Here is a 72,089-nt window from a genome sequence, read left to right on the forward strand (position 1 = left end):
CAGTCTTAAAGTGCAGAGATCAAGGGTTCTTTTTAGTCAGGGCCACCAGTAAAATGGTATCCATAAGTGCAGTGCCACCAGTAAAATGTTATCCGTAAGTGCAGTGCCACCAGTAAAATGGTATCCGTAAGTGCAGTGCAGTGCAACAAAGCATGTTCGTTACCAAAAAAGGAATGAATCCAAAAACAAATTATTCAAAAGGAGGCACTTTCTTTAGCGGAAACCATGCTGAAGTCGGTCAAGCTTTAAGTACTCAGAATTCATATCCAAAAACATGTAGGATGCAAAAAAGGGATCTAAAGTGGCTGTTCCCTTGGCCCCCTGTAAAGGTTCCCAGAAATTGTATAGAAATAACCAGCTCTTTAATCCTGGTGTTTCAATATTTTAGTGATTATAGTACCGCCACCATTCCAATGCACATTGCTCTTGCTTCTAGCCAAACCTTTCTTAAAAAGGAACAAATTGCACCACAATCATTTCCATACTGCTATTGAGGTAATGGCTTGCTGTTCTGTGAATGGTAGCTTCCAGTAACCAATCTCAAAGCAGGACACATTCTGTCACATACAGTACAGAAATTGGTAAAGGACTTGTGTCTTTAAGAGATAGTCCTCTGAAGCAGGACACTCTTAACCTTTCTGGAGAAGCAGTCTAAAGTTTCACATCAAGATTCTTAAACTTTTGGATTCTTTTCTTGAAATATGAAAACAAAGTGAGTAAAAATGCACCCTTTCGATGCCATTCATCTACAAATACTGATTCTGGCAAAAACACCACATCAACTTTAGGCACAGACTGGAACCTCCACCCATGACCAGGTCTGAGCATTCCAAAAAGGGAAAAAAAGTCAAAAAGCCTTATGTAAAAAAATAAATATTTCACATTTCATTTACAGTTCTTATTGATTACAAATATTTTATGATAAAGTCTTTGGTATAAAAAAAACAGGTTTGCATATGAGAACTAATGGGAGCATGGAAAGTTCAATTTTTTCACCAGTCCAACCCATCTTCTTGGAAAGTAAGCCTAGGACTGTTGTCACTATAGAACTGGGAGTACCACCGGCGGTGTTTGGCAATGGCAGAGTCCTCTTTAACAAGTAGTGGCTTGCTGATGTATTTCTTGTTGTTCCAGACCATCACATCCCGTTCAAACTGCCATAAAGAGAAAATTTAAAGATAGAAATAGTGATCGCACAGACCTAATTTTGTTTGGGCCCCATTTAAACAATCTTGTGTTTGTGCTGCTGGGTGTCCTTTGTGGCGCACCACGCATCCACCCCCCCCCCCCCCTAGTTTTCTTATACAGTACACATAAGTTGTCAGGCGCACCTTCTTAAATTAACAGGACTAATCTGTGCATCACATACTGTAGCAAGTCTGTGGGAGCCAGAATTGTTGTTGGTTGGTAGGGGATCAAACACTTATTTTACTCCCTGAACTGCAACTAAATTTATATAATTTGCTTTATGTGTTTTTTTTTTCTGGATTTTTGGTTGATATTCTGTCTCGATCATTTAAAATATATCGGTGATAAAAATGTATTTGAAAGTGGGCAAACCTACAAAATCGGCAGGGGATCAAATAAATTTTCCCCACTGTAAATGCTCTGTGTGCCATTTATGCTGCACCCATCCGGTTGGCAAATACACCATACGGTTCTAAAAACAATACACGCATTAATGTGAAACTAGACTATTAATGAGATAAAAACCAAATGTGCTTACATTTCATGCAAACATTTTTTAACTGAATGTGAACCCTGGGAAATCGCAGGGAGCAGCAATCATTTGGACATTCAGGTCCTGGTTGGTCTAATATACTGTACCATAAAAACAGTTACAGGATTTTCAGACTAGTTACATTATGTGTTACACAAAGTACTGTCTTGATCTTCAGATAATGCCCAGTAGGGTGTATGCACACTCTCTGCAGGGACCTGCGGTTTTTTGCACTGGATAAAAGCAGGCCACCCAACGTTTGCTTAGAGAACAATTGGCACCGAATATCCCTGAACTGCAACACACTATGCTGCTCTGTGACACGTGAAAATAAAGTTAAGAAATGGACAGTGTAATGTGCTGAAAAATGTGCATTGCACGGCTCCCTGCCAGAACGCACACTGACAACTTCCCATGCTTTCCTATATTAAAAAAAAGAAAAAAAATAGCCATGTTCTAGTTTAAGGTTAATTAAAAAAATGCCTTTCAATAAACCGCTGTTACAATTTTCAGTAAAATTCAATGCAGTATGGCAACTTGGAGGTGTTCTGTACATAGTTGGTGTACATAATAACAACCCTGGCATATCATTTTAAGCTTGTGTGATAGGCACACTCTTTAAAGGAACCCTGTCTTTGGGTTTTTTCACATGTCTGATGAGCTGCATTTTTCTGCACACCACGCACAGGTATAGTATGAACAGAGCGCATTGAAGACATTTGTGTGTTCTGTTCATATCATACCCGTGCAGTGGTGTGCAGAAGAATGCAGTTCAATGGACAGTGTGAATGAGAAGTAAAGCATTTCAGCCAGTTGTCCCCTGTAATAGAAGAGGTTGAAAGCTTCCCTCTGGTGGGGGGCAAGTGAAATCACTGTTCTTGCAGAGCTAGGAACACCCCTGCTTTATGACACTTTTGGTTTGTCAGGTTACCATCCCTCGCCAGGCACTGTAGTTCCTCCCGATGGCTGCTGTAGTGATTTGACAGCTAGCTGGCTTTTTTTTTTAGAATCTGTCTGCTGCTCCCTGATGAGCAGGTGGATTGACAGGTCCGTGTCTGCTATGCAGAGCAGACACCGCTTACTCTTCTCTATGGTGCGGTTGGATGGAAATGGGTTGCCTGTCAGTTTCCATCCGGCTATAATCCTTTCGGCAGATGGGGAACAAGCATGCTATGGGGGCACTTGAAGAGGAGCCCAGAGCACTGGTGTGGATCCCAAACAGGAGGAGGAGGAGGATCGGGGTTGCTCTATGCAAAACCATTACATAGAGCAGGTAAGTATAAAAGGGGTTTTATGTGATGGAAAGACATTGCTTCATTCTGTGTCTCCAAATTCTTATCTTTATTTTTATCTTTATTTCTTGATATATAATTATATACCTCCTTCATACACTCATTCCAGAAACCTCCTCCTCCTGGCCATTGTAGTATCACCCTTTCCTGCCGGGTTGGAACCAAATACCCACCTGGGTGCACTCCGCCATCAGAATAAATCTAGGGATGATCCTGGGGATATTCTTTTGGTAGTAAATGCTGTGTGACACTTTCTGCAGGAGAGGCTCCACAGGGGTGACGCAATGCAGAATTACACCTTGGCCCAGGAAGGAATGTTTAAAGGTCAAAAACACTATTCCAGGTCCAACCTGAAGAGAGAAGACATTATATGAGCAGGGAGTACAAGATGAACTCTCACAAGATGCAATGCAAACAGCAAACCTAATGTACACCAGTAACCATCACCACCCAATCTGAACTGCTTTAAAACAAAAAAAATCTGACTGCTCACAATTTTAAGCAACTAATCTGAAGATGCTCTTTGCATTTCAGAAGTAAAATCTTCAGCTATTACGACAAAAGGAAACCTCCAGAATTATTTTTTTAATTTTAAATAAGCTGAGTCATGGGACGCATATAATATGAAGTATCTGCCATCAAACTTTTTCAGCACACCTTACTCAAAATGTATAACTCTGTGTCAGCCAAGTGATCCTCCTCTAGGGGTTACTAATGATCCAATACATACACATCATAATGGAGGAAGCTTCTATACATTCTTACGCAGATGACCAGAACCACTTACTTGACGAGCAACAACATCTAGATCAAGCAGCGAGAAACGTCTCCCAAAAAGCAGAGAGGAATGTTTGAGCGTCATTTTAGAACAATGCTTGTTGGGGGCTGGCTCTGACTCCCACTGAACCTGAAGGCACAGGAAAGAAAATTGATACACTGCCTCAACATTAGATTACATTATGGTTTGTAAGATTAAAAAGCACCACAATAGCAAAAAGTCACACTTGTTCTTACTAAACTTTTTTTCTATAAAAACATGTTATACTTACCTGCTCTGTGTAGTGGTTTTGTGCAGAGCAGCCCAGATCCTCCACCTCTGGTCCCTCGCCGGCCCCTCTCTCCTGTCAGGTGCCCCCACAGCAAGCAGCTTGCTATGGGGGGGCCCGAGCCACAGCTCACTGTGTCCATTTAGGCATGGAGCCATGGTTCAGCCCTGCCTCCCCCTCTCTCCTCATTGGCTAGCTGACCGATTGACAGCTGAGGTACTAGTGTACATCGCTGGATCAAGATGGGGCTCAGGTATTAGTGGGGCTGCTGCACACAGGTTTTTTATCTTAATGCATAGAATGCAATAAGGGAAAAATCTGCCTTTAGAACCACTGGTTCAAAAGCAAAAATATTTAGCTGAATGCATTCCCTGCATTAAGATAAAAAATGTTTTATAGCTTTCCTTGCTCCTCCGCCTCCCTAAAAGGTTTACCCGAGTCCTCAATCGATCCAGTGCTGTGCCCAGCTGCATCTCTGCTAGAGTGCTTGTTCTAACAGATGCTCTGTCCTAGAGGACAGGATGAAACTGTAAAATATAAAAGTGTTGGTACACTCAGTGCTAAAATGGCCTACAGCTATGGGAGGACCATAAACAGATATTTATCTTTCGTTCATTGAAGGACAGATCCTCATCTTTTTGACTACATGGGTTATACTGCCCCCTACAGGAGTAGGGCACTTGGCAGAAAACTTGACTACACCTATGGGGAAGTTCCAGGGGGTATACTCCCACTGTCTGCTATAGGTACTCAGTTTTTCTCTGCCTAGTCAGGAGTAAGGACCTAGTTCCTTGCTGGGATCTCTGGTCCTGGCAACTTTTTCTTTTTAAATAAAATTTTTTTCAGGTGAGCTCCAGTTGTTTTATGGTTACATAGTTACATAGTAGGTGAGGTTGAATAAAGACAATAGTCCATCCAGTTCAACCTGTGTAGGTGTGTGTGGCTGTAATCATCTCACATACCCCTATGCAAATATGGTTAAGCTCCATGTTACCTGCTTGGCCATGTTTAGCCTTGGGAAGTATTTTTTTCTTGCTGTTATGTTTGACACTGCTTTGGGACGTCCTACGTAGTCAAGAAGATGAGGCGCTGTGTCCGTCAATGAACAAAAGAGAAAACTGGATTTTTGTCTTACCGTAAAATCCTTTTCTCTGAGGTTCACTGACAGACATAGCTTCAAGTCTTCAGACCATTAGGCTTATGCTCTTGCACTCTAGGAGTAGGACTAGGCAGAAACCTTTTTGGTTACGCCCCTGGGGAAGTCCCAGAGGGTATACCATCACTTCCTGCTGTAGGACCCCAGTTTGTAACAAGCAGTGTCAGAATAATAACTCAACCCCAGAGGGGGCGGGTGCTGTGTTTGTCAGTGAACCTCAGACAAAAGGATTTTACAGTAAGACAAAAATCCAGTTCTCTTTCGTTCACTGACAGCTTTAAAGTCTTCAGACCATTGGGATGTCCCAAAGCAGTGTCAACATGAAGGGTGGGAAAAAAAACACAGCAAACGCAGAATTACCAACAAGGCTAAACATAGCCAACCAGGTAACAGGAGCTCAACTAGGAACAACTGGAGCTCACCACCAGAAAAAAATCTTCACCCTCAAGAAGCGGAAACCTCCGCAGCCTGCAAAACTTTGCGGCCAAGCACTGCATCTGAAGACGCAAATACATCCACCTTATAACATTTTGTGAATGTCTGTACAGATGACCAAGTAGCCGCCTTGCACACCTGAACCACTGACGCCTAATGACAGAAGGCCCAGGAGGCACTAAGCGTACTCATAGAATGCGCTTTCACAGGGAAAGGAGTAACCTGACCCTTAATGGACTAGGCCTGCACCACTGTCTCTTAGGACATAGGGACGATAGCACAATGTCTTCAGTCAAATGAAACCCAGAGACAACCTTAGGAACGACTGACAGGGTCACACCACCACTTTGTCCCTATGAATCACCAAGTAAGGTGACCGACAGGACAACGCAGCCAGCTATGACACGCAATGTGCGGAAGTAATAGCTACTAAGAAAGCCACCTTCTGCGACAGAGTGAGCAGAGGAATTTCTTGAATATTTTCAAAAGGGAGACCTTTGAAGCACAGAACCAAAACAGATCCCACGCAGGAACCAGGGATCGCACTGGTGGAGCCAGATGGCGAACTATCTGCACAAAAGTGTGAACCAAAGACTTTGCCGCCAACGACCTTTGGAAATAATAGCCAAGGTGGAAATCTGGCCCTTGATGGTGCCCAGAGCTAAACGTCGATCTACACCCAGTTGGAGAAACTCCCAACAGGTGAGACACAGAAAACCCCCCCCCCCGAGACTCCAATTAATATACGCCTTCCAAACTATGATAAACCTTCCTGGAAGCAGATGTCCTAGCCTTCAACAACGTAGGAATCACTGACTCCGACAGCCCTCTGTCTTTCAGCACCTGACTTAATTGCCGCGACCGTAAAGCGCCGTTAAAGCCAAGGACCATAAAGCAGGATATAAGATTGTTCCCTGAGACAGAGGATATCCCCTGAGAGGAAGTTTCCAAGGGATATCTGCTACCAGCCTTACCAGGCCTACTTTAAAAGACCGGCGAGGCCAGATAGGTGCCACCAGAATGACTGGAATTCCTTCTACCTCGATTCTGCGCAGCAATCTCAACAGACGTTGTATTGGAGGAAAGGCATAAATCAGACAATACTGACCCCAGGGGCCACCAGAGTATCCGCCGCGTCGGCCAGAGGATCCCGAAACCTTGACACGAACCTCTGTACCTTCCTGTTGAGAAGGGAAGCCAGCAAGTCCACATTGGGGGTCCCCCACCGAAGACAGTTGATGAAAAACCTCTGGGTGAAGAGACCATTCTCCCAAATCCAACATCTGCCGACTGAGATAGTCCACTTGCCAATTCACCCCTGGAATGTGCACAGCAGAGAGGGCTGGAACATATCGTTCTGCCCACCTCAAGATGCCGGCCACTTCCCGGGGAGCTAGGGCACTCTTTATGCCTCCTTGATGATTGACATATGCCTCAGCCATAGCATTGTCTGATTGTATCCGCACAGGGCGCCCCTGCAAACGATCCATCCACTGAGAGAGAGAAAGTCTGATTGCTTGAATTTCCAGGATGTTACATAGTAGTTGAGGTTGAAGACAATAGTCCATCCAGTTAAACCTGTGTAGGTGTGTGTGTGGACGTATTCATTTCCCATACCCCTGAAGGTTTTGATCCTTGAGATGTACGTCCAAGAGTCTTTTAAAAGTAGCCATACTCCACGCAGTTACTACCATTTGTGGCAGAGAATTCCAGTCTTGTAGCCCTTACAGTAAAGAACCCCCTGCGTTGCCTTAGGTTAAATCTCTTCTCTAAACGCATTGTATGGCCTCGTGTCCTCATGCATTCCTTGCGACTGAATCGTTTTTTTTCTATGCTTAGATCACAGTTGAGGTATTTGTAAATCGCTATCATGTCCCCTCTCAGGCGACTCTTCTCCAGGGAGAATAAATCAAGCGCTTCTAAACGCTCTTCGTAATTAAGGTCCTTTAATCCCCTAATAAGTTTTGTTGCCCTTCTCTGTACTCTCTCTCAAGCTCTAATACATCCCTTCTGAGGACTGGCGACCAGAACTGGACAGATTGTCGATTGGCAACCTGGTCTCCTCCAGAGTCCAGACACCTTGGGCCGAACACACTCCCAAGACACCTCCCCATCCAGACAGACTGGCATCTGTGGTGATTACAGTCCAATACAGGGGAAGAAAAGATTTTCCTAGACGAAGGGCCAGGGAGCGGAGCCCACCATAGAGACTCCCTCGAACCCCGACTCAACAGAATCAGATTGTCCAATGAGAGCAGATCCTTGTTCCATTTGATCAGAATCTCCCTTTGCAAAGGTCTGGTTTGGAACTGCGCAAACGGAACCTCCTCGATGGTGGAGACCATCAGACCCAGCACTTGCATGAAAGTCCTGAGTGATGATTGATGGTTGGACAACAGGAGCCGAACAGCCTCCTTTAGCTTCAGCAGTTTTGTCTGAGGAAGAAACACCTGGGTTGACGCTAGTCCAGCGTCAGACCCAAGTAGTCCAGCTTTGTGGAATGAGACAGTGCCAATTTCTGAAATTTCAGTGTCCACTCGAACTCCTGTAGAGTTCGCACTGTAACCCGCAACTCCACTTCTAGAGCCGAGGAAGACTGCACGCAGAAGCAGATTGTCCAGGTAACCCAGTACCGTGATCCCCTTCTGCCGTAACAAGGCCAGAACTGGGGCCAAAACCTTTGTGAACACTTGAGGAGCTGAGGTGAGACCAAAGGGTAACGCCATGAATTGAAAGTCCTCCTTGCAAAAAGAAAACACTGATGCCCGACATATATTGGAATATGAAGGTAAGCGTCCTTGAGATTGATAGAAGCCACCAGATCTCCTTGATGAAGGAAAGCTACTACTGTGCGGATGGAGTCCATCCGAAATTTCTGAAACCGCTCAAAACGGTTCAGAGCCTTGAGAGCCAAGATCGGACGAGCCTTGCCTTCCTTCTTGGGAACAGATTTGGAAACGTTACGACTCTGAAAACGGCACAATAACTCCTTGTGCCAACAGATCCTGCAACGGGAGGCCCCCTCCCCGTGCACCTCTGAGGCACCACAAGAATCAGCGCACCCACAGGGCAGTATACAGAGGAAGGACATATAAACCCCAGAGACTCACCATCCAAGATGGAAAGCACCAAAACGATCTGCTACACTGCTGTAAAGAGGAAACGCTGACCTGACACTAGAGGCCCCCACAGCCTCAGCACTGCCTCAGACTACAGGAAAATGGCCGCCAATGCAACTCTGTGGGGATACTAGAAACATGGCCGCTGAACTACAGAAACATGGCCGCCGAACTGGGAATACAGAGACACCAGAAAAATGGCGGCGCTGCACGAGACCCTGGACCCCAGGGAAAACGTTTACAGACCCCAGGAGGGGACCCCCCCCCCGCAGCAGCCAGAATCAGACACTCCCTACAGGGGCCGACAGAGGAATCACCCACCACTCCTCCAACCCAACACCTTGCAGCCCCCCTACCCAATTTCACCCATAACCCCCAACAGGGGCCAGGTGGGGGGGGGGGGGACCAGGGACAGATGACGGGACCAATTTAAGGGAGAACCCCGCAAGGAGGAGGAACACCACAGGGCGTGCTACTCACCATACTATGGTCACCAGGTGGGCGCCACTCCCAGAGGTCCACTGCACCATTATGGAATGGGGGTGCTGCGGCCTGAGGTACGCTGCGACTCTGGTCGTGACTTATGTGACCAGGGCTATGCGATATCGTGAGGGGTTTCACTCGCTGGTAAGCCCCGGTCCAGTGGGGCTATGTCGTGGCCAACCTAGCACGGAGCTAATAGCTGGGTCGCGCTCGCAGGCCAGACTGGGAAGACTGTAAGGATCTAGAATATCCAGTTCGTCGCTCAGTCCGGCTGTTGATTGTAGTTCTCACAGGTACAAAATCATAAGAAAAGGTAAAAAATTCCATTTTAAAATAGGAAAAAATGCCAGGACCGCAGATCCCAGCAGAAAGTCAGGTCCTTACTCCTGACTAGACCGAAAAAACTGGGATCATACAGGAGGGAGCGATGGTATACCCTCTGCCCCAGGGGCGTAACCAAAAAGGTTTCCACCTAGTCCTACTCCTAGTGAGCAAGAGCATAAGCCCCAATGGTCTGAAGACTTGAAGCTGTGTGTCAGTGAACGAAAGAGAAAATGGGATTTTTGACTTACCGTAAAATCCATTTCTCTGATGTTCATTGATGGACACAGCACCCAACCCTCTATGGAGTTGAGTTTTTTTTTTTTTCTTGACACTGCTTGTAACTAAACTGAGTACCTATAGCGGAGAGTGGGAGTATACCCCCTGGGACTGCCCGTAGGCGTAGTCAAGTTCTTTTCTGCCTAGTGTCCTACTCCTGTAGGGGGCACGAAGTCAAGCAGAAAAGAGCCGTGTTCGTCAATGAACATCAGAGAAATGGATTTTACAGTAAGTCAAAAATCCAATTTTTTTAAATCTGACTAGTGTACAGTTTTGTAATAGCATTCATAGGACTGCATAAAGATTTTTTTTTTAATCACGGACTTAGAATAGGCAGGTCTTTCAGAAGTGAAGACCAGGTTAAATAGTCTTACCTTCCACGTGTGTTTAAAAAATTCCCACAGCTTCGACTTTGTGTATCGTAAGTCAATCCCACCCAGGACGCTCGGCTCATGCAGAAAATCAAGATGTGCAATGTCCGCTGCGTTCTCTGGTATTTCCTGTAATGAACAAATTGGGGTGAAAACACTGCTCCTCCATAAATACAGTACAGTATGAGTTGTCACACTAGGACAGGATGTACGGTGCCTTGACAAAGTATTTATATCCCTTAAAATTTTCCACATTTTATCATGTTACAACCAAAAACAAATGTATTTTATTGGGATTTTTTGTGATAGACCAACACAAAGTGGCACATAATTGTGAAGTGAAAGGAAAATGATAAATGTTTTTCAAAAATATATGAAAAGCGTGGCGTGCATTTGTATTCAGCCCCCTCTACTCTGATACCCCTAACTAAAATCTAGTGGAACCAATTTCTTTCAGAAGTAACCTAATTAAATAGAGTCCAACTGTGTGTAATTTAATCTCAGTTCAAATACAGCTGTTCGGTGAAGCCCTCAGAGGGTGGTTGGAGAACCCTAGTGAACAAACCGCATCATGAAGGCCAAGGAACTCACTATCACCAGACAGGGCAGGGATAAAGTTGTAGAGAAGTTTTAAGCAGAGTTAGGTTATAAAAAAAAAATAACCCAAGCTTTGAACATCTCGTGGAGCACTGTTCAATCCATCATCTGAGAATGGAAAGAGTATGACAACTGCAAACCTACCAATACAAGGTTGTCCAACTAAATTGACAGGCCTGGCAAGGAGAGCAATAATCAGAAGCCGCCAAGAGGCCCATGGTAACTCTGGAGGAGATGCCGAGAGCCACAGCTTAGCTGGGAGAATCTGTCCACAGGACAAATATTAGTCGTGCATGCCACAAATCTGACCTTTATAGAAGAGTGGCAAGAACAAAGCCATTGTTGAAAGAAACCAATTAGAAGTCCTGTTTGCGAGGAGCCATGTGGGGAACACAGCAAACATGAGTAAGAAAGGGCTGTGGTCAGATGAGACCAAAATTGAACTTTTTGGTCTAAAAGCAAAAGGTTATGTGTGGCAGAAAACGAACACTGCACATTACCCTGAACACACCATCCCAACCATGAAACATGGTGGTGGCAGCTTCCTGTTGTGGGGATGTTTTTCTTCGACAGGGAAGCTGGTCAGAGTTGATGGGAAGATACATGGAGCCAAATTGTGAAATCTTAGCACAAAACCTGTTAAGAGTCTGCAAGACTTGAGACTGGGGGAGAGGTTCACCTTTCAGCAGGACAACGACCCTAAACATACAGCCAGAGGCTCAGAGCTACAATGGAATGGTTTAGATCAAAGCATATTCATGTGTTAGAATGGCCCAGTCAAAGTCCAGACCTAAATCCAATTGAGAATCTGTGGCAAGAATTGAAAATTGCTGTTCTCAGACAGTCTCCATCCAATCCGACAGAGCTTGAGCTATTTTGCAAAGAGGAATGGGCACAAATGTCACTCTCTAGATGTGCAAAGCTGGTAGAGACATCCCCAAAAAGACTTGCAGCTGTAATTGCAGCAAAAGGTGGTTCAACAAAGTATTGACTCAGGGGGGCTGAATACAAATGCACACTACACTGTTCCCATATTTGTAAAAATGTTGAAAACCATTTATCATTTTCCTTCCACTTCGCAATTATGTGCCACTTTGTGTTGGTCTATCACTAAAAAGCCCAATAAAGTACATTTACGTTTTTGGTTGCAATATGACAAAATGTGGAAAATTTCAAGTGGTATGAATACTTTTTCAAGGCACTGTATAATTAAGGCAGAATCACCAGGTGAAAGCCTAAAGAAAACGAATGCAGCCACCACATTTAAGGATTGGTGAGCTGAACCAGATTACTATTGTTGTATGGGTTTGTATGTACTTAAACAATTTGCAACACCTTAAGCGATTCAAAAGTTTTTTGTTTTGTTTTTTTTAAACAGGTTACTTACCTGCTCTCTGCAATGGTTTTGCACAGAGCAGTCCTGATCCTCCTTTTTGGGTCCCCTGCCACTGGTCCTGGCTCCTCCTCCCTGTCAAGTGCCCCCAATAGCAAGCATCTTGCTAAGGGGGCAGTCGAGCAAGCTTGCTCCCTAGTCGCGCTCCTGTCAATGGACATTGCCCATTCACACACAGGGTGTGGCTCTGTCCCACCCCTGTTCTCTCCTCATTAGCTCACTGGCTGCTGTGATTTACAGCAGCAAGAGCCAATGGCTCCCACCGCTATGTGAGTCAATGAGGATAGAGCCACTACTCTCGTACATCGCTGGATCGAGATGGGGCTCAGGTATTAGGGGGCTGAGGGGGTAACTGAATGCATGAAGGTAAAAAACATTCAGCCTTTACAACCACGTTCAGTTCCAAAGGCTCAGTTCCTAAGGCTACAAACTTACATATATATAGCAGGGATACGCAAACTGTGGCCCTCCAGCTGTTGCAAAACTAGTCCCATCATGCCTATGCCTCTGGGTGTCATGCTTGTGGCTGTCAGTCTTGCTATGACTCATGGGACTTGTAGTTCTGCAACATCTGAGGGCCAGAGTTTGCATATCCCTGATATATTGTATACTAGAAATAGCCTTTTCCCATCACTCTACCCGGTCAGGAGTTGCATCCAAGTAAAAAACCTTCTGTCTTTAGAACCACTTTAAACTGCATCTATTCTGGGTAGGTTTGGGAATGGTTAAAACCCACTTCAGGTTTCTGTCCACACTTCTGTGGTTCACCCATTTATTCTAGAGACCATTTTCACCAGAACAGAAGGTGATGGAAAAGCTAAAATCTTCTATTTGAAAAAAACTTGAAATGGGGACCCCCAGTTCCAGCAACTACGATTTACTCTCACTTTGTGGAGATCCCATCATTTCCCTACAGTGGATATTCCCTTGAGAAAAATACATGCAAAGTGTGCTGACTTTTAGAAAGCACGAGAAAGCCATTTCCCAGTTTTTGTCTTAACCTCCCTGGCGGTCTGATCATGTCCAGATTTCTGTGCTAAAAGCGGTACATTCTTTTGCATGGAAATCGGTTTTACATTTTAACTCACCTTCTCCTGCGATCCCCCACCATCCTCCCGCTGTGTGCTCGACCGATGCCGGCACCTGTCTTCCGATTCCCTTCCCTGCGAGTGTGGCGACGCAGGGGGGTGGAACCGGCAGCAATTTAAAAAATGTAAATACACTAAATGACATGATACAACGTTGTGATCCTAACGGATTACACTGTATAATGCCATTTCGCCACAGGATTTCACCTGGTGACTTTTCCAGTTTTGTGCCTGGAAAATTGAGAACGAATATGGCGTCCAAAAAGCATTCTTTTTGCGCAATAGCTTTTTTGGACGAACTGGAAAACAGCGACAGCGAAACAGTTACTTGAAGAACTGAGCGATAGCGATTCGTGGGAAAATTTGTCATCAGGTACGGAAAGTGACGACAGCTATGATTCTGATGTTTCTTGCTCTATCAAAGAATCATTTGATATACTTCCCAAATTCCACAAGCTATGTGCCAGAAAGAGACAACAGAATCTTCGCTGTCGTCACTTTCCAGACCGGATGACGAGTTTTCCCACAAATCGCTATCGCTCAGTTCTTCAAGTAACTCCGTTTCGCTGTCTTCCAGTCTGTCTAAAAGCGCTTTTGCGCAAAAAGAATGCTTTTTTAGCACCATGGTCGTTCAAAATTTTGCAGGCACAAAGCACTGAAAAAGCACAGGCAGGGCACTGGAAAAATCACCAGGTGCAGTCCTGTGGTGAAATGGCATGATACAGTGTAATCCGTTAGGATCACAGCTTTGTATGATGTCATTTGTGTATTTACACTTTTGAATTTGCCGCCAGTTACCTCCCCCTGCGTCGCAATGCTCGCAGGGAGGGAACCGGAAGGCAAGTGCCGGCAATCGGCCTTGCACAAAGCAAGGAGAGAGTGCGAGGACGCCGGGGAGGACAGCGAGGGATGGCAGGGAAGGTGAGTAACATTCTGGGGTAATCCCTAGTGTGGCTCGGGGTTACCGCTTTTGGTACTGAAAGTTAACCCCGAGCCACACTCGGGAATACCGCCAGGGAGGTTAAATGACTGACAGATAGCAGTGGAAGGAGGCAGCAGATAGAAATGACACTCAGTGCTCTGGATTAGGACAAGTACAGCCATAAGTTTTGAGAATGACCAATAATTTTCACAAAATCTGCTGCTTCAGTTTTTATGATGGCAATTTGCATATACTCCAGAATGTTATGAAGAGTCATCAGATGAATTGCATTTAAAAAGTCCCTCTTTGCCATGAAAATTAACTTTATCCAAAAAAACGTTTCCACTGCATAAAAGGACCAGCTGACATGTTCGTAAATCTCTCGCTAACACAGGTGTAAGACATGACGAGGACAAGGCTGGAAATCACTAATGCTGACAGAATAACAGACTGGAAGCTTTAAAAGGAGGGTGGTGCTTGAAATCATTGTTCTTCCTCTTAACCATGGTTTCCAGCAAGGAAATGTGCAGTCATTGCTTTGCACAAAAAGGGATTCACAGGCAAGGATACTGCTGCGGATACCAAGATTGCACCTAAATCAACCATTTTATCGGATCATCAAGAACTTCAAAGAGGTTTAATTGTTGTGACGAAGGCCACAGGGCACTCAAGTCCAGCAAGCACCAGGACCATCTCCTACAGTTGATTCAGCTGCGAGATCGGGGCACCACCATTGCAGAGATTGTTCAGAAATGGCAGCAGGCAGGTATGAGTGCATCTGCACGCACAGTGAGAAGACTTTTGGAGGCTGGCTTGGTGTTAAGGGCAGCAAAGAAGCCAGTTTTTGGCTTTGGACTGATATTCTGCAAAGGTACAGGGATTTGACTGCTGAGCAGTGGGGTAAAGTCATTTTCTCTAATGGATCCTCTGTTTGGGGCATCCAGAAAAAACCTTGTCCGGAGAAGAAAAAAAGTAAGGGCTACCATCAGTCCTGTGTCATGCCAAAAGTAAAGTATCCTAAGACCATTCATGTGTGGGGTTGCTTCTCAGTCAAGGGAGAGGGCTCACTCACACTTTTGCCACAGCCATCAAGAATGGTACAAAAACAACTTCCCCCAACCATCCAAGAACAGTTTGGTGGCAAAAGTGATTGTGAAACAAACATCTAGAAAATTGGGTCCATGGCCAGAAAACTTCCCAGACCTTAATCCCATTGAGAATTTGTGGTTAATCCTCAAGCGGCGAGTGATCCAAAAAAAAACCCCACAAATTCTGACAAACTCCAAGCATTGATTATGCAAGAATGGGCTGCCATCAGTTCAGGATATGGTCCAGAAGTTGACTGACCGCATGCCAGGGCGAACTGCAGAGGTCTTAAAAAGGAGGGTCAACACTGCAAATATTGGCTCTTTGCATAATCTTAATGTAATTGTTAATAAAAGCCTTTGACACTTATTAAATGCTTGTAATTATACTTCATTATATCATAGTAACATCTGACAAAAAGGTCTAAAAACAGACTTTGTGAAAATTAATATTTGTGTAGCACCCTACTAGGTAGTTGTTAGTGAGAGAGTATCGTTTTTGGCTCTGTCTGCCTATCAGAGGGGCAGCAGGCAAATCTATATTTATTTCTGCCTACCAGAGAGCAGGATCTGTGAGTGAGGTCTGCTCAGTATGCGATTCATCGAGTCTAGAGAGTGTTTCACACTGGTCCAATATGGAGGCATGTTGGACAGTGGAAGGAAACCTGACCAATGGATACATAGGCTTTGATACAGTCCTGGTGATTGGCAGAGAATGGTTGTCTCAGTGCATTCTAGGATACTGTATAAAAGCCAGGAGCACATGTGCTGCGGGGTCTTTGGCTGGTGAGCAGAGTCCTGGAGGGAGTGTGGCGGCTGCCTCCTCCTCTGTAGCAGTGGCACATGGCATCAGGAAGTCATCCTGAGGGCCAGTAGGAACGGAGCTGAACCCAGAGGTCCAGGAAAGCTGACTGAGGGGGGGAGACATTGGAGACCCTAGAAAACCAGTATCGTGAGTACAGGGAATCGTGTCAATGGACAAGTGTCAGTGGTCAAGAAAGAGGATACCAGGAAAGTGTCCCGAAGATATCTTTAGTTTATCAAGTCATCTGGAAAGAGACTTAATCCTAAATCCACCTAAGTGGCAAGATGGATCAACAGCGTGGCTGTATCAACCGATAAATGTCCTCCAAACTTTGTGCATAGTTAATCTGGAGTATCCCACTATTCCCTTCTCCCATCCCCGATTTATAAAATAAACAAAACATACCCCTGGACTAATTATTGACTGAGCCAAGAAGTAAAGTGAGACTGTGAATGTCAAGGTTGGTAACGATAACCCAGGGGGACCCGAAGTGTAAAAATCCAGCATTCCTTAAGGGGGCAGTGCAACATTTGTGCTATTCTCAAAACTTTTGGCCACGGCTGTATACACTATAGAGGGATATGCTTTGTTTCTATTCCATGTCTGAGGTGTACAATCACTTGTATAGACTACTAAATCATTGATCCCAGTATGCAGACAATAGCGTATATTGGTTCCAGGTCACTGAAGAAAGGATGAAGCCAGAGCCTGCATCATTAAAAACAATGTTGGTAGTGGCAACGTCTATATTCCTATTCTGAAAGGTAGGCTGTAGTAGGACACATGGAGGAGTGCTCTATAATGTACACTACAAGCCAGACTTTCAGGCAAAATTTTTTACAGGAGACCTAGAAACTAGTTTCAGCAAAAAAAATCTGCCTGATGAGTACGCCTCAAAAGCTGCAAGCCTTTGTCTGTCAATGCTGTCTGGTTGGCCAGTCTCCACCTGACAAAACTGCTATGTCAAAAGCAAACTTTCTAGAAGTTTGAGTAACCCAAATCAGGACCCTCCTCACAAATCACACTAAGCAGCAGGAAAAACAGGCCTGCCCGCATGTTACTCATATATAGAAAGCATTCTTGCAAGTACATAGAGGGTAACAAGTCCCTCAATTCACACCACATACCCACAGAGACTTCCTCATTCTTTAGCAAAATGAACACTACTTAATTCAGCTTTCATTGGTGAAAGGAAGTGTCAATGGAAGGGTTGATTTGCTCAATAGTGGGAATGGCATGTTTGACAAACCCTAATGCACACGTTTAAAGGAGATGTACAGCCAAAGCTCATTTGGCTGTACAGCTCCTATGGATCACAGGAGTGCAGATCGTTCTGCACTCCTGTGACCCGTTTTCAGTAGAGAGCGTGCTGAAGTCCGCTCTCTGCTGATGTCGGTCCAGGCACCACGTCATGACCACTACACTAAGTCGGGATTTGCCAGGTGCCTGGACTAACACCAGGCTCAGCCTCTCAGTGAGGCGCTGAGAGCCTAAGCTGGCCGCTCCTCGCCCCTCCACAGCCCAGTGCTCCAATGAGCAAGAAGGAGGCAGAGCCGAGAGCTGTGACTGACACTCATTCGCTCTCTGCTCGAGAAGCTGTCAGAACTGAGCGATTGGCGGTGTTTGATCGTTCGGTTCTCAGAGCAGAGGCGCAGGGGGATAGATGCCGATGCTGCATCCACCTAGGTTAAGTATAAATATGCATTAATTCCATAATTCTCTTTTTAAAGGCTTTGTTCTGCTTATAGTGTTATATTGGTAGATAGAGGCAGGTCTACACAAAAATTTTATATATATATTTTTTTTTTTCACACAAAAGCTTCTAGGTTGCAACTGCTCTAATTTTGCAACTTTTCAGAGGATTTCCCCTAGAATGTGGTTGCAAAGGCTCAGTTTACCTTCTTGCATTCTATGCAAAAAAAAAAAAAAAAAAACTGTGCAGCATTGCCCCCACCCAAATACTTACCCAAGTCCCATCTTGATCCAGGATGTGCACGAGAGCAGCGGCTCTCCATTCCCATTGGCTGAGACAGCAACAGGAGCAATTGGCTACTGCTACTGACCTTTTACAGTCAGCGAGCCAATGAGGAGAGAGCAGGGGAGGGGCCAAGACTCACTCCATGCCATGTGTAAGTGGAGACACAGCAGGGAGTCTTGGGAGTAAGCACCCGACAGGCGGGAGGGGCCCGGAGCACCAGCGGGGACCCGAGAAGAGGAAGATTTGGGCTGCTCTGTGCAAAACCACTCCATAGAGCAGATAAGTATGACAAGGTTAGTTTGTTATTTTAATCTGCCTTTAACATCACTTTAAAAGTAGAATGTCTGTACAGCCCATGGCCATCAATGAGATTTCAACTTCCAAAATTGCATAGAACAGAAATTCCTAAAGCACCACTAAACAAAGCTATTTGCAAAGAGCATCAAGGGTTAGCACCTCTGTCGGGATTTGGGTTTTACCATCTGTCTCTATTAGGGAGCTTTCCAACAAAGAATGACTAGAGTAGGGAAGGGTTAGAACTGAACAATGTTTTTATAGTGGTCAGAGCCTTCTCTTCTCAGTGACACCTACCCCCTGGCATCACGGGTAGATGTTAACCTGTTAAATTTTACCTATCCCATTATCCAAAGCTTAAAATTACATTAAAGCAGAACAAAAAGGTATAGAAAAACTGCAAGCAGGCAGCCCTTTGTTGCAGAAGAGACATGCAATGTTTAACACCTGCCTGCTCGCAGTATTCTGAATGCACACTGAGCTGTGCACTCCCGACATATACCATCTGTGCCAGAATGAGGGACTACCGTGCACATGTGCAGAGTAGCATCACTATACCAGCCAATCAAGAGGCCAAAAAACTCAGCACCTGAAAAGAGGCAGAGAACTCAGCGGTGCATTGCGTCCACTGTAGCTGCACAGATTTGTACAGGGTAGGAACTTTCTTCCCCACGAGGTCCTGCCAGTGCTGGCCCTCTTATCCCTGCACTTTGGCAGCCCAGTACCCAGAAGCTGCAGCAATGTTACCCAACCCAGACTTGGCACTGCTGGGCATACAGTGCATCCGGAAAGTATTCACAGTGCTTTACTTTTTCTACATTTCAGGTTACAGACTTATTCCAAAATTGATCAAATTCATTATTTTCCTCAAAATACTACAAACAGTACTCCATAATGACAGCGTGAAAAGTTGGTTTGAAATCTATGCAAATTTATAAAAAAAAAAAATCACATGTACAGAAGTACTCAGCCTTTGCCATGACACTCAAAATGGAGCTCAGTTGCATCCTGTTTCCACCGATCATCCTTGAGATGTTTCTACAACTTGTCCACCTGTGGTAATTTTCAGTTGATTGGACATGATTTGGAAAGGCACACACCTGTCTATACAAGATCCCACAGTTAACCGTGCATGTCAGAGCACAAAGCCATGAAGTCCAAGGATTTGTCTGCGGCCCTCCGAGACAGGATTGTATCGAGGCACAGATCTGGGGAAGGGTACAGAAAAATTTCTGCAGCATTGAAGGTCCCAATGAGCACAGTGGCCTCCATCTGTAAATGGAAGAAGTTTGGAACCACCAGGACTCTTCCTAGAGCGGGCCACCTGGCTAGAGTGATCAGGGCCTTAGAGAGGTGACCAGGAACAGGATGGTCACTGACAGAGCTCCAGTGTTTCTGTGGAGAGAGGAGAACCTTCCAGAAGAACAACCATCTCTGCAGCACTCCACCAATCAGGCCTGTATGGTGGTAGAGTGGCCAGACAGAAGCCATTCCTCAGTAAGTCACATGACAGCCCGTCTGGAGTTTGCCAAAAGGCATCTGAAGAACTTACCATGAGAAACCAAATTCTCCGGTCTGATGAAAGATTGAACTCTTTGGCCTGAATGGCAAGTGTGATCTCTGGAGGAAGCCAGGCACCGCTCATCACCTGGCCAATACCATCCCTACAGTGAAGCCCGGTGGTGGCAGCATGATGTGGGGGTGTTTTTTCAGCAGCAGGAACTGGGAGACTAGTCAGGATCACGGGAAAGATGAATGCAGCAATGTACAGAGACATCCTTGATAAAAAAAAAGAAACCTGCTCCAGAGCATTGTGAACCTCAGACTAGGGCAAAGATTCATCTTCCAACAGGACAACTACCATAAGCTCACAGCCAAGATAACAAAGGAGTGGGTACAGGACAACTCTGAATGTCCATGAGTGGCCCAGCCAGAGCCCAGACTTGAACATGAATAAACATCTCTGAAAACAAAAAAACGGCTGTGCACCGACACTCCCCATCCAACCTGATGGAGCTCAAGAGGTCCTGCAAAGAATGGGAGAAACTGCTCAAAAATAGGTGTGCCAAGCTTGTACCATCATACTCAAAATGGCTTGAGGCTGTAATTGGTGCCAAAGGTGCTTCAAAAAAGTATTGAGCATAGGCTGTGAATACTTAAGTACATGTAATTTTTAAAGATTTCAAACAAACTTTTTTCACATTGCCATTATGGGTTATCGTTTGTAGAATTTTGAAGAATGAATTTAACCCATTTTGGAATAAGGCTAACAAAATGTGGAAAAAAGTGAAGCGCTGTGAATTACTTTCCAGATGCACTGTATAGGACACAGGGACATATAGTTCCAGGTCAGGTACATCCCTATGAAGTACTGACCCTTTCCAGACACTGAAAACTGGATGTACCCCAGGCCTTTTCCCTGTCCATAAAGAGGAAGGAACTAGGATGAGAGAGGACAACCCCCACTATCAAGGCTGAAAGGTGCACATCTTGTTCTGCCCTGGAAGATTTGGGAAACCGCAATTATAGAATGTGCATTGGAAGGCAGGGGTGGTTATAAGCCAAAAAAAAAAACCTCCTGTAGCAGGTCGAGACCCACAATGGGTTGTAGTGCTATTGGAAAGATGTTCCACTGTAAAACAAAAGCCTTACTAGGAGAGAGAAGCATTACTGAATCAACTGCTACCCAATAGTACAAATACATTTCCAAGTAAATGTAATTTCAAAGAAGTTCGGCTTTGAAAAGCACAGGTAACATGAGTGAACATGCACACGATAGCCACATATCCAACACAGAAGCTTATGTACAATAGGCCCAATTCTTACCTCTATGTGTGCATTAACATGGTGCTCCGTGCGCCCCCTGTACACCCACTTCTTACTGGTGATTTCCTCCTGTTCAGGGATGGTCCAAGTGGGCTCAATACGGTCACAGTGATACCATACAAACACCATTCCATTTATCTCACAGCTTGGCCATGTCTTAATCTTGGCAAACTCTGGCACTGAAATGCATAAAGACTTGTTATGGACAGCAAGTTACAGAAAAGGGTTTTTTTTAAAAAAGGCATGGGAAACTACTAGAAATTACAAAAAAAAAAAAAACTATTACCGACCCCCCTCTAACCAATTACAGTAAACCTGTATCTAGGTATGGGGAGAAGGGCCCCTGTTTATGCCTAAACAACCAATCGCCAAGCCCAAACCAATTATCCAGCAAGGTTACTTGTGGGGCACAGGGCATCCCTATGCAACTACAATCAGAAAGTCGATGTTACCTTGGTGGTTATTTACAATGCTAGCATTCGTATATTTGCTCCCAATGAAAGATTACTTTCAATCTACTTCATGTGTACTGTAGTTTTGGAAACAGCATAACCTGTGGGCAATGTGGGCAGAGCCATGAATCATTCCTTTGTGCTCTATCCTTGTAGCCAAATGTACATCCAGAACGGCTGGATTAAGTACACATCCAGCTTATTATGGAGCCATTTATTCCAAATGGCATATGTGGTTTCAGACCAGTGCAGTGTATAAACCATAGCTTCTATGGAGCAGTCCTTATGGATGGACAAATTTAGTGGTACTATGCACTCTTTGGTAAGATGGGTTAAAATTTCCTTATGATATTTTATTGACTGGATACGCACACATTTTACCTCCCAAAATCTTTGAAATGCTGTTCAGCTACCAGGGTTAATAAAATTGAATTTACTTTAAATAAAATGCTTTTGGAGTAAAAATCTATCTAAAGATAGTCTTCTATTTAAGATACATTAATAATTTAGTTTATTCAGCATGAAATGGTGCATCGTTATATAGCACGAGTCTGTATATTCTGCAATATTTACATTTTTGGTAAACTAATTTAAAGAATCCAAGCTCTGCAAGCTGAGATAACATGCACCATATTGATGCATTCACACAAATTCACATTAACTACCATCAAGCACAAATCCCTACATATAAAGAGCACCTGTCATGTCAGATTCATCATGGCAGTGCCTGTTAGCGGGCATCCACTCACCTGCTGCTGCCACGTCCCTCACCTTGTTGTGTCACTACAGCATCACCAGCCATCCCATTAAAGTGAATGGGACTGTTGGTGAGTCAACAGCGGGTTAGAGGAGGAAAAGATGACAGCTGCTCTTTAAAAATTAGGATAATTGATTTAAATCAAGCCTTTTTACTAGCAAGTTAAATCAAATCCAACTTGTCAGCTACCCCTGTTTTTTCAACCCCCCCAACACTGGATAGCCAGAATGGTGTCTTCATTTTAAGGAGGCCATAGATGGATTGAAATTTGGCCAGTTCAGTGTGAGCCAGCTGATTTTCAATCCATATATGGCTGCTCCCGCTCGACAAACTTATCCAACGATAAGTATTCTGGTTCGAACTGGAATGTTGGAAACACTTTCTTTGATCAGTGGCTGCAGCGCTAACCAGCGTATTCTGACAGCAGGAGTCCTCGCTGTCAGGATACAATAAAGCAAGGGAGGGTTCCTCTATCCACCTTGATTGAGGAATCCGTTTAGCCCCCCACCCCACAAAAAAAGATCATTCTATGACTAGCATTTTTTTAATATTCTATTTTAATTAGCACACAATCAACCAAATGGCATTTTTGTTATATTTTCTGCATTACATGCCTGTTTAAGTACCTTTTTCAGCATATGGTATCTTGGTGCACTTTCCATCTTTTCCACGGAACTGCCAGCCATGAAATGGGCACTCTATGCAATCTCCAACTACTCTGCCTCCCACAGCAAGATTGGCGCCAAGATGAGGGCAGTAGGCATCCACAACATACACTCTTCCACACGCAGTTCGGTACACCGCCACCTGCTCACCTGCAAGGGATAAGGGATAAAAACCAGCATTTAGAAACATAGCACAGTAGGCAAAGGCAAAACTGAAAATATTAAGCTCAACTCAAGATTAGATACTTTATATGGACAGTCAATATATTTAAATAGTTGAATTGACAATATATAGCTGCCAGTATAAAATAATAGCAAGCAAATTACCTGCATAACTGCCTGTGGTTGAAGCTTTTTCATATGAATATACTTATTTTTAAAGCAATATTATGGAGAACTAATGTTTTTGAGGCTAAAGCTACAGTTTTATATTTTTGCTACTTTTAATATATGAACAGCATAAGATTGTTTGAATGCAGACACTGCAGATACCATTATTACTGAATATACCATCCCTTGTGATATTCAGACAGTTGAAAAGCCTTTTAGTTAAAAGAAGTGAGGATTTAAAAAAAAAAAAATCATACTCCCCTAGGTTGCTCCAACATCAATTCGATGCTGCAGCTGATCACAGTTTTCACGGAGCAGAGTGGTGACTTAAGTCACTGGCTCTTTGCTCTGGCTGTACAGCGCTCACTGTGGAGGGGATGCAAGTGGCTGGCTGAGGCTCTCAGTGGCATGCAGAGGGGCATAGCCAACTGCATCTGGGTGGATCCCAACAGTATTGTCGGGTTCCCTGTAGAGCCTGAAACAGCTCTGACATCAGCCAATGGTGGGCTTTAGCCCACCAACGGGTGAATCTGGGACACAGGGGTGAAGACAAATGCACTGCTGCGACCCACATGAGAAGTATGGCCAAAAAAGCTTTTAAATATTTAGCGCATCTTGGAAGAAATGGAACATTCCAAGCTCAAAACCCCAGCAACTGGTCTTGGAGAGGTGGAGCAGGGCTCGTCAATTGAGTACTCTTCATGCACCATGCTATCTGTAAATGGGGAGAAAGAACACAGGAGACCGGCAAAGAGACTTTGGGGAATATCAAATTGCATGACAATTCTCAAAAGATGTTGAAATACAATATTTACTTCTGCATTTGACATGGTGTTCGCTTTATTAATAAGTTAAAAATGACTGTCAGTATCTAAAACAAACTAGCAATAAAATGAAATGCAGGCACACTCAGGCCGTTTCAATGAAGTATTTTACAACATTGGTTCTGTTGAATGACATTAGGATTATGCAAGTTCTAACAGTTTTCAGTAAATCTCATCTGTCCACTTATCTATCTGGTGTATAAAAGTAGGTCAGGCAATAGCTGCAGGGACTGCAAGTTTGTATTAGATAGCATCTATACAGAATGTATATAAAATTCCTTTAATAGCTGTTGCTGGAAAAACTTTAACATCTTTTATCTCCCTTTGCAAGATGGGAGGCAGCGGATTTTCAAATCAGCCCTCAACTGGATACTGCCCAAAGAGAATGATTGTTTGGATTTGTACAGAAAGCCATTCCAGAACCTGTATGTAGCCTTGACTGAACAGCAGCCTCCATTTACAAGGTCTTACAAGTATTTTGCTGTACCCCAAGATTTCATTTACAGAGACCCTTGTCCCCAACTTAAAAAGCATAGGGAGTGTGAAATCACTGCTGCCCCAGATCCTTCACCCCTCCCCTCATCTCCCTCCATAACTTTTTAAAAATGACAGTTCCGAGTCTGCCAAGACTGCCAACATCCCATCCAAGATGGCGCTGCCAGGCAGTAGTTCCAGGACTATTGAATGTCCACACAAGGGAGGCTTTTACAAATAAACAGCCATAAAATACATTAGACGCACATATGTTACGAGAATTTTTTCTTGAAATGAAGGTCTGGGAAGCGGGTCTCTAAAAAGGGAATTCTGGCCTGTACCAGCCTTTAAAATAAGCTGGCTACATAATGAATCTTTATCTGTATTGGCACCCCTGCACTTCTGTCACATAATGCACCACCTCAGCCAAAAATGTTGCAATTACAAATGTTTAGGCGTTCTCATGTTTATTCCCTTTGTATTGGTACGTCAAAAGAGGAGAAAAAGCCGAATCTGACAGTCTATGCAAAACTCCAAACGCAAAACTTTATTTCTGAAAACTGGATGTGTGTAAATTTTGATGTGGCAAGACTATGTGGCTGAATGTACCAATATCTGTACTCTATTCTATGCTTTGTGCATTGCAAATGTTCTATATGTCTTCTTGAATATTAATATATTTACCCTTTAAAAAAAATAAAAAATGGTTTTGGACAAAGCACTAAAGAGTACAGAGCTAGCCAGCAACGAGTCCAGATCTAAATCCCATAGAGCACCTGTGGGGAGATCTCAAAACAGCAGTTGGGAAAATAAACCTTTCCAATATAAGAAACCTGGAGCAGTTGGCGAAAGTGGTCAAACATTCCAGGCAGCGACTGATTTCAGGTATTTTTTCCAAGGGCTGTGCTACCATTTAAAGGGTGCCAATTTTGGCCAGTCCATTTTTAGAGTTTTGCATGAAATGTGTCAGATTCGGCTTTGTTTCTCCACTTTGTCATACAAATACGAACAAAAGAAACATGAAAATGCCTAAACATTTGTAATTGCAATAATTTTCTGGGCAAAATGGTGCATTAGTTGCGGTCTGCAAACATTCAGACATCAAGTATTTTTTTGCCAAGTACACAAGAATTAAAGTTGCAATATATTTGAGCTCCTTTTGCCCCACTTTTTCCATAAAGATCGTTCTCTGGAAAGGAAAGTAAACTATTTAAAATAGGAAAGTTTTTAAATCCAATGCCCATGGACATTTGAAAGTAAATGTGTCTAGTGAAATTTTCCCTAAGAATTCCACATTCGTATAAATTGCTCTTGAATTACCGCTAGCAGAACAAGTAGAGTAAGATGGCTTGCAAAGATAGAAGCATAGAATAGGAACAATAAACGTGCAATATACACCATTTCATCACATTGAGGTTAGTCAAGCCTACGTTCCGTACACCTGGAACCGGTTCCACCAGAAATTCTGACCACGGGACAAGGGTTACTACAATACAAGAGGCCAGTTTGTGTAATGTTACACTCGGTTACGGAACATCCCTTTCACAGTTAATTGTTCAGAAACCGTGGAGAGGTTTGGAGCCTTGTCACTATGGTCCAGTCACATCCAAAATTTCTTAGATGCAAAAGTCCTTTTCAAGCCTAATCATACAAGTATTAAATGGTCATTGTATACAAAACGGATTCCTGCATTTCGGTAGATCCTACTCTTCTGGCTCTTTACTATATTTAACCACCTAACCTCTGGAATATTTGCCCCCCTTCATGACCAGGCAACTTCTTGCAATTTGGCACTGTGTTACTGAGTTACCAGGGGAACCCTGGCAGCACCACCTGGTCGCCAGGCACAAGCACTAAATGATCCTCAGAAGAGGACATTACCAGACTCACAACCCAGCAGAAACAGGCACCTGCAGCCAGCAGGATAAGTCTGCACTCCACCCAGTGATCAGGCCGTGAAAGGATCCAGGAGTCAGCACCAGGGGTTGAGGAGGGACTCCCACCGCCGAAATAGTCACCCACAGGGCTCCACTGCCATGGCCGCCGCTATTTCAATGGCAAACCACCGCAAAATTGCTGCTTTACTACACAAACATGGCGCAACACCACAAGGCTCCCAGGAGGGATCCCTAGGTCTCAGGACAGACCCAGGCATGATGGGGGGCCCTGGCAGGAGCCCCAACCAGGTATATCCCCCCGCACAGCTGATTGTTCGGTCTCCCCGGCCCTGATCGCCAGCACATCGCCCTGCCCCCCTCCCAGGAGGTGGACCAGACCATCCACACAGCCCCAGCATAAGTGGAGGGGGGTAGGGGGGACAGATGAAAAGGGAGGTGTTTGATGGGAAGGAGGGGAACCCGGGGTCCGACCGTCCCAGGGAGGGGCCCACTTCCTCCCGAAAACCCTCCAGGGGGAGAGGGGGGGACAGCTACTCACCACACCAGGAACCAGGTGGGCACTGCTGCAGACAGAACCCGTCAGCAGGAACACTGCGACTCAGGCTGAGACCTTAGTGGTATCTGACCTCGCAAGGTGTTCAACTTGCAGGCCAGCCCCCATCCAGGGGGGCTATGTCGCAGCCAATAATTGACTGAACAAATCTCAGGTGGACAAGAATAACCAGAATTACATCAGGAATCCTTATTCCAGCGCAAGTCCCAGCTTACCATACACTTGCTAAATGCAGCCAGGGCTTGCACACCACCTGCAAGACCCTTGCACACCACCTGCAAGACCCCCTTCCCCCATTTTTGTTCCTTTGTTTCTGTCCTACTGTTTCGTTTGCTCCCTCTTAATTCGCTAAAAGTTTGGTCAAAAGGTATGGGACAGGTCTCTGGCAGGTAGGCAACCTATGAAGGAATTGCACTCTTAGATCTCCATTATGCTTTTTTTGGGAAGTTTTCATGGACTTCTAATAGAATGCTTACACTGTAGGTCCTTGGCCTTTTGCATTATACATGAATTGCTGTATCATCAACTTGAATCTCCACTATAATTGTTTTGGGAAGTTTTCATGGACTTCTGATTGAATGCTAACATTGTAGGCCCTTGGCCCTTTGCGCTATACATGAGTTGCTGTATTGACTTTATCTATGTTAGTGTCTGTATTAGAGCTGCACGATTCTGGCCAAAATGAGAATCACGATTTTTTAGCTTGGAATAAAGATCACGATTCGCTCACGATTCTCTGTGTAACAAAAAAAAAATTGGGATAACTTTACTGTTACGTTTTTTTTTTATTCATTAAAGTTTATTAATTGCGTTTGAAAGACTGCTGCGCAAATACAGTGTGACATAAAATATTACATCAATCGCCATTTTATTCTGTAGGGTCTCTGCTAAAAAAATATATAAAATGTTTGGGAGTTCTAAGTACTTTTCTAGCAAAAAAAAAAATGATTTTAACTTGCAAGCAACAAATGTCAGAAAAAGGTCTAGTCTTTAAGAGGTTAAACTTCCTTTCTCCCTGGCAGAGGGAAGGAAAAGATACAATGTAATCATTTTGTTTATAGTTACTGGGAGACTTATGCTGATAGGCGTTTGCGGGAGGAAAGAAACAATGTAATCATTTTGTTTATAGTTACTGGGAGTTTTCCACAGCTGTTTTCTCTGCTCCCTCAGCTATGCAAAGAATCGAGCATAAGTCAGGTTTAGATCGTCAGGGGGGGTGAATCGAGATCGCGATTTTCATACGATTAATCGTGCAGCTCTAGTCTGTATATAGTCTGTAAAACCCTTGGCTTTTGCAAAATAGGACATGCAAAAAATAGATCTGCGAATATTCTCAACCATCTAACTGTTGGCCATATCAATAATGAAGAGGAGGCATCTGTCCCTGATATATAGAAAAAAATTGCCAAATAGGCCAGAAGGGGAGGAGGTGGGACTGAGTGATGCCAGAAATCATGTAATCAATAGCAACAATGTTATATAAAAAGTTATACATTAACATGAACTAAAAACATCCCCACAAACTGGGACTCAAATCACAAACTTAAAACAACCACAATCAAACCCATGTAGCACATCACAGCATGGGCCTGACAGTGTTAGTACACAGCAGGGTACAGTCCCATTGGTTTTTGTCCAAAGCCCCAACAGGTTTTTTTCTATAGCTCTGAAAATGTTCCCTACATCTACTGAACTTTGATATCTGGTTCCACCAAAGTATTAAACCCAGTGGTTAAACATCCTTACTGTTTGGATTCTCCACAAGGAAACTGGAGGTTACATCTGCCAGTGAAAGAACCCATAAGCCCCTCACAGTCAAGAAAGTGTTGGAAGACAAAGCTGGCATGACAACTGGAACTCCTGTCTAAATTCTCAATACTGCATTTGTTAGTGAAAAGGTAAACACTGTTCTACTAGCTATACGGTGTTCATGCTACAAAAACTGCTGCCAGTCTGAACTTGTTAAGGACCCCGATGAAGTGTAAGGATTTGCCAAACAGGCTGACTGCAGAAGGTAACAGCATGCAATGGGCCGAAATTTGAAGGTCTTTGAAGGGTGCAAAGAGTAATGCAGATTTTGATCTTCATCCCAATTCAAATATTGTATGAACCTAGAGTTTTCAAGGACAACCCCTGAAAAAGGGGATAGAGGGATTTGGTCCAAGACATACAACCTGGAGCCATGCGGATTTACTGTTAGATTGTAAAGTCTCTTTACATGTTCTACTTACCTGCCCTATGAAGTGGTTTTGCACAGAACAGCCCAGGTCCTCCTTTTCTCTGGTCCCTCTTGCTATGGGGAACATCTGAGCCGAGGCTCCCTTTGTCCATTCAGACATTGAGCTGGTGCCCAGCCCTGCCCCCTTTCTTTCCTCATTGGGTGACCAACTGACAGCAGCAGGAGCCAATGGGGGGAGCCCCAGGCAGCTGAGACACTCCTGTAGCATCGCTGGATAGAAGGACCTCAGGTAAGTATTAGGGGTGCTGAGGGGGACTACTACACACAGAAGGCTTTTTATCTTAATGCATAGAAACGCATTAAGAAAAAAACTCTTAATCAATTTTAAACATTGGGCTAATTATTCAACAGCAGGTTATGTAAATCACAAAACCCTCTAAAATTACAATTTAAAGCGTTTGTGGCTGCTGTACAGTACTTGTAAGAAAGTATCCTGTTCTGTTTATATTCCTTTTGTGTAAAATCCCTGGTATTCCTGCTGGTCCCCTTGCTTTCCTATTGAAAACTAACCACACCAAGCAGGTGAACACACCATGGTCAGTTCCCTAGCTATGCTGGCCACTCAGCCTGCTCTACTCCAATGATCAGACTTGTCCTGCCAACCCTCTGCACAGCCCGTCACTGGGAAGCTCAGTGTGCTGCTGCTTCTCCTTCCCCCAGCTCTTATGCAGATGAGAACAGAGGGAACAAGATCACTTAGTCCCCGTTCACACTAAGGCGACCTGTGAGGCGATCTGGTCGCCTCACAGGTCGCCGTAGGTCACCTTCCATAGGGAAGCTGCGGACCCGTTCTAATAGGAGCGACACAAGTCGCTCCAACTTAGAAAAAGGGTCCCGAGCTTCTTTGGGGCGACCCCGAGGCGACCGCCATAGACTTCAATGTTATGAAGTCCGTGGCGGCCGCTCCGAGGTCGCGGCGCGCTGCTCGCACCGCGACCTCGGAGGTCGCCCCCCCCAAGTCGGATCGCCCCTATGTGAACGGGGCCTAAAGGGAAAAAAATGTATGTTTTTATAGCTATACAAAAATGTTTTGCCTTTCATTTCTATTTAAAACTGAATGGGTTGTTTTACAAGGTGATCGTTTACAATCACTTTAAGGCATCGGTCAGGTTTAGATTTGCTTTCTATCAGAAAGCTTCAAAGGGATCCCACAGTCGATCAGCTTCTATATGATCGCAATTGGTTCAATGTATTACAATTGAAAGGACAAGAACTCACTGCTCAAGGTGGTGTGATTGCCTGATGACTCACACCGGTGCATGCCCCGGCTCGCCTCCGTGAAAACTTGATAAAGGAAAAGGAATTGGCAGCACTCCAGGTTGAGTCAAAATCCAGATTTATTGACTGGACATCCAAATATGACAATCTTGACAAGGTAGACGCGTTTCACACACTGTGTGCTTAATCATTATCATCATTACATCTTGTAATGATTAAGCACACAGTCAGTGTGAAACGCGTCTACCTTGTCACGATTGTCATATTTGGATGTCCAGTCAATAAATCTGGATTTTGACTCAACCTGGAGTGCTGCCAATTCCTTTTCCTTTATCAATGTATTACAGCCAATACAGTCAATAAAACTGTTTGCTGGTATACTGAATTTGCTTAGTAATTGTTGCCTTCCTTTGTTTAATCACTCAATTGTAAAGGCAATCGAATGCTGGTTGACAACGGCTATCCAGCGACTGACATTGCAACACCTAACTTGCCTGTCACAACCATTCAACCGAATTGCATGTTCATCCCCAGATTCTCAATTTAATACAGAGAATGCAGCAAGAGGAGTGAGGCATGCTGGGTTTTGTAACAAAGGAGATCTGGCAAACTGTTTTTTATCAGATTCCCAGAAAAATAAAAAATCCAGGGGGCACACTGCAAGGACCAGAAAATACAGAGTAGCTATAAAAATAGGCAGATTTTCCAATACTAGGTATGAGCACTGAGTAATCCAAACCTTGGCACAGAACAAAGCCATGGTCACAAACGGTTTGCTCCTGGTGAAAGGCAATTATTTCACTGATCTCATAAGGTCTTGCAGGTGGTGTAGTCAGCATGGGCTAGGCAGGCAGTTCTAAAGCCAGGTTTGCTTCATTTAAGTCTTCTATCTATCTCCAAGGAAAGCACAACCGTAAATGACACTGACTTGTCTAGCTGGATTAGCCGGTCCAGACCCTTCACTCACTAACCAGCTCCAAACCACTTTTATACAAGCTTTACAACTACATGTCCCAAATATGCACTCAGACGTTCATCCAGCATTCACTGTTATAAACTGAAAATCATGGCCAATTAGTTTACAGCACAATAAAAACAGACTCACTTATGTACAAAGTAGCTTAAGGCCATTTTCAGAGGGAGAAGAAAGCCAACCCGTTACAAAAAAGTTACTCTATGGCACAAAATTTGCAGCAATAAGCCATGACAGCCTATTATTCCCTTCATTTTCTTTGGAATTTCAACATTTTTTCATGCAAAAATGTACCAAAAACATGTAGAAGTATAGAACTACAAGGTATGAGACAAATTGAGCTTTAAACCATACGCAACCCTAGACCTCAAAGTGACTGTAAAGTCTTGTTTTTTTTCTCTTTTAACCACTTCAATACTGGACACTTTCACCCCCTTCCTGCCCAGGCCAATTTTCAGCTTTTAGTGCTGTTGCATTTTGAATGACAATCGTGCGGTCATGCAACACTGTACCTAAACCAAATTTATGTCATTTTTCCCACAAATAGAGCTTTCTTTTGGTGGTTTTTGATCAACTCAAGGTTTTTTTCTTTTTTGCTAAACAAAGACCGAAAAGTTTGAAAGAAAAAAAAAATAAAAAATGTTTTTCGTTTACATTATAAAATTTTGTAAATCCGTTTTTTCCTGCACTGACGAGCACTGATGGGCACTGATATGACACATTGAGAGGCAGCACTGATAGATGGCAATGATGGGCACTGGTGGGCAGCACTGATAGATGTCAATGATGGGTAGCACTGATGAGGGCAATGACAGGCTCCCTGAGCACTGATTGGCATCCCTGGTGACATGGGTGGGCATCCCTGGTGGCTCTAGTGGCATCCCCCAAGGGTCTGCACTGGTAATCAATGCTCTGATCACCAGCACAGACCCCCCCCCCCCCGTCAGGAGAGCCGCCCGTCGGCTCTCCTCCACTCGCGCCTGTGAGGTGCGAACTGAGGAAAGCCGATCAACAACACTTCCCATTTACTATGTGATCAGCTGTGATTGGACACAGCTGGTCACATGGTAAAGAGCCTATGTTATAGGCTCTTTACCAAGATCAAAGATGCAGTGTGTCAGAGTGATACACCGCACCATCGATCGCCGCTCTGCGCTCCCCTGGGGCGTCATATGATGCCCAGTCAGGATACAGCAAACACTTTTCGGCCGTCATTTTGTTATACCACAGGCGGGAAGTGGTTAAAATAACAGGTTATACATTAAAACCTTGGATTACGTGTAACTTGGTTTGATAGTGTTTTGCAAGACAAGCTAAAGTTTTTTTATAAACTGACTTTATAAACCAGCAATGTCTTGATATACAAGTAGCGTCATGTCCCAACTGAGTAAAAAAGAAGAGAGTCGCCTCTAAGTGTAGCAATATGGTTACATTTAATGAAGGTACAACATTTAGCAACTCACATCGTTGAGGATTAAAACAGGCACATCTAAGTTTGCAGGCATCCGGGGTAAAGCTGTCCACATAGACAGTCCTCCGCACCGCCATCAACATCATCCCTTTCACACTGTGCTCCATCAGCGTTTCAAGCCTCGCTTTCAGATCGCTCTACTGCAGGGTAGTCTTCTCTTTCATAACTGCAGACTGATGGCAGTGAGAGCCCCCAGTGCAGATGACGGTCTATGGAGATGGCTTTACCCCGCATGCCTGCATACTTGGATGTGCCTCTTAACCATGTGAGTTGCTAAATTTTGAACTTTCATTAAATGTAACTTATTACTGCACTTCGAGGCGCTTCTCTTTTATACTCTGTAGCTCCTGCTGGATTTTGCTTCTAATTCCCTTGTGGAAGCAGCCATTTGTGGATGGACATTTTATGGTTACATACCCTTCACATCTTTTTATATGGACTATAAACTGAAGGTCCCTGCTGAACCAGCAGAATTTTTATCCCTGGATGGCCATCTTAAATCCAATCCTGAGTTCACTGTTTATAGCACCATTAAGGTCAGCAAGCATTAACTGCTAAAAAAAAAAAAAAAAAAAAAAAAAAAAAAATTCTTAGAATCCCAAGCCAGACTATACTGGTCCGCCCCTTTCATTTACTGGATTTCAGTTTTCAATGATGGAGGATCACATGTGGGCATCATTAAGGGCAATCTATATAGAACTTCCCACTCCACTAGATTGACACCAGCCCATCAAGCAATTTGATATTTGCATAACTCCTCCCATGAGTGAGCCCACTGCTTGGATCAGGGCGTAAAGTGGTCGCAAACCCATATATCTACCCAGTGAAGTAACTGGCCTCAGGCGATACACAGATGAAAAATCCTACATAGGTTGTACCCGTTAATCTGCAGTCTTCTCTTCATCCATTCAAAGTTCAGAATATACTGTACAACGCTTGCCTGAGCTGTCAGGAAAAAAAGGAGGGCAGACGGTTAAAATTACACTCTGCAGAGCTCAGTGAGGAGAGCTCTGAGAGCTGATTGGAGGGAGGGAACAGACACTCCTTCACAGCACACAGGGCCAGAACTGAGGCTGTCAGACTGTGTGCTGTAGATCCTTCTCCCATCACCTCTGTCAGGAAAACGTGTCAGAAGTGATTCGTGCTGATAAAGGAATGAGGCAGCAGACAGAAATGATACCAAGATGATGCCTGCAGCTGCAAAATGCAAGTATTCTTAATGGCAGCTTTTGTTCTATTAATTTCAATGACTTTGGTGCACTTCCTGTGGGCTTGGAGGATGAATTTCTCCTTCGTGAATGCAGCTTCAGAGAACAGTAAGTTGTAAATTGTACAATCTTAGGAAATTCTTGTCATCGCTTATTTCACAGCGTGATGAAAATCTTAAAGCAGTAGTAAACTAGCACTCAGATGCTCTTTCATAAAAACAGAACGATAAAGCTTTACTTAATCTCTTCAAGATTTGTGTAAATTCAGGCTCCCCTGCAGCAGGCGGCGCCATGTTAGCTAGTGTGTTCCGAGTGTTGTGTAGCTTACCACCGCCCTGTACTCCACTGCTTTAATCTCGCACCTGCGCAGTAATCCCTTAGCCAAGCCTCCTTCTCCTTCCTTATTGGTATGGCAATATGTTCTGCATATTGATGCCCCACTGCTCTGTGTGCTGATGGGCCTAATCTCACGGTATTTCATTGCAATGCCACAGAGAATGCGGCATAACTGAACAGTCTAACAGCACCATGAGCGTGCTGTGAGCAGGTGAGTCTTTGCACATGCGATGGTGACATCAGATTGCAGAAAAACTAGGAAGGTTAAAAGTCATCTAGAGACCGCAACTTGCAAAATGTTGTAACTGTTTAAATGGGAAAAATTGTGCAGGGAGAGTTTACTAACACTTTAATGAGTGACCATGTCTCTTCTCCCTTCACAGGTTGTATGCTTTGTAGTGAAACCTTGTCCAAGTCACGACAGCCTTGCAATTTTGACAGGTTCTTGTTGACCATCAGCTATGTAATGTAGCCAAGCTCTAACAATATGCTCGATAACACAGATAGCCATGGAAACGAAAGCCTAGTACAATGAGATTATCGGCCGAATGACCATCTGGTTTTTATTGCCTGCTAGTTTCCATATCGAAAATGAAGAGGTAACCAAAGTTACGAAAATGTTTGCACGACAAAAAAACTCAGAATTGATCTCATGTATTGTATTCCTGGAGAGAAGTGGCTACTTTGCTGCCCTTCTAGCAGGGGAGGGCTGGCAGCCTTAGGTCTGGGGGGCAAGTCCAGTCAAGTGGCCCATTGAACCATGGAATCAGCTCACTATCCATGCCCACCTGGTTTTGGACTGACAGCTGTATACAGTGTCTGGCCCCTACATTAATCCAGCCCTGAGTGCGGCCTTTTTACTAGTTTTTACCACTTTTCAGAGTGGCCCGGGGGGCAATTGCCACCCTGCCCCCCTTGTCAGTCCTCCCCTGCCTTCTAGACACCAAGCCATCCTCCAAAAGTCGATATGCACTTTCCCCGATATATCGGTATCAGCCCGGAACTGGCCGATATTGCCAATATTTTTGTGACATTCTGCCTGCTTAGGCCGCCTCCCTCATCTTGGACAGCCTCGTCTGGAGTTGGGACTAGTCTCGCGGGAGTGTTTTACAGCCATACACCCACCCAGCCACAGGCCCTGTACCAACGAGCCAGCCAGCCACCCACAGGCCCTGTACCAGCCAGCCACAGCCCCTGTGCTAGCCAGCCACCCACAGACAGGGTTCCAGACAGCCAGCCACCCACAGACAGGGTTCCAGACAGCCAGCCACCCACAGACAGGGTACCAGACAGCCAGTCACCCACAGACAGGGTGCCAGACAGCCAGTCACCCACAGACAGGGTGCCAGACAGCCAGTCACCCACAGACAGGGTGCCAGACAGCCAGTCACCCACAGACAGGGTGCCAGACAGCCAGTCACCCACAGACAGGGTGCCAGACAGCCAGCCACCCACAGACAGGGTGCCAGACAGCCAGCCACCCACAGACAGGGTGCCAGACAGCCAGCCACCCACAGACAGGGTGCCAGCCAGTCACCCACAGACAGGGTGCCAGCCAGTCACCCACAGACAGGGTGCCAGCCACTCAGCCACCACAGGGTGCCAGCCAGTCAGCCACCACAGGGTGCCAGCCAGTCAGCCACCATAGGGTGCCAGCCAGTCAGCCACCACAGGGTGCCAGCCAGTCAGCCACCACAGGGTGCCAGCCAGTCAGCCACCACAGGGTGCCAGCCAGTCAGCCACCACAGGGTGCCAGCCAGCCATTAACCATTAAACAAAAATTAACATGTTCAGTACCAGATTTGTGTCAGAAATACCGATGCGTTGTAACAAAAATATCTGTATCGGCCCTGAAAAAACCATATCGGTCTATCCCTAATGTAGATGCACTCACACCTGGCCTGCTGCCATTTCTGAGTAAGCTCTGCACTAGTGGTGACCCAATCTCGCAGCTGAATTAACTGGTATTTTATTTTCGGACAAAAATTGTGCTGATTAAATGAAAATCCTGCCAAAATATTCGCAAATGTCCCTTCGGATAATATCAGATGACCTGTTGTGCTCAGCTCTCAAAAGCCGTGTACTAACGATCACATTTTCGTACGAGCACTTCGAAAGCGCAATTTTTTATCCAATTTTCTGATGTGTATGGGCTCTTAAGACAGGTAAAAGCAGTCAGCAGTTAAGTTGGGTATTTGCCATTTTTAGACAGTCAACCTGGAAACACACCTTGATAGTTATCGCATACTGGTAACATTAGGCTTTTGCAAATCAAAAGTAAATAAGCATTTACATTCTAAAGACAGCCAAGCAGGTGGAACAACATTTCAGAAACACCCATAAGTTTCACATAAAGCACAGGTTTTCAGAGTATGAAAAATAAAAATAATGGCATATACAGTGCCTTAGTATTCAAACCCCTTAAAATTTTCCATTTTGTCATGTTACAACCAAAAACAAATGTATTTTATTGGGATTTTATGTGATAGACCAACACAAAGCTGCACTTAATTGTGAAGTGGAAGGAAAATTATAAATGGTTTTCAAAATGTGAAAAGTGTGGCGAGCATTTGTATTCAGCCCCCCTGAGTCAATACTTTGTAGAACCACCTTTCACTGCAATTACAGTTGCAAGTCTTTTTGGTTATGTCTCTACCAGCTTTGTACAACTAGAGTAAAATTTTTGCCCATTCTTTGCAAAAATCGCTCAAGCGCTTGTCAGATTGGATAGAGAGCATCTGAACCGCAAATATTCAATTCTTGCCACAGATTCTCAATTGGATTTAGCTCTGGACTTTGACTGGGCCATTCTAACATTAATACGCTTTGATCTAAACCATTCCATTGTAGCTCTGGGTGTATGTTTAGGGTCATTGTCCTGCTGGAAGGTGAACCTCCGCCCCAGTCAAGTCTTTTGCAGACTAACAGGTTTTCTTCTAAGTTTGCCCTGTATTTAGCTCCATCCACCTCCCCATCAACTCTGACCAGCTTCCCTGTCCCTGCTGAAAAAAAGCATCCCCACATGATGCTGCCATCATCATGTTTCATGGTGGGGATGGTGTGTTCAGGGTGATGTGGAGTGTTCGTTTTCTGCCACACAGTGTTTTGCTTTTAGACCAAAAAAATTCAATTTTGGTCTCATCGGACTAGAGCACCTTCTTATACATATTTTTGGTGTCCCCCACATGGCTTCTCCCAAACAGCAAATGGGAGTTCTTATGGCTTTCTTTCAACAATTGCTTTCTTCTTGCCTTGCTTTCATAAAGGCCAGATTTGTGGAGTGCACGACTAATAGCTGTCCTGTGGACAGATTCTCCCATCTGAGCTGTGGATCTCTGCAGCTCCTCCAGAGTTACCATGGGCCTCTTGGCTGCTTCTCTGATTAATGCTGCCCTTGCCCAGCTTGTCAGTTTAGGTGGAAGGCCAGGTCTTGGTAGGTTTGCAGTTGTGCCATACTCTCCATTTTTGGATGATGGATTGAACAGTGCTCCGTGAGATGTGCAAAGCTTGGGATATTTTTTATAAACTAACCCTGCTTTAAACTTCACCACAACTTTACCTCTGATCTGGTGTGTTCCTTGGCCTTCGTGATGTGGTTTGTTCATTAAAGCGGAGTTCCACCCTGGATTTGTTTTTTTTTTTTAATACCCCCGGGACAGTCAGGGCTAGTGCATTCCACAATGGCTAGCCTCTGATCTGTCCCGGGTTGCACTTACCTGCAAGACGAAATACTTACCTTGCAAACGTCTTGTCCAGCGCTGCCATCTCAGATGTGGGCAGCTTGAAGCCAGCGCGTCCTCTTCGGCGTCTTCTTCCGCCTTCTGTGGTCCCACGATGCTCTGCGCCGGCCCCGACGTCACTTCCGGGTCGCGCGCGTCACCCCTCCACAGCTTCTGGGCATGCCCAGAAGCTGTTTAGAAGGGGATGACGCGCGCGACCCGGAACGGACTTCGGGGCCGGTGCAGGCGCAATGATTCCTGGGAGCTATGACGTCCAGCTCCCAGGAATCATTGCAGAGCCAGGAAGTGACGACGGGCCGCGGCCGAGGAAGGAGGAAGAAGGAAGTAAGGTAAGTATATTTTCTTCGCTACAAGGTAAGTAAAAAAAAAAATATGCGATTATCCATTTCTTTTTCAGGTGACCCGGAGCGAGAAGATGGAGGTAAGTATAAAAATAGGGTGGAACTCCACTTTAAGATTCTCTTAAAAACCTCTGAGGGCTTCACAGAACAGCTGTGTTTATACGGAGATTCAATTACACACAGGTGGACTATTTACTAATTAGTTGACTTCTAAAGGCAATTGGTTCCACAAGATTTTAGTCAGGGGTATCAGAGTAAAAGGGGCTGAATACAAATGCACGCCACACTTTTCAGATTCATCATTGTCCTACCACTTTGTGTTGGTCTGACCTAAAATCCCAATAAAATACATTTACGTTTTTGGTTGTAACATGAAAGAACGTTGAAAATGTCAAGGGGTATAAATACTTTTTCAAGGCGCTGTAGAACAATACACATCGTCATACACTGTATTATATACATTTTCTGGCTTGAATGGCAAATCACAGCTTAACACACCCAAATGCACCAGGCAGGACTTTCCTAATTCACAACGCATTGGGTTGAGACAACTGAGAAACACCACTGATGTCCATTCTCTGCAAGCTCTGAAAAATGCACTGAAATGCATGTCATCCTCTAGATGAAACGCTGTACAAAGCATTAGAAAGTATTTCTGGAACCAGAAACCTGCATAATTTACTGCTCAGGCTCACCGAACGGGATGTGTAGGTCCCAAAAAACTACCCCTGGAAGTGCTGGTTCTGGAGAAAGCTTGTCCCGGCTCCTGTATTGACTAGAGATAAAGGTCCCCCTGCGGCTGCACATCCATACCATCATCCTGGGTGTGTGGGTGGCAACCTCAGCCTGGACTTTGACCAGGTCAAGCCCCAACGCGTTTCGCTTTCCACAGGAAGTATTTTTGGAACTCCATTACTGTACTAAACCCATTCTGAGATATACAGCCTTCAGGAAACTAATAGTAGGTAAGCTATAGCAAATCAGAATCCATCTTCTACTGCTTCAACTTCAGCAAAAGAATTCTGATTGGTTGCATACAAGAAACGCTATGTGCTGTGTAAGACTTGGTTTACAACTATGCGTTTTTCAGCGCATTCGCAGAAAATGCACTACAGTCCATTTAACATGAGTTATGGGTCACGTTCACATCTATGAATGAAGTTTCAACCAGTTGATTTTTTGGTAAGGTGTAGGGACTTCTTACATGAAGCACTGCTTTTTTTGCTCCATATACTTTAATGGAAATAGCATGAAAAAGGTGTTCTTAGTGCTTTTCCTACATGACAACAGACACTTACGCCTAGCAATAATAACCCATCTCAAAAATGCATTACAAAAATGGGCCTTAAAATGCATCAACCACACATGCATAGATGTGAACCTAGCCTACTGTAGGGGGATTTATTAGGTCAGCCGTCACTAAATGGCGGCCCGCGGTCCAGGAGCGGCCTGCACGATGCTTCCGCCCGGACCCGTCAGGCCGCCACTGTAAGTAGGCATTGGTTTGCTGGGACCGCGGGTGTCCCAGCAACCAGTGACATTCCGTGTGTGCGCCCGCCCCCTGCTTCTTTCTTCGGCTCCCTCCTAGCCAGCCGCGAGTTGGGGCGTGACGTCACGCGCGGGCCCCGCCCCCCTGCTCCTGACTCTCACACTCAGCCTATCCGTGAGCTGGGGCGTGACATCACATGCACGCCCTGCCCCCCTGTTCGCTGCTCCTGGCTCCCACATTTTCCTCTCCGAAAAGGTATGTGGGGCACATTTTTATAAAATGCAGACTGATGGGCATATTTTGTTAAGGGGCACACATTTGTGTCCATTAGAGTGCCCCATAAAATAAAATATGCCTATTAGAGTGCCCCCTAACATAAAATGTGCCCATCAGCGTGCGCCTTATTTTATGTTAAGGGTCACGCTCATGGGCAAATTTTATGTTAAGGGGCACTCTAATGGGCATATTTTATGTTAAGGGGGCACTCTAATGGGCATATTTAATGTTAAGAGCAACGCTGATGGACACGTTTTGTTTTGCCCATCAGCGTGCCCCTTAACATAAAATGTTCCCATTAGAGTGCCCCTAACATAAAATATGCCCATCGGAGTGCCCCCTAACATAAAATGTGCCCATCAAAGTGCCCCTAACAAAATGTGCCCATCAGAGTGCCCCCTAACATAAAATGTGCCCATCAAAGTGCCCCTAACATAAAATGTGCCCATCAAAGTGCCCCCTAACAAAATGTGCCCATCAGCGTTCCCCTTATTTTATGTTAAGTGTCACGCTGATGGGCATATTTTATGTTAAGGGGCACGCTGATGGGCAAATTTTATGCTAAGGGTCACGCTGATGGGCAAATTTTATGCTAGGGGGCACGCTGATGGGCAAATTTTATGCTAAGGGTCACGCCGATGGGCACATTTTATGCTAGGGGGCATGCTGATGGGCACATTTTATACTAAGGGTCACGCCGATGGGCACATTTTATGCTAGGGGGCACGCTGATGGGCAAATTTTATGCCAAGGGTCACGCTGATGGGCACATTTTATGTTAGGGGGCACTCTAATGGGCATATGTTAAGAGCAACACTGATGGACACGTTTTGTTTTGCCCATCAGTGTGCCCCCAAACAAAATGTGCCCATTAGAGTGCCCCCTAACATAAAATATGCCCATCAGCGTGCCCCCTAACAAAAAATGTGCCCATCAGAATGCCCCCTAACATAAAATGTGCCCATCAGAGTGCCCCCTAACAAAATGTGCCCATCAGAGTGCCCCCTAACATAAAATGTGCCCATCAGCGTGCCCCTTATTTTTTATTATGTTTTGCCCATCTTTCTGAGTCATAACACAGACTTCAGGTTCGGACCTCGGCCCAAAGAAAATTTTAGCGACCGGACCTCCTTGAATTTTAATTCATTACCCCTGTTATAGGTTGTCAAACTTTATTAACACTATGCTGCAATGTACAAAGCTAAACAACCTCCTAACGACTGTCAAAGGCTCATGTCTGAGTTTTTAAGCGAAGTTGTGTTTGAAGTGTAGGTAAAGCAGGTCAGCTGCACTTTCTCTAGCGCACAGCTGCGTTTATCATTTGAAAGCAACTGCATTGAAGATGCCCCTTAGGGCTCCTTCATGCGGACATCTAGACGTATACATGAGTTCCTGAATCAGCAGATTCCTGCAGCTCTAATGACAGGTGCAAGCGAATATCGGCATATTCTTGTGTAGTCGCACAACAAGAAGCTACCTGCTGTCAGGAACAGAAATTGAAGGCCAGACAGCTGACTGCATCCTGGCTCAGACATCCTTTGCTAACCACAGGTAACCCCATGGTGGGTGGCTATATACGAACAGTGGTGGCCACTGTCAGCCTGAGCGGCTGCTGCTATTCATATGCGCCTATCATTCCAGCCCAAGATCTGGTGTATGCGGCTACACGGTGTGAAGGCCTAAGGTTACATTCACACAAATGTCTGCAGGTGCTAGAATCCTCTAGAGTTAAAATTCCGGCATTTTCAAACACCCGGGGAACCACAGACCGCATATACATTTACCGGCTTCTTTATTATGGCACTTTTCCACTGCAAGTACCGGCTCGGCTCTACTCGGCCCGGTTTGCTTTTCCACTGCATGGTACGGTGTTGGAACGGTTCGTACGGTATGGTTTGCTTTTCCACTAAAGTAGTACTAAAGTTAAGTGGGTTGGATAACAACGATTCTCTGACCAATCAGTGGCTAGTAGTGACTGCATGCAAAGGATTGTGGGATATGGTAACGGGTATGGTACCTCTTGGAACCACAATCAAGGTGGTACTGTTTTTGAGAGCCGTACCGTTCGGTTCCATGCAGTGGAAAAGCGCCGCCGTACTGAACCGTTCCTACACCGTACCATGCGGTACGAGCAGTGGAAAAGCACAAAAGCGAGCCGAACCGTTCGGTTCCATGCAGTGGAAAAGCGCCATTAGGTACACCTTGCTAGTACCGGGTTGGACGCCCTTTTGCCTTCAGAACTTCCGTAATTCTTCCTTGCAAGGTGGTTGGAAACATTCCTCAGATGTTGGTCCATAGTGACATGTTAGCATCAAGCAGTTGCTGCAGATTTGTCGGCTGCACATCCATGATGCGAATGTCCCATTCCATCAAATCCCGAAGGTGCTCTATTGGATTGGGATCTGGTGACTGGAGGCCATTGGAGTACAGTGATCTCATTGTCATGTTGAAGAAACCAGTGGTGAGATGATTGGAGCTTTGTGACATGATGCATTATCCTGCTGGAAGGAGCCATCAGAAGATGGGTACACTGTAGTCATAAAGGGTTGGACATGGTCAGCAACAATACTCAGGTAGGCCGTGGTGTTTAAATGATGCTCAATTGGTACTGAGGGGCCCAAAGTGTGCCTGGAAAATATCCCCCAAAGCATTACACCACCACCACCAGCCTGAACGGTTGATAGAAGACAGGGTGGATCCATGCTTTCATGTTTACACCAAATTCTGACCCTACCATCTTAATGACACAGCTGAAATCAAGACTTATCAGACCAAGCAACGTTTTCCCAATATTCAGTTGTCCAATTTTTATGAGTGTGCAAATTGTAGCCCCAGTTTCCTGTTCTTCGCTGACAGGAGTGGGACCTGGCGTTGTCTTCTGCTGCTGTAGCCCATCTGCTTTAATGTTCGATGTGTTGTGTGTTCAGAGATCGTATTCTGTAGGGATCGACAGATTATCGGTGGGGCCGATAAGTAGAAGCCGATATTCGCTTTTTTTGAAGTATCAGTAACGCCTACAAACTTGCCGATATGACTGATATTAGCTAGAGGCATCTCCCCAGAGCCAACGGTTGAGCTCGATTGTCATTACAAGGAGTGGGAGGGAACGCCCCTCCCTTCCCACCACCTTCCGTGGCTCACCCAGGTCTCCCATCCCAACGAGAGGCCCGAACAACCAGCCCGCACGTCTCCCAGCTGGCCGAAGACCCGAACAAAGCCGCATTTGGCTCTGATCGGGTCTTTGATATAAAAACCCGGAAGCGATGTCATGACCACGTCCGGGTACTGGAGCCTTAAAGGCATCAGATTTAAAAAATAAAAAAAAAAGACAGCATTCAAAACAGCCAAACTTGGCTTTTTGAATGCTTTTAAGTGCAGAGGAGGGGTTTGGGGTCTTTTGGACCCTCAGATCCCTCCATAAAGAGTACCTATCACTGCCTATTATTGTCACAAGGGATGTTTACATTCCTTGTGACTGCAAAAAAAGTGAATTTTTGTTGGGTTTCTGCACTGAAACTTCAGTGGACCCGCCTTCTGTATCATTTTTTCACTTTGATTTTCGGGGTGTCTTTGAATTCACCCTCTGTAGGTTGATAATTTTCATTTCCATCAAACGATGTGGCATCCTTTTGTTCCCAACACATTACCCAGTCCATATCAGTATAGATATCCAGCATGAGATTTTTTCCCCATTGAAATCTGATGTGTTCATTTAATTTTTTTGAGCAGTGCACCAGTGAATTTCATTGGTATAAGCAATTATACAAACGGATTCATTCAATGTCTTTTGTTGCAATTAGCTGTGTTTGGCCAAATGGTACAGATGGGCTGTAATTGGCCCTATCTGTACCATGTGATCAATCACAGCTAGCAACACAATTGTATACAACGGATGGCATTGAAGGAAGCCATCAATTGTTATAATGGCCATGTGATTTGCTGTCAGGCCAGCGGGCCGGTATATTGTTCCTTTATCGGCTGCGTCGGGTGACAGATTGTGCCGAAGGTGCGGCCCTTCGAGAGGCCCGTTCTGGGAGGACGTCATATGACGTCCACTCAGAATGACAGAAGTCCTGCCCGGCTGCCATTTTGCTATAGGAACGGGTTAAATTGCTTATACGTGCAAAAAGTTGGGAGTAGGGAAGGATTAGAACGTCATTCTAATTATTATTGCTGAGGTTCACCCTCTAGGACAGTGATGGCGAACCTTGGCACCCCAGATGTTCTGGAACCACATTTCCCACGATGCTCAACTACACTGCAGAGTGCATGAGCATCATGGGAAATGTAGTTCCAAAACATCTGGGGTGCCAAGGTTCGCCATCACTGTTCTAGGATCTCCCAATATGGACACCTGTTACAGTGACCATCGGCTAAAAGGGGAATTCTCATTCTTTTGGCTAATTTTGCTTTTTTTAAAAACTGCTGATCTGCTGGGATTTTCTCACTTCCCATCGAGTTCCCAGATCAGGAAGTGGAGAGAACTTTCCTATAGAACACAAACCGTAAAACATGAATGGTCCCAACTTTTGCCTAGGTTACTGAAAACCATAAAGAAGTCCATACACTTTAAAGTGGAACTAAAGTAAAGCTGAGAGCAGGCAGACTCTGCGTTGCAATGTCTCTTCTGCAGTAAAACAAACCTACCAGCGCAGTCTGCCATGCTGGGATGGAAGCACTTCCACGGCCATGCGCTGGCGTTACATCATTCAACCTTGGAACTGAAGTGGATCATCCAAAAGGGAAAATTCGACTTTTCAGCTTCTTCCTCCACCATCACCCCCCCCCCCCCCCCACTCCCTCAACTTAGTTTGGGGACCCAGGTTTTTGGGTACTTGGTCCCACTTTTGGCAGAACTGCCAGGGCAATCCAAGTGGAAGTGTATCGCCACCTGACCTCTGGAAGACCCCCCCCCCCCACCTTCATGACCAGGCCATTTCTTGCGCTACTTTAACTGACAATTGCGCGGTTATGCAATGCTGTACCCAAATAAAATGTATGTATATTTTTTTCCAACAAACGGAGCTCTCTTGGTGGTATTTGATCACCACTGCATGTTTTTTTGTTTTTTTTTTGCGCTATAAACAAAAAAAGGCCAAAAATAAAAAAATAAAATAAAGAAACCATATTTTACTTTCTACTCTAAAATAAATCAAATAAAAAATTTGAAAATATAAATTTCTTCGTGAAGAGGCCAATATGCATTCTACTACGATTTTAGTATAATACAAATCCCAATAAGCGTATACTGGTTTGCGCAAAAGTTATATCTACAAACTATGGTATATATACTGAAATTTCTATTACTTTTTTTATTCTAGTAATAGCGGCAGAGGCTTATAGCAGGACTAGGATATTGTAGCGGACAACTGGACACTGACACTAAGGCTCCATTCACACCTGGGTGTTTTTGAGCGTTTTTCAGCTCCAAAAACGCTCTAAAACTTCCAAGTAAAACCCCATTCATTTAAATGGCCCCTGTTCACATCTGAGCATTTTAACACCTGAAGCAAAACACCTGTAGCTGAAAAAAAGTACATGAGCTTCTTTTTTGGGCTGATTACCATCGTTTTTGATAGATGTCAATGCCTGCCTCCAAAAACGCCTGAAAAAAACGCCTGAAAAATCGCGGTAAAAAGCTACGCTCAAGTGTGAATGCAGTCTTAGTGGGAACCAGTGACACCAATATAGTGATCAGGGCTAAAAACATGCACTGTCACTGTACTGGAACTGGCTGGCAAGGGGTTAAACATCTAGGGCAATCAAAAAGTTAACTGTGTGCCTAGCCAGTGATTGAGCTGCTTTTATTAACGGAAGAGATGGATTGACTTCCCTGGCAGGGACACAAAATCCATTCCTTCCCCTGTCAAAATTGAGCGCTGCCTTGTTTTCAAAGGCAAAGCTCTGTTCTGTCTCTCTGCCAGATGATCAGCGGGTGCCGGCAGACATTGCCCAGCACCCGCAGATCGAGTTCTGTTATGAGTAGTCACAGCAGAAGCAGCCTGCTAGCAGCACACATGCTTCCTAGGTGGAAATGCAGAATCATATATATCTATATATATATATATATATATATATATATATATATATATATATATACACACACATACATACACACCCATATATATATATATATATATATATATATATATATACATATATACATATATATATATATATATATATATATATATATATATATATATATATATATATATACACACACCCATACTTGATTCTACACAGAACGGCCACCTTGTAGCAGTATATCCACTATAGGGTGATCCTTAAGTGATAAAGTATAAACTAAGAGATTACAACACTTTACAGTCTCCATTCACATTTGGTATTTTGGGATCTCAGGCAGGCGTGGTCTTGAATCACACTGCAGTCGTAAAACGCATGCCCAGTTGACTTTCATTTTCAATGCCAACTAAATCACGTTGGTTTTTCCGCAATAATCGAGCGACAAGGTGCTTCTTTTGGGCAACAAGCTTTGCTCTCCAAGGTTTGCAGCAATAATTGCAGTGAAATCGCACTTTTAAGTGCCAAAGAAAATGAATGGCACCCGAGCATGCGTTTTGCAATTGCATTGCAATTTGAGACCATGGTCAGAATCACAGCAGTTCTGCCTGGGATCCTAAAATGGCAAACGTGATTGGAGTTGTAGGTTTTTAAGGTCACCTTTGCCCCCATGAGGGAGATTCACCCTCTCCATTTGTCCTGTTTATCTAAATCGTTGAAAGAAAAAGAAAATCCTACATTTGGGGACACTAGTTCTTATAACCTGGGAGTCCCCAAATGGATTCCCGAAGGCTGCATTCACACCTGAGCGTAGCGTCTTTCTGGCATTTTGACCTTGGCATACTTTATTTTGGTTTTTATTAGCCAATAGAGAAAACTACCATCTGCTGCATCATTTGTTGCTAGGTTTTTCAGTTTTTATTACGTTTTTTTTGTCAGGGTAACGGGTTAAGGTTAGCGTTAGGATTAGGGGTTAGAGTTAAGGGTTTTATTTATTGTTTATTTTTTTGTTACACTGCTAAATGTAAAATAAACAAAAATAAGAAATCCAATAGTATGTAATAAATAACCCCTAACAAAAAAGGTTGAATTTAATATATTGTTTAAGGTTAGCGATTCATTATTTAATACATATTAACTTATTCTATTTATAATGATTTTTAGTTATTTGCGTATTTTACATTACTTCATAAATTACTATTTTTTTTATTTATTTTTTTACATTTTCAAATTGGAGTAAAAAATTGTGCAAAAACGAGCAAGTCGCGCATTTCCACTCATTTCTATGGGAATAAAAAATGCGACAAAAACATGCAAATCTGCCCAATTTGAGCTACAAAAAAAGCTCCGGAACTTTGTTGAAGTTCAGATGTTTGGTTTCAGGCAACTTGCAGAGGAGATGTGAACCAACTCCATAGAGAATAATTGTTCTCTTTCACCTCCAGCGTTTGAGCTTCAAGCTAAAAAATGATGGTGTGAATAGGGCTTTAATTTTCAGGACTTTACTCTCACACTGTTTGGCTATGGGACACGAAGTGAAGGGAAATCTTCCCTTCCAGTGTTTATAATCCTCCCTTACTCTATGCAAAATTAAAAAAAAAAATATTAAAGTTTAGCGGTTTGTTCTACTTCAAGTTCTGCTTTAGTAAGTGCAAACAAATTCAGGGCTGGTATAGAGGGACCTCTCCGAATGCCAGTCACAGTAAAGCAGATTTAAGTCCAATGCACATGGAAACTCAGTTTAGGCTGCAGAGTGCATGCTGGGAGTTGTAGCCCCTCATCCCAACAACATGATGGATGTGGAGCCCCTCAGAACCACTGCAGATGGCATGCTGGGCATTGCAGTCCCCAAGCCTCACTGCATTGGGCATTGAAGCTCCTCAGGATCACTGCAGCGGCCATGCTGGGCATTGCAGTTCCTCAGGATAACTGCAGCGGCCATGCTGGGCATTGCAGTTCCCCAGCAACACTGCAGCGGGCATTCTGGGCATTGCAGTTCCTCAGGATAGCTGCAGCGGGCATGCTGGGCATTGCAGTTCCCCAGCATTACTGCAGTGGGCATTGCAGTCCCTCTGCGCACTGCAGAGGACATGCTGGGCATTGCAGTTCCCCAGCAACACTGCAGCAGGCATGCTGGGCATTGCAGTTCCCAGCATCACTGCAGTGGGCATGCTGGGCATTGCAGTTCCCCAGCATCACTGCAGTGGGCATGCTGGGCATTGGAGTTCCCCAGGATCACTGCAGTGGGCATGCTGGGCATTGGAGTTCCCCAGGATCACTGCAGTGGGCATGCTAGGCATTGCAGTTCCTCAGGATCACTGCAGCAGGCATGCTGGGCATTGCAGTTCCCCAGCATCACTGCAGTGGGCATGCTGGGCATTGCAGTTCCCCAGCATCACTGCAGTGGGCATGCTGGGCATTGCAGTCACTCTGCCTAACTGCAGAGGACATGCTGGGCATTGCAGTTCCCCATCACTGAAGTGGGCATGCTGGGCATTGCAGTTCCTCAAGATCACTGCAGTGGGCATGCTGGGCATCGCAGTCTGCCAGCTAAGTATCTTTAAGCGCAAGGCAAGGCAAGGCAATGCTGGACTTGAACCCCCCCCCCCCCCCCCCCCCCAATCATGGTACTTACCGCAGACAGTGAGGTTGTGGACAGCAGCCGGCTCCAGGCGGTGGGAGTCGAGCAGGTGATACCAGCCATTGGGGTAGACCGGGGGTAGGTCGCCCTTCTTCCTCCTCCTCCGCACTTGGTTGGCGGTGTGGGCTTTGTCCCGGCCCCGCTCAGGTATGTAGCCCACCTCCTCGAGCTTCCGAATGAGCTCCATTGGCCGAGAGAGCTCCCACCATGCCCAAACCCCCAGAACTAAGAGGGAGAGCAGAAGGAGGGAGCCGAGACTACGGGCAGAGGGGTCCGGGACAGAGCGGGGCAGGAGACGGGCACCGAGGAACCCACTGCCAGCATTGGCCAACAGCACAGCACCGAGTACACAGAGCACCGCCAGCACGGAGCGCGGCACTGACTTCATCCTACCGCTACCTGCCAGCCACTGAGCGCGCCCCGCCCTCCGCCGCCCTCTTATCACCTTTCTCCATAGCAACCGCCCGCCGCTATACCGACTCTCCCCGCCCACTCCGCCTCACCTGTACGGACCGACACGCCCACTTCTCACTGTGCACTCACATCTATCACCTATGTATATGTAATTCCCAACTAATTGAGAAAGAATATAGCGCTTGCTGATATGTGCAGGAACTAACGGAATAAATATAAAATATATATTTTATATTCATTCCGTTAGTTGCTGCACATATCGGCAAGCGCTATATTCTTTCTCAATTAGTTGGGAATTACATATACATATACTTTGCATTTTTTATAGCAGCTGCTTAGTCCACACATTATTCCGATTACACATCTACCTTTAGCATACATCTGGTTAGGTACTCCTAGGCGCGAGAAATATATTCCACTGAATATATATATTTGCATCTATCACCTATACTGACATCATTCACTGTGTACTGACTATCACTGTATACTGACATCTATCACTATATACTGACATCATTCATTGTATACTGACATCATTCACTGTATACTGACTATCACTGTATACTGACATCTATCACTGTATACTGACATCTATCACTGTATACTGACATCTATCACTGTATACTGACATCTATCACTATATACTGACATCATTCACTGTATACTGACTATCACTGTATACTGACATCATTCACTGTATAGTGACATCTATCACTGTATACTGACATCTATCACTGTATACTGACATCTATCACTGTATACTGACATCATTCATTGTATACTGACTATCACTGTATACTGACATCTATCACTGTATACTGACATCTATCACTGTATACTGACATCATTCATTGCATACTGACATCTATCACTGCATACTGACTATCACTGTATACTGACACCTATCACTGTATACTGACATCTATCACTGTATACTGACTATCACTGTATACTGACACCTATCACTGTATACTGACTATCACTGTATACTGACATCTATCACTGTATACTGACATCTATCACTGTATACTGACTATCACTGTATACTGACACCTATCACTGTATAATGACTATCACTGTATACTGACATCTATCACTGTATAGTGACATCTATCACTGTATACTGACATCTATCACTGTATACTGACACCTATCACTGTATACTGACATCATTCATTGTATACTGACATCTATCACTGTATAATGACTATCACTGTATAATGACATCTATCACTGTATACTGACATCTATCACTGTATACTGACATCATTCATTGTATACTGACATCTATCACTGTATACTGACTATCACTGTATACTGACACCTATCACTGTATACTGACATCATTCATTGTATACTGACATCTATCACTGTATAATGACTATCACTGTATAATGACATCTATCACTGTATACTGACATCTATCACTGTATACTGACATCATTCATTGTATACTGACATCTATCACTGTATACTGACTATCACTGTATACTGACACCTATCACTGTATACTGACATCTATCACTGTATACTGACTATCACTGTATACTGACACCTATCACTGTATAATGACTATCACTGTATACTGACATCTATCACTGTATAATGACATCTATCACTGTATACTGACATCTATCACTGTATACTGACACCTATCACTGTATACTGACATTATTCATTGTATACTGACATCTATCACTGTATAATGACTATCACTGTATACTGACACCTATCACTGTATAATGACTATCACTGTATACTGACATCTATCACTGTATAATGACATCTATCACTATATACTGACATCATTCATTGTATACTGACATCTATCACTGTATAATGACTATCACTGTATACTGGCACCTATCACTGTATAATGACTATCACTGTATAATGACTATCACTGTATACTGACATCTATCACTGTATACTGACATCTATCACTGTATAATGACTATCACTGTATACTGACATCTATCACTGTATAATGACTATCACTGTATACTGACATCATTCACTGTATAATGACTATCACTATATACTGACATCACTGTATAATGACTATCACTGTATACTGACATCTATCACTATATAATGACTATCACTGTATACTGACATCTATCACTGTATAATGACTATCACTGTATACTGACATCATTCATTGTATACTAACATCATTCACTATATACTGACATCACTGTATAATGACTGTCACTGTATACTGACATCATTCACTGTATACTGACACCTATCACTGTATAATGACTATCACTGTATACTGACATCTATCACTGTATAATGACTATCACTGTATACTGACATCATTCATTGTATACTGACATCATTCACTATATACTGACATCACTGTATAATGACTATCACTGTATACTGACATCATTCACTGTATACTGACATCTATCACTGTATACTGACACCTATCACTGTATAATGACTATCACTGTATACTGACATCTATCACTATATACTGACATCTATCACTGTATAATGACTATCACTGTATACTGACATCATTCACTGTATACTGACACCTATCACTGTATAATGACTACCATTGTATACTGACACCCCTCACTGTACACTGACATCTATCATTGTATACTGACACCACTCACTGTACACCAGTGGCGGCTGGTGCGTTGGGGGTGCAGGGGCGCCGCCCCCTATCCATGCGTCCGGCCCCCTAATCGGCATGCGGGGCGCCGGACGCATGGAGTTCAATGTTTTTTTGTTTTTTTTTAATCACCTGATTAGTGCCAGAGGCTCTAATAGGCTTCAGAAAAGGGTGGACCCGGGGCGCAGAGCAGTGCGCCCCAAGCCCTACTGTTGTGTGACAATAACAAATGAAAATTCGTTATTGTCACACGGATCCTCCTCCTGGCCAATCAGGAAGTGGGTCCGAGACCATGCCATTGGCCGAGGAGGAGGCGGCGGGAGGACACGAGGAGACGCCGCCGCTGCAGGTAAGTGCACTGGTCTGTCTGCATTGAAGGGGGCATAGCATGCTGGTCTGTCTGCATTGAAGGGGGCAAGGCATGTTGGTCTGTCTGCATTGAAGGGGGCATGGCACGCTGGTCTGTCTGCATTGAAGGGGGCATAGCATGCTGGTCTGTCTGCATTGAAGGGGGCAAGGCATGCTGGTCTGTCTGCATTGAAGGGGGCATGGCACGCTGGTCTGTCTGCATTGAAGGGGGCACGGCACGCTGGTCTGTCTGCATTGAAGGGGGCACAGCACGCTGATCTGTCTGCATTGAAGGGGGCACAGCACGCTGATCTGTCTGCATTGAAAGGGGGCACACTGGTCTGTCTGCATTGAAAGTGGGCACGGCATGCTGGTCTGTCTGCATTGAAAGGGGGCACGCTGGTCTGTCTGGATTGAAAGGGGGCACGCTGGTCACTCTGCATTGAAAGGGGGCACGGCATGCTGGTCTGTCTGCATTGAAAGGGGACACGCTGGTCTGTCTGCATTGAAAGGGGGCACGCTGGTCACTCTGCATTGAATGGGGGCACGCTGGTCACTCTGCATTGAATGGGGGCACGCTGGTCACTCTGCATTGAATGGGGGCACGCTGGTCACTCGGCATTGAAAGGGGGCACGCCGGTCACTCTGCATTGAATGGGGGCACGCCAGTAACTCTGCATTGAATGGGGGCACGCTGGTCACTCTGCATTGAATGGGGGCACGCTGGTCACTCTGCATTGAAAGGGGGCACGCTGGTCACTCTGCATTGAAAGGGGCACGGCATGCTGGTCACTCTGCATTGAAAGGGGCACGGCATGCTGGTCATTCTGCATTGAAAGGGGCACGGCACGCTGGTCACTCTGCATTGAAAGGGGCACGGCACGCTCATCACTCTGCATTGAAAGAGGGCACGCTGGTCTCTCTGCATTGAAAGGGGGCACGCTGGTCACTCTGCATTGAATGGGGGCACGCTGGACACTCTGCATTGAATGGGAGCACGCTGGTCACTCTGCATTGAAAGGGGGCACTGTGGTCACTCTGCATTGAAAGGGGCACGGCATGCTGGTCACTCTGCATTGAAAGGGGCATGGCATGCTGGTCATTCTGCATTGAAAGGGGCACGGCACGCTGATCAGTCTGCATTGAAAGGGGGCATGCTGGTCTCTCTGCATTGAAAAGGGGCACGCTGGTCTCTCTGCATTGAAAGGGGGCATGCTGTGGTCTCTCTGCATTGAAAGGGGGCACCCTGTGGTCTTTCTGCATTGAAGGGGGCACAGTATACCTTGATTACTGAAGGTCCCTTTCACACTTTTGTGATCTCAAAGTCACGCAATTTTTTACAGCGTTTTTTGCCGCAAAGCAATACCTATTACATTTTTCTGTTTGCGCCCCCCCAAAAATTTTGAGCACCAGCCGCCACTGCTGTACACTGACATCTATCATTTTATACTGACACCCCTCACTGTATACTGACATCTATCATTGTATACTGACACCCCTCACTGTATACTGACACCCCTCACTGTATACTGATACCCCTCACTGTATACTGACATCTATCATTATATACTGACACCCCTCACTGTATACTGACATCTATCATTGTATACTGACACCCCTCACTGTACACTGACATCTATCATAATATACTGACATCTATCACTGTACACTGACATCTATCATAATATACTGACACCCCTCACTGTACACTGACATCTATCATAATATACTGACACCCCTCACTGTATTCTGACATCTATCATTATATACTGACACTCCTCACTTTATACTGACACCCCTCACTGTACACTGACATCTATCATTGTATACTGACACCCCTCACTGTACACTGACATCTATCATTGTATACTGACTACCCTCACTGTATACTGACATCTATCATTGTATACTGTCACCCCTCACTGTATACTGACACCCACACTGTATACTGACATCTATCATTGTATACTGACACCCCTCACTGTACACTGACATCTATCATTGTATACTGACACCCCTCACTGTACACTGACATCTATCATTGTATACTGACATATATCACTGTACACTGACACCTATCACTGTATAATGACTATCACTGTATACTGACATCTATCACTGTATACTGACATCTATCACTGTATACTGACATCTATCATTGTATACTGACATATATCACTGTACACTGACACCTATCACTGTATAATGACTATCACTGTATACTGACATCTATCACTGTATACTGACATCCATAAATAACAATTGCAGTGATAATGTGCCCAAACCCCTATTATTGTGTACAACACAATACTAAGAGAAAGATGGGGCTTTGTGTGGGCAATTGGAGAGAGGATGATCACAATTATCACACCATATAATTAATTAAAATTGCTCTCTTTATTGAACAGATATATATATATATATATATATATATATATATATATATATATATATATATATATATATATATATATAAAAGACAAAAACAAAATATACTATAACTACATCGAAAGACTGGATAAAAGAAAAACACATATGTAGAAATATATTCCCATGGGGAATGCTGATACAGTGTATCTCATTAGATGTTACGGTCTCTAGATAGCACAGTCTTGGGTCTCCAGCAAGCTGACGCGTTTCGCAACAGGGCTTCTTTAGGTCCAGAGAGACCAAGGCAGACCGATATTTCCAGCTGTGATACAGACCTTGGCAGACACATGCGTTGAGGGGCAGATCAGTATAGGCAGATATATGCAAGAGGTTATATACAATAGAATAACTGCAAATATGTAGATTTTGGGGGAGAATTCACAGTCAGTATCCTCTCAAAATTATCACGGGAACCCCAAGATTACAGGCACCAGATACGTTCTTCGTCTAATATTACATCAACATAAATGGGGTCTCTGTTAGAACCACTGTATACATGAGACAGATGCTTCACAGAGTACACTTTATATATCCATATGTATTGGCCATATCATAGACCTTGCCATCAAAGTGAGGGACTCCTTACATCCATCTTTGTCAGGCAGATCTCTGTGACAAAGATGGCAAGGTCTATGATATGGCCAATACATATGGATATATAAAGTGTACTCTGTGAAGCATCTGCATATACACTCAGCAGCCACTTTATTAGATGCACCTGTTCAAGTGCTTGGTAACAGATTGCTAATCAGCCAATCACATGGCGGCAACTCAATGCATTTAGGCATCTAGAAGTGGCGAAGACAACTTGCTGAACTTCAAATCGGGCATTACAATAGGGAAGAAATGGGATTTAAGTGACTTTGAAGCTGGCATAGATATTAGTGCCAGACGGGCTGGTTTGAGTATTTCAAAAACTGCTGATCTACTGGGATTTTCACGCACAGCCATCTCTAGGGTTTACAGAGAATGGTCCAAAAAAAGAAAAATTATCCAGTGAGCGGCAGTTGTGTGAAAATATCCAGTGAGCACAGGCTCATCGAAATTAGACAATAGAAGACTGGAAAAATGTTGCCTGGTCTGATGAGTCTCGATTTCAGCTGCGCAATTTAGAAGGTAGGGTCAGAATTTGGTGTAAACATGAAAGCATGGATCCATCCTGCCTTATATCAATGGTTCAGGCTGGTGGTGGTGTAATGGTGTGGGGGATATTTTCTTGGCACACTTTGGGACTCTTCGTACCAATTGAGCATCGCCACAGCCTACCTGAGTATTGTTGCTGACCATGTCCATCCCTTTATGACTACAGTGCACCCATCTCCTGATGGCTCCTTCCAGCAGGATAATGCACCATGTCACAAAGCTCAAATCATCTCACCACTGGTTTCCTGAACATGACAATGAGGTCACTGTACTCCAATGGCCTCCACAGTCTTCAGATCTTAATCCAATAGAGCACCTTTGGGATGTGGTGGAAGGGGATGATTCGCATCATGGATGTGCAGCCGACAAATCTGCAGCAACTGCATGATGCTATAATGTCAGTATGGACCAAAAGCTCTAAAGGAATGTTTCCAAAATCTGGTTGAATTCATGCCACGAAGAATGAAGGCAGTTCTGAAAGTTGTAAAGTGTGGACATTTTTTTATCCTAATGCTTTTATTGCATTAAAATAAAAAAGTCTTCTGTGTGTAGCACCCCCCCAGCACCCCCTAATACTTACCTGTGCCCCCTCTCTGTCCAGCGATGTCCACAAGTCCCTACGCCATCCTGGGACTCTCCCTCCTGAATGGCTGAGATACAGGCAAGGTGCCATTGGCTCCCGCAGCTGTCAATCAAAGTCAGTGAGCCAATTGAGGGAGAGGGGGCGGGACCAAAACATGGAGCTGCAGCTCGGTGTCGGTCCCCCCATAAAAAGCTGCTTGCTGTGGGGGCACTCGGCAGGAGGGAGGGGCAGAGAAGAAGGACCAGAGAAGTGGAGGATCCGGGCTGCTCTGTGCAAAACCAACTAAACAGGGGAGGTAAGTATGACATGTTTGTTATTTAAAAAAAAAAGACCTTACAATCACTTGAAGGCAAAAAGGGGTCCAACCGGGTACTAGCAAGGTGCACCTAATAAAGTGGCCGGTGTATATATATATATATATATATATATATATAACAAGATATACAGTATGGCTCCCGGGCTATCAAGTGGTGAAGATAATAAGAAAATGTGGAAAAAAGACCCAAATATATAGCGAGCAGCGCCAATATGGTGTGCCCAGACCACTAGATAAATAAGTATGAACAAGATGCTGCGCTAAGGTCTTAAAAGCATAAGAAATTAATGATAAGATAAATAATCAAAATAAAAAAAAAAAAAAATAATAATATCGAAGTGAAATAAAAAATGAAAGTGAATGAATTAGATGTAAAAACAGCACATGAAATATATATATATACAGTGTTCATCATTAATGAGTCTTAGATTGTAAGCTCTAACGAGCAGAGCCCTCTGATTCCTATTGTATTAAAGTGTATTTGTACTGTCTACCCTCAAGTTGTAAAGTGCTGCGTAAACTGTTGGCGCTATATAAATCCTATATAATAATAATTATATATATCTATATATATTTATATATAAATGAAGTTCAGCATAAATTGGTCTACATGGCTGTCATCCCAGAAGGAAGCCTCTTCTAAAGATGATGCACAAGAAAGCCCGCAAACAGTTTGCTGAAGACAAGCAGACTAAGGACATGAATTACTGGAACCATGTCCTGTGGTCTAATGAGACCAAGATAAACTTATTAAGTTCAGATGGTGTCGAGCGTGTGTGGCGGCAACCAGGTGAGTACAAAGACAAGTGTGTCTTGCCTACAGTCAAGCATGGTGGTGGGAGTGTCATGGTCTGGGGCTGCATGAGTGCTGTCGGCACTGGGGGAGCTATAGTTCATTGAGGGAACCATGAATGCCAACATGTACTGTGACATACTGAAGCAGAGTATGATCCCCTCCCTTCGGAGACTGGGCCTCAGGGCAGTATTCCAACATGATAATGACCCCAAACACACCTCCAAGATGACCACTGACTTGCTAAAGAAGCTGAGGGTAAAGGTGATGGACTGGCCAAGCATGTTTCCAGACCTAAACCCTATCGAGCATCTGTGGGGCATTCTCAAACAGAAGATGGAGGCGCGCAAGGTCTCTAACATCCACCAGCCCCGTCATGTCATCATGGAGGAGAGGAAGAGGACTCCAGTGGCAACCTGTGAAGCTCTGGTGAACTCCATGCCCAAGAGGGTTAAGGCAGTGCTGGAAAATAATGGTGGCCACACAAAATATTGACACTTTGGGCCCAATTTGGACATTGTCACTTAGGGGTGTACTCACTTTTGTTGCCAGCGGTTTAGACATTAATGGCTGTGTGATGAGTTATTTTGAGGGGACAGCAAATTTACACTGTTATACAAGCTGTACACTCACTACTTTACATTGTAGCAAAGTGTTATTTCTTCAGTGTTGTCACATGAAAAGATATAATAAAATATTTACAAAAATCTGAGGGGTGTACTCACTTTTGTGAGATACTGTATATTATATAGAACATACACACTCACACACGTGTTTGAGCTTTGAGGTGTACACCCTAATGCAATAAGCTGCGCACACCTTTGAATAGGACAATGGATGGCATCAGTCAGTAGAGCAGTGAACATGTCAGTAGGGCAGAGGCTGATGTCAGTAGGACAGTGGATGGTGTCAATCAGTAAAGCAATGGACGGTGTTAGTAGAGGAGTGGACTTTGTCAGTAGGACAGAGGGCAGTGTCAGTAGAGCAGTGGACTGTGTCAGTAGAGCAGAGATTGGTGTCAGTAGGGCAGTGGATTGGGGGGGGGGGGCTGTTGGGGGGTTTTGGTGAAGTATCAGACCCCTGATGTCTCACTTTTGAGACAGGGAAAGGGACTGAGGACAGAGATTCCCCAGTTCCTTTCTCTGCAGCAGTTGGTGGGAGAGGAGGGAAACCAGCAGAAATGGGGGGTAGTAGGGGTTGCCAGGCAGCAGGCGGCAGGGGGGATAAGCGCCACAGGGGGTGATGGAGGTGTGCTTGGCTATGACACCCCCACTGGCCTGTACTGACACCCCTCAGTGTACACTGACATCCCACTGCCTGTACTGACATCCCTCAGTGTACACTGACATCCCACTGCCTGTACGGACACCCCACTGTCTGTACTGACACCCCCCCCTTGTATACTGACACTGCACTGCCTGTACTGACACTCCTCACAGTACACTGACACCCCACTGCCTGTACTGATCCCCCCTCAGTGTACACTGACACCCTACTGCCTGCACTGACACCCTTTAATCTACACTGACATCCTACTGCTTGTACTGACACCCTTCACTGTACACTGACATCCTACTGCCTGTACTGATCCTCCTCACTTACACTGACATCCTACTGCCTGTACTGACCCCCCCTCAGTGTACACTGAAATCCTACTACCTGCACTGACTCCCCTCACTGTACACTGACACCCTACTGCCTGCACTGACACCCTTTAATCTACACTGACATCCTACTGCTTGTACTGACACCCTTCACTGTACACTGACATCCTACTGCCTGTACTGATCCTCCTCACTTACACTGACATCCCACTGCCTGTACTGACACCCTAAATTGCACATTGACACCTCACTGCCTATACGGACACCCCTCAGTGTACACTGACACCCCACTGCCTGTACTGACACCTCTCAATGTACACTGACACTCTACTTCCTGCACTGACTCCCCTCACTGTACACTGACACCCAACTGCCTGCACTGACACCCTTTGCTGTACACTGACATCCTACTGCTTGTACTGATGCTCCTCACTGTACACTGACATCCCACTGCCTGTACTGACACCCTCCATTGTACATTGACACCCCACTGCCTGTGCAGAAACCCCTCAGTGTACACTGACACTCTACTACCTGCACTGACTCCCCTCACTGTACACTGACACCCTACTGCCTGCACTGACACTCTTCACTGTACACTGACATCCTACTGCCTGTACCGATCCTCCTTACTGTACACTGACATCCCACAGCCTACACTGACAGCCAACATTTTACATTAACACCCTACTGCCTGTAGGTACACCTATCAGTGTACACTGACATCCCACTGCTTGCACTGACACCCTTCACTGTACACTGACATCCTCCTGCCTGTACTGATCCTCCTCACTGTACACTGACACCCCACTGCCTGTACTGACACCCTCCATTGTACATTGACACCCCACTGCCTGTACGAACACTCCTGACTGTACACTGATATCCCACTGCTTGTACTGACACCCTCCATTGTACATTGACACCCCACCACCTGTATAGACACTCCTCAGTATACACTGACACCCCACTGCCTGTACTGACACTCCTCACTGTACACCGACAGCCCACTGCGTGTACTGACACTCCTCACTGTGTACATTGACACCCCACCACCTGTATAGACACTCCTCAGTATACACTGACACCCCACTGCCTGTACTGACACTCCTCACTGTACACCGACAGCCCACTGCGTGTACTGACACTCCTCACTGTACACCGACAGCCCACTGCGTGTACTGACACTCCTCACTGTGTACATTGACACCCTACTGCCTGTAATGACACTCCTCAGTGTACACTGACATCCCACTGCCTGAACTGACAGCCCCTCTGTACACTGACTCCCTACTACCTGCACTGACTCCCCCTCACTGTATACTGACACCCTTCACTGTACTACTGACAGATCCCACTGCCCATACAGTATTTACACTGACTACACCTGACATTTCTACTATTCACTGTAGTACTGACACCCCCTACGTGCACTGACATTCACTACATCTGATATGTCTATCCATGACACCCCAACATTTGTACAGTCACTGCAGCCTGTGATCAATAGGGATGATCGAACTTTTCAAAAGTTCGGTTCGACCAGAACACCCGAACTTTCCGAAAGTTCGGCCCGGATTTCAGAACCCCATTGAAATCAATGGGACCCGAACTTCGGTAATCAAAAAACACCATTTTGAAGCCCTAAAACCCAATAAATGCCCCTAAAAAAAGTGCCTAGGGTTCTGAGTCATGCCCCAGGGACTATTAATCACACAAAAAAAGTTCTTAAAAATTGTCATTTTTGATAGAGAGCCAATAATTGAAAAAATTATTGAAAAAAAAAAAAAAATGAGATTTCTTTGGATTTAGTATCTGGGGGGGTCTAAAAGGTGTACCTGTGAAGTTTCAGCTCTGTAGCATGTCCAGAACCAGAAAAAAAAGTTTGTTTGTATTAGAATTGCAATAGAACAGGCATATGGCTCCGCTATTTTCACACCTTGCCGGTTTAGTAGCAAGCGTTTTTTTGGGCATTTTTTTGGGGGTCTTTGGAGGCAGGCATAACATCATAACTTCTGTGTAGGGGTATATATACACACACACATGTATGTATATATACATATACAGATATATAGGTGTGAAAGTAGCAGAACACTATGCTTGCGCTAATGAAATAGTTAACACCCATATGGCTTCTCTGCTATAACACCTATATATGTGTATGTGTATAAATACATATAAGTGTGTGTGTATATATTCCCCTATACAGAATTTCAGATGTTTTGCCTGCCTCCAAAGACCCCCAAAAAATGCCAAAAAAAACGCCTGCGCCAAAAAAAACGCCCAGGTGTGTTGTTGCAGGCGGTTTTTTGGGCATTTTTTGGGGGTCTTTGGAGGCAGGCATAACATCTGAACTTCTGTATAGGGGTATATATACACACACACTTATATGTATTTATACACATACACATATATAGGTGTTATAGCAGAGAAGCCATATGGGTGTTAATTATTTCATTAGCGCAAGCATAGTGTTCTGCTACTTTCACACCTATATATGTGTATGTGTATATATACATACATGTGTGTGTGTATATATACCCCTACACAGAAGTACAGATGTTATGCCTGCCTCCAAAGACGCCCAAAAAATGCCCAAAAATGGCAGCTACAAAAACACCCAGGTGTGTTTTTGCAGCAGGCGTTTTTTTTTAGCATTTTTTGGGGGTCTTTGGAGGCAGGCAAAACATCTGAAATTCTGTATAGGGGTATATATACACACACACTTATATGTATTTATACACATACACATATATAGGTGTTATAGCAGAGAAGCCATATGGGTGTTAATTATTTCATTAGCGCAAACATAGTGTTCTGCTACTTTCACACCTATATATGTGTATGTGTATATATACATACATGTGTGTGTGTATATATACCCCTACACAGAAGTTCAGATGTCATGCCTGACTCCAAACATGTCCTCAAAAAAGCCTTATAAATGCCTGTAACAAAAAGCAGGGTGACAGGGGCGAAGCCACTATCCGGTTCTATAAGTGTTCTAAGAGAAACAATCTTTTCTCTATAGCGGTCACCCTGAAATAGAAGGGTTTTGTCACCCTGCCATAGCAGTCAGAGTCAGTTAACTACACTACGGTCCCCTTACACTTAACACTTTCCCTACAGAAACTAGATTATTAAATCTAACTATAGTGGAAAATAGTACCCTAACTACACTAGATATCCCTTTCCTCACACTAATAATTGATAAATGACACTTTGAGAGCAGAAGTAACAGAACTGCTTCCACTCTCTTCCACAGCCCTGTATTAAAATGGTAGAGATTTGGCGGGGTTATCTTATATACTGGGCGGCGTATTCACTAATGATTGGCCTCTGGACCCCCTAGTCACTCCAATCACATTCCTAGCATTCTCCTGCCCCCTCAATTGGCTTTTACTGATGGTTCTGGTCCAATCACGGGCTTTTAAAGCCCAGTTCCTGTCCCATTGCATTTTGGTCGGTTCTGGTTGCCGAATTCCGAACTTTTTCAGCAAAAAGTTCGGAATTCGGCCGAACCTCGAACAGTCAATGTTCGGGTCGAAACGATGGTCGACCCGAACCGTTCGATCATCCCTAGTGATCACACCTCTTCTTGGTATGGAAAAGATCTATGCAATAGAATTGTTATGTCGAAGGTATAGAATTTCCAGGTCTGTGTTATAGAATTGTTGTGCCTGTGCTATAGAATTGATAGGTCTATGTTATAGAATTGTTGTGTCTGTGTTATTGAATTATTGTGTCTTTGTTATAGAATTGTTGTATCTGTGTAAGGGTCCTTTCACACGCCCCCGCTCCGTGTGTCCGCAAATCATCCTATTTTTTTGCGGATGATTTGCGGACATCAATGTAAGTGAATGGCACTGCGGATGTCAGCGAAATACCATCCGCTGACATCCGATTTTCCTCCTTTCAGTTCTGTTCCGTTTTTACGAATGGAACAGAACCCCATTTTTCCATCCGTGTAAAAAACGGAAAGGAAGGAAAATCGGATGTCAGCGGTGTCATCCGCTGACATCCGCAATGCCATATACTTACATTATGTCCGCATATCATCTGCAAACGGATGGGATGATATGCGGGCACACGGAGCGGATGACAGAAATGTCATCCGCTCCGTGGAAAAAAAAAAAAAAAAGTCCCGCAGCGGACTTAAGCAGCGGAGCGGCCGTCTGAAAGGAGCCTTATAGAATTGATAGGTCTGTATTATAGAATTATTGTGCCTGTGTTATAGAATTGATAGGTCTATGTTATAGAATTATTGTGTCTGTGTTATAGAATTGCTGTGTCTGTGTTATTGAATTGATAGGTCTATGTTACAGAATTGTTGTGTCTGTGTTATTGAATTGATAGGTCTATGTTACAGAATTGTTGTGTCTGTGTTACAGAACTGATAGGTCTGTGTTATAGAATTGTTGTGTCTGTGTTATAGAATTTTTTGCCTGTGTTATAGAATTGTTGTGTCTGTCTTATAGAATTGATAGGTCTATGTTATAGAATTGTTGTGCCTGTGTTATAGAATTGATAGGTCTATGTTATAGAGTTGTTGTGTCTGTGTTATAGAATTGTTGTGCCTGTGTTATTGAATTGATCGGTCTGTATTATAGAATTATTGTGCCTGTGTTATTGAATTGATAGGTCTGTGTTATAGAATTATTCTGCCTGTGTTATAGAATTGATAGGTCTATGTTATAGAATTGTTGTGCCTGTGTTATAGAATTGTTGTGTCTGTGTTATGGAATTGATAGGTCTAGGTTATAGAATTGTTGTGTCTGTGTTATAGAATTGTTTTGTCTGTGTTATAGAACTGATAGGTCTATGTTATAGAATTGTTGTGCCTGTGTTATAGAATTGATAGGTCTATGTTATAGAATTGTTGTGCCTGTGTTATAGAATTGATAGGTCTATGTTATAGAATTGTTGTGTCTGTGTTATAGAATTGTTGTGCCTGTGTTATAGAATTAATAGGTCTGTATTATAGAATTATTGTGCCTGTGTTATAGAATTGATAGTCTATGTTATAGAATTATTGTGCCTGTGTTATAGAATTGATAGGTCTATGTTATAGAATTGTTGTGCCTGTGTTATAGAATTATTGTGCCGGTTTTATAGAATTGATAGGTCTGTGTTATAGAATTGTTGTGCCTGTGTTATAGAATTGTTGTGTATGTGTTATAGAATTGTTGTGCCTGTGTTATAGAATTGTTGTGTATGTGTTATAGAATTGTTGTGTGTGTGTTATAGAATTGTTTTGCCTGGGTTATTGAATTGATAGGTCAATGTTATAGAATTATTGTGCCTGTGTTATAGAATTGATAGGTCTGTGTTATAGAATTGTTGTGCCTTTGTTAAAGAATTGTTGTGCCTGTGTTATAGAATTGTTTTGCCTGTGTTATAGAATTGATAGGTCTATGTTATATAATTTCTCAAATGTAACTAGTAGCTGATAACATGAAATCACATAAAATCAAATTCATTCAGTGATTTCCTATATTTTCTAAATGCCCCTCAATAACAGTTATCAGCAGTTACATAAGCCTCTGAGAGCACAGCAGAGTAATGGCACCAGCCACCAATCTTCTTTTGAACTGTGTGGTTTTGTGGTATTTGCTCTATTACTTTCCTCTGTGTTGTGGTGTTTACTGAGGAGTGCATATGTGCTAGCCTGGAACGTAAGCCACACTCTATTCACATACACTTGGCAAGCGGCCGTAGCTTGAGGTGTGTGTTACAACTGTCTAACACAATGGAGGAAATGAGTGATGATGAGGAACTGTCACAACTCTGAGCAGTGGTATCACATGCACAGTTACTCTTTAACCAGGAATCGGAACCACTCTTATCAGTCATAATCAACAAACACGATGTCTTTCCCTGCTTTTTATATAACAGGTTACTCTGGAAATGACTGTAAAAGATGGGTAGTAGTTAAAGTGTATATCAATTTTTATGTTTACTTTTGGATAGAGTAGGGCAAGGGTAAGCAACCCCGGAGAGGTAATCTACCAGAACAACATGGGAGAGATCAAAAATATAGTTTTAAGGCGATAATCTAGTATGGAATCAATAAAATGTAAGAATTGTTTGAGGAGTCCAGTGGACAATAGGAACGCATAGTTCAGGGGTCAGTAGTAGGTAACCCAGAGTTCAGAGGTCAGTAGTAAGTAATGCAGAGTCCAGGAGGTCAGTATCAATGTGTCATCCCAAAATATCATATTTTGAATATGCACTATATTACCAAAAGTATTGGGACACCTGACCTTACACACAAATGAACTGTTATGGCATCCTAGTGTTAGTCCGTAGGGTTGATTATTGAGTTGGCCCACCCTTTGCAGCTATAACAGCTTTAACTCTTCTGGGAAGGCTGTCTACCAGGTTTAGTAGTGTGTCTATGGGAATGTTTGACCATTCTTCCAGAAGCGCATTTGTGAGGTCCGGCACTAATGTTGGATGAGAAGGCCTAGCTCACAGTCTCTGCTCTAATTCATCCCAAAGGTGTTCTATCAGGTTGAGGTCAGGACTCTGTACAGGCCAGTCAAGTTCCTCCACCCCAAACTTGCTCATCCATGTCTTTATGGACCTTGCTTTGTGCAGTCATGTTGGAACAGGAAGGGGTCATCCCCAAACTGTTCCCACAAAGTTGTAAGCATGAAATTGTCCAAAATGTTTTGGTATGCTGATGTCTTAAAAGTTCCCTTCACTGGAACTAAGGGGCCAAGCCCAACCCCTGAAGAACAACCCCACACCATTACCCCCCCTCCACCAAATGATTAAAACATTTTTTCAGGCTGCTCTGGCCTGGTCCTGTGATCTCCTCTGTCAGCCATCAGTGACAACTGCTGGAAATGATTAGGAGTGGTGATATCGACCCATATGCTCCCAGGGCCCATCCATTGTCTGCACCCCTCTTCTTCCCTGCAGCAGCCACAGACTGACACAGCAGAACCAGATCAAGTGACTGGACCGAAAGCGGGCTGAAAGTAGGTAAGTATATACATCTTACTTACTCAGGTTTGTCAGCATAGGTGTTGGAGGGTTGGGAGGGTTTTTTTTTTTTTTTGCTTAAAAATAACAAACATGTTATACTTACCTGCTCTGTGCAGCCCAGATCCTCCTCTTCTCGGGTCCCTCGCCGATGCTCCTGGCCCCTCCCTCCTGTTGAGTGCCCCCTACCGCAAGCAGCTTGCTATGTGGGCACTGAGCCAAGCCGCAGCTCCCTGTGTCCATTCAGACATGGAGCTGCTGCTAGGCTACGCCCCCTCTCTCTCCTTATTGGCTTACTGACTTTGATTAACAGCAGCGGGAGCCAATAGTGCTGCGCTGCTGTTTCAGCCAATGAGGAGGGGAGTCCCAGGCAGCCGGTTTCTCCTGCACATCGATGGATCGAGATGGGGTTCAGGTAAGTATTAGGGGGGGCTGAGGCATGCTGCTGTACACAAAATGTTTTTTATCTTAATGCATAGAAACCTTCTGCCTTTACATTCACATTAACTGCTTCCTGCCCGGCCAGGGTGGGTGCTCTGTTGCTATGGGAGGATGTACCAACGCCCAATCACAGTGATCACAGTCACAGTAGTAAGCAAGGCTGTCATTCATGACGACTTGCTTACTGCTGTGGTGATCTTTGTGATTGGTAACAGCAATCACATGATACCAGGGCCAATCATAGGCCCTGTACTGTGTTATAGATGAGACCAATCACAGCATGACAGTAGTAATCAAGGTTTAATGAATAAAACCTTTGAAGAGTGTTACAGATTGCTTATTATATTGATTATTACTGTAATAAGCAATCAGGGTGTAATAAAAAAAATCCCTGATCACCCCCAGTGAGAGTATGTAAATATAAAATGTAAAAAACAAATATTAACTCTTATATCACTGTATGTCAGTGCTGCCATTATTTCTGATCACCTCCACAGCAGTACAATGTAACCAGGCCAGTGCTGCCAGCCAGCATCCCTAATCACCCCCACACCAGTCAGTGTCCCGAATCGTTGCAGCCCACTCATAGTTTCCCTAATTACCCCCATCCACTCAGAGTGTCCCTAATTACCCCAGTCCACTCTCATGTCCCTAATCCCCGCAGTCCACTTATCACCACCACCCACTCAGGGTGTCCCAGATCATCTCTGCATCTAATTACTGCAGCCCACTCATAGTGAGCCTAATCACCGCCACCCATTCAGAGTGTCCTTATTACCCAGTCCATTCACATGTCCCTAATCCCCGCAGTTCACTTACAGTGTCGATAATCACCACCACCCACTCAGGGTGTCCCAGATCATCTCCGAACCAGTCAGTGTCCCTAATCACTGCCACGCTCTTACAGTGTCCCTACTTATCGTCGCACCTGTCATATTGTATTGTTACATTGTCCCTGATTACTGCAACAACAGTTACAGTGTCCCTGGACTCAGCCACACTAGTTGCAGTGTCCCTGATCTCTGCCACACTAGACCCAGTGTCCATGATCATCGCCACACCAGTCATATTGTCTCTGGTCCTTGCCACAGCAGTTACAGTGTCTCTGATCACTGCCATACCAGTGCAGTGTTGCCTCTGCGTGCTGCCTGTACCAAGCCCTGGCTTGTTTATTGACCAATTTCTTCCTGCAGCTTGGAGCGATCCTTTGCCTGTTTGCTAACAATGTCTCTGCCTACAGCCTGAACTTTCCCATCTGCACAAGACACAATGTCCAGTATACATTTAGCCCAGACAGTGAAAAAGTCTCACATGTGGTATTGCCATACTCGGAAGGAGTAGCAGATTGTGTTTTGGGGTGTAATTCTAAGTATGCCCATGCTGCATGTGAAAAATATCTTATTCAATTGCCAACTTTGTGTAAAAAAAATATTTTCATTTTCGTTCTGCAATTTTCCAAAAACTTGTGGCAAAAAATGAAGTCTTCAAAAGACTCACTATGGCTCTTACAAAAAAAACCTTAGGGTGTTTAATCTCGAAAATGTGGTCCATTTGAGGGTGTTTCCACTGTTCTGGTGCTCCAGGGCTTCCAAAAATATAAGTAGTCAGGAAATTAGCTGGAAACTGTATGACCCTAGAACACCTAAAGGTGCTTCCTTGGATTTTGGGCCCCTCTATATGGCTAGGCTGTGAAAAAGTCTCACACATGTGGTATCACCATACTTGTGGCAAAAAATTATATTTTCAAAAGACTCACTATGTCTTTACACTGTCCCGTTAAAAAAAACATTTGATCACTTTTATTCCTATTACAAGGAATGTAAATATCCCTTGTAATAGAAATAAGCAGGACAGGTCCAAAAAGACCTCAGATCTCATATCTACACTTAAAAGCAATAACATTTTTTTTTTAAAAATGTAATTTTTTTGGTAAGCGGGGAAACTGACCGGGAAGCAGCGGGAGGGGGGTGGGCACCTCTGCCGCTGCCCAAAAAAGTGATCCCATGGCAAATCCACCACTAGGACCACTTTTATACTAAAGCGGACCGCCAGCTGTGTGAGAAAATTTCAGGGTTATGGCAGGTATCTGCTGCCATAACTCCAGTACCTAACGTCAAATTAGCGACATAAATACACAGTGGGTGGTCCAGGAGTGGTTAAAAAAGATGAGGAAAGGGGATAAAGAAGTTAATACATATAATTATGTTATATAAAATTTGAACTACAAATTTTAGATCTAGAAAAACGAATTCTAAAACTAACTAGGGCAGCTTTAATTTTTTTTACGATTTGAAACAGTTAGAATCTTGTTTCTGATACAAAGCAAACATGATCAAACACAAATATGAAAAGTTTATATACAAGCTAAAAAAAAAAAAAAAAAAGCTAAGGGAATAAAGGAGATAATAAAAACTAAACTAAAGAAGAAAAAAAAATTATAGCCAACTAAGTGTCCTGTAAATAGAAAGCCTCAAGGTCCAGCAGCCTTTGCTCCTGTCCCAGTTTTCAATGAACTGCCACGGTGCTGTGGAGTATCTTTCTTCATGTCAGATTGTATCATCACAAGGGACATAGCTTAATGTCCCTTGTGCTGAGGTCTCTTCTTTTAGGTGAAATCCACATCCGTCTGTGTCCCCCTCTCACCCCCACCCCTGCTGCTGTAATCTTAAGGGGGGGGGGGGGGGTAACAGAACTAAGGGGCTGTCACAGGCTCTCATCTAGTGAGCCCGACAATATCTGTCATCTTTGCACAGCTTCTCCATTCATAGAACCCATACTACAGCTGCTATGAATGAAATGCAATCTATTAATGGAGGGGGCAGAACTATCGATCATTCGCCCGTCCTCCATTCCTAGATCACATTTCATTCATAGAAGCTGTAGTACGGCTTCTATGAGAGCCTGTGACAGCCTAGTTCTATTAACCCTCACTACATCAGAAGAGTCATCATCAGCACAAGGACGCATCCTACTAACTAAATTATGTCCTTTGTGATAATTTTTCTGTTTTAGGGTTTATTCATTTATTCTGGCCATTAAAATGAATTAATGCTCAAGCGCTTGATGGCTATAAATGTCCCCAAACGCTTGTAAAACATGGTTTGCAAGCATTTACATGTGTTAACTAGCGTCAAGCATTTTGTCTGCCAATACTCTGCTGCTCCTGAGTGTGCTGGAAATGGGTTTTATTTCTGCCTCTAAGGCTGGGTTCACACATATGCGAATTGGGTGTGGGTTTCTCTGCATCCAATTCGCATGACAGGCAAGTGTGCCCGGCTCTCAATGACCGTGGTCTCCATTCAAAAAGGGTCCTGTGTGTCTTTGGATCTTATTCAGGTGCAAATTCAGACAAAAACTCAGACCTGATTCGCACCTATGGGACTCACCACGTTACCAAGTGATACTGCAGTGCTGGTTTTGAAGTGCTAGTCTACGACCAGGATGCACTAGGTCGATGGTGCTCGCCAGTTCACCAGAAGGTTGAGCTACACTAGTACCGACACTCTGCTGCATACGAGAATCATGCGGTTGTTGCACCTCAGCAAAAGAAGAATGGGGTTGGGGTACTTCTGACCTTAGCAGGAACCTCTACTCCGTCATCAGAGCTATCTGTAAGGGTGCGGCTGCTCTCTATAGGTTAGAATAGCGAGCCTGATTCTGACAGTGACAACTCCCCATTGCTCTCATCTGTCATGCTCAGTATCCTGCAGACCTCTTCACTGGTGTACCTTTCGTTTGACATTTTGGCCAATAAATTTACAGGTACCTAGTGTGACTCACAGGTAAAAAAGCAACTAATTGTCGAGGACTGTTTGAACCACTACCAGTGGCGTAGCGTGGGGGGTGCAGGGGGGGCCGGCCGCACCGGGCGCAACATCTGGGGGGGCGCAGTGTCACTCTGTCTGTCTGACTCTGACATACACAATTCACACACTGTCTGCGGCTGCCTCCATCTTTAGGCTGGGATAAGTCCAGCGCGGCCGCCCTATGGCTGAAAATGGCGGTTCGGGGTGGGGCGAGGCTGAACTGTGCTTCACCTGTCCATTGGTGTAGGGTGGGTGGTGTTGCAAGCCAAGCCTCGCCTATGCCGTCTCACGCTGGTCATTCTGCATTGAAAGGGGGCATGCTGGTCATTCTGCATTAAAAGGGGGCACGCTGGTCACTGTGCATTGAAAGGGGGCACGCTGGGTTCTCTGCATTGAAAGGGGGCACGCTGGTCACTGTGCATTGAAAGGGGGCACGCTGGGTTCTCTGCATTGAAAGGGGGCACGCTGGTCACTGTGCATTGAAAGGGGGCACGCTGGTTTCTCTGCATTGAAAGGGGGCACGCTGGTCATTCTGCATTGAAGGGGGCACGCTGGTCATTCTGCATTGAAAGGGGGCACGATGATCTCTCTGCATTAAAAGGGGGCACGCTGGTCTCTCTGCATGGAAAGGGGGCACGCTGGTCTCTCTGCATGGAAAGGGGGCACGCTGGTCACTCTGCATTGAAAGGGGGCACACTATACCTTGATTACTGAAGGCCCCTTTCACACTTTTGTGACCTCAAAGTCGGGTTAGGGGGCGCAAATTACTTGCCTTGCCCCAGGTGCTGACAACCCACGCTACGCCACTGACCACTACAAAAAAAAAAAAAACTACTAGTGCTAGCATTGATCAGACCTGACTCTGCTAATGCTTCGGTTTTGTGTGCTGGATATTGATAGTGACAGTGATCTATTGATACTGCACTTCTTGGGGGCTGGGCGAAGGGGCTAAACGCAGGTGCTGGCAGGTGTCAGGGCTGATCCTGCAAACGCCACTTTTTTGGAAGCACTAAAGTATTGGGGACGGTAGTATAGTTCTAATCGGATCAAAGAAATTGATCAGTTCAGACACTATACTAGTGGCAATCAAAGGGTTAAAATCTGATGATATCTGGGATTGACCCTAACTGACGCTGGTGCTGACTCTAACTGGTGTCACTGGTGACACTAATACAGTGATCATAAAAAAAGATCTATACACTTTACTAGTGACACTGTGACAGGGAGTGAAAAGGGTTAACTGGGGAGCGATTAAGGGGTTAAAAACTTATTAGAAAATATGTGGCAGGACCCTGACGCTATATTAAGACTGACACTGACGCTAACTAGCGTCACCTGTGACACTAAAACAGTGTTTAGTAACTTATCTGTATACTGTATATAGTGACACTGTGACAGGGCAGTGAAGGGGTTAACTGGGGGTGACCAAGGGGTTAAACCTTTATTAAGGGATATATGGAGGGTACCCCA

The 72,089-nt window shown here is 44.4% G+C and overlaps 1 protein-coding gene across 1 annotated transcript; it reads right to left on the reverse strand.

Moving 5' to 3' along the window:
* Positions 1-845: 845 nt before the first annotated feature.
* LOC309560301 (cholesterol 7-desaturase nvd-like) lies at positions 846-49,542 on the reverse strand. Its single transcript, XM_082263915.1, has 7 exons — positions 49,114-49,542; positions 23,046-23,234; positions 21,211-21,389; positions 10,226-10,351; positions 3,800-3,919; positions 3,186-3,362; positions 846-1,154 (listed from the first exon to the last, which is right to left on the reverse strand). Exons 1-7 carry the CDS (start codon positions 49,505-49,507, stop codon positions 993-995), a joined length of 1,347 nt encoding a protein of 448 aa, XP_082120041.1. The 5' UTR covers positions 49,508-49,542; the 3' UTR covers positions 846-992.
* Between the last annotated feature and the right edge of the window lie 22,547 nt (positions 49,543-72,089).

Source organism: Pelophylax lessonae (genome assembly GCF_965119305.1).
Source record: "Pelophylax lessonae genome assembly, chromosome: 7".
Lineage (NCBI taxonomy): Eukaryota > Metazoa > Chordata > Amphibia > Anura > Ranidae > Pelophylax > Pelophylax lessonae.

Bases quoted from the DNA above. Each gene is read 5' to 3' on its own strand.
- LOC309560301 (XM_082263915.1), bottom strand. From the start codon at position 49,507: ATGAAGTCAGTGCCGCGCTCCGTGCTGGCGGTGCTCTGTGTACTCGGT. The intron at 10,352-21,210 runs GTAAGAATTGGG...TGTTCATTACAG, and splicing joins ATGTTAATGCACACATAGAG to GAAATACCAGAGAACGCAGC. The intron at 3,920-10,225 runs GTAAGACTATTT...CTGTGCCTTCAG, and splicing joins TTTTTAAACACACGTGGAAG to GTTCAGTGGGAGTCAGAGCC.